Here is a 72089-nt window from a genome sequence, read left to right on the forward strand (position 1 = left end):
TTATATTTACATCTAACACAATTTCCCAACTCATATGGAAACAGGATTTGTATTTACACAGAATTACCACACGTACAGAGCGATTTCCGTTTTGTTGCAAAGTAAGCTTCAAAATAAAAGCATGGCAGAATTGAACCTGGAAGCACAGCAGCAAACAAAATGCAAAAAAAAAATTTTTTTTTAGGTTGTTATTACTGTGGAAAATCCAGACATGGCCATATTTTAGTTGTACTTTTATGAATGTTATTTCTTGGTACATGAGGGTGGATGATACATTTACAGCAGGGGTTGGGAACCTTTTTGTCTGAGAGAGCCATGAAAGCCAAATATTTCAAAATATATTTCCGTGAGAGCCATATAATATTTTTTAAAACTGAATACAACTAAATGCGTGCATTTTTCAGTAAGACCAACATTTTTAGAGTATAATAAGTCTCTTATTCTTTTTAATAACATTGTTATTCTAAAGCTAACCAATAATAAATATAATACTTCTTACCGTTAATGCGACTTCTTAAACAGGTGCGGTAGAAAATGGATGGTTGCATTAAAATGCATGAGAATGTTTTATAATTTGAACGTTATTTTTAACTGTGATTACCAGCGGAATTATTTATTACTTATCGTGTTAAGCAATGTCAGCTAAGATTTATCCGAGAGCCAGATGCGGTCATCAAAAGAGCCAGATCTGGCTCTAGAGCCATAGGTTCCCTACCCCTGATCTACTGTATCATGTTTTCCTTGGACTCCTAAAGTTGTGTATTTGAAAAGAGGAAACGGGAAAGACGAAGTAAGCTGGGTTATTTTGCGTCACGTCAGGTGTCGTTGGTGGTAAACGTGGCCAGTGACTGCGGCTACACCGAGGAACACTACAAAGCCCTCGCCAAGCTCCAGCGGGACTTTGGGCCGTATCACTTCAACGTGCTGGCGTTCCCCTGCAACCAGTTCGGCCAGCAGGAGCCCGGCAGCGACAAGGAGATCGACAGCTTCGTGCGGCGCGTTTACGGCGCCTCCTTCCCGTTGTTCAGTAAAATCGCTACTGTGGGAATCGGAGCCAACAACGTCTACAAGTACCTGCTCGGTAGGTTGCAGGCCTCCCTTTTGCTTTGATACCAACTAGGGATGTAACGATACTACAACATCGTTATTATCGCGGTACTGTTGAATGTGCTCAAAAAGTACTTATACACACACAGTGAAAGGTTTTGACCTAGTTATTAAAACCAAACACTAAACACTGTTGAAAACCCACAATTTGGAAGGTTCAGGTCTACTGGAGAGGAGCCTACGCCGGATAGTCCAACCTCGGATTCAGGAGGAACAGTGTGGTTTTGGTCCTGGTCGTGGAACTGTGGACCAGCTCTATACTCTGGGCAGGGTTCTTGAGGGTGCATGGGAGTTTGCCCAACCAGTCTACATGTGCTTTGTGGACTTGGAGAAGGCATTCGACCGTGTCCCTCGGGAAGTCCTGTGGGGAGTGCTCAGAGAGTATGGGGTATGGGACTGTCTTATTGTGGCAGTCCGCTCCCTGTATGATCAGTGTCAGAGCTTGGTCCACATTGCCGGCAGTAAGTCGGACACGTTTCCAGTGAGGGTTGGACTCCGCCAAGGCTGTCCTTTGTCACCCATTCTGTTCAGAACTTTTATGGACAGAATCTCTAGGCACAGTCAAGGCGTTGAGGGGTTCCGGTTTGGTGGCTGCAGGATTAGGTCTCTGCTTTTTGCAGATGATGTAGTCCTGATGGCTTCATCTGGCCGGGATCTTCAGCTCTCACTGGATCGGTTCGCAGCCGAGTGTGAAGCGACCGGAATGAGAATCAGCACCTCCAAGTCCGAGTCCATGGTTCTCGTCCGGAAAAGGGTGGAGTGCCATCTCTGGGTTGGGGAGGAGACCCTGCCCCAAGTGGAGGAGTTCAAGTACCTAGGAGTCTTGTTCACGAGTGAGGGAAGAGTGGATGGTGAGATGGACAGGCGGATCGGTGCGGCGTTTTCAGTAATGTGGACGCTGTATCGATCTGTTGTGGTGAAGAAGGAGTTGAGCCAGAAGGCAAAGCTCTCAATTTACCGGTCCATCTACGTTCCCATCCTCACCTATGGTCATGAGCTTTGGTTTATGACCAAAAGAACAAGATCACGGGTACAAGCGGCCCAAATGAGTCTCTCCCTTAGAGATAGGGTGAGAAGCTCTGCCATCCGGGAGGAACTCAAAGTAAAGCCGCTGCTCCTCCACATCAAGAGGAGCCAGATGAGGTGGCTCGGGCATCTGGTCAGGATGCCACCCGAACGCCTCCCTTGGGAGGTGTTTCAGGCACGTCCAACCGGTAGGAGGCCACGGGGAAGACCCAGGACACGTTGGGAAGACTATGTCTCCCGGCTGGCCTGGGAACGCCTCAGGATTCCCCGGGAAGAGCTGGACCAAGTGGCTGGGGAGAGGGAAGAGTGGGCTTCCCTGCTTAGGCTGCTGCCCCCATGACCCAACCTCAGATAAGGGGAAGAAGATGGATGGATAATTCCAGATGTCTCTCTTTGTAACTCTTTTTAAATTCAAAGATATTATTACAACTTTTTAAGTCTTTGTTTAAAGAATTCCATGCTTTCACACAAACAACAAACAAGCACATTTGTTTCAAATTTGTTGGCACTCTTGGATGTTTAAAATCATACTTCTGTGGTTCTCATCTTCAGACGTGAACACAAACAACTTTTGTAAGTCCTTTGGAAGAACTTTATTTCTAGCTTTGGACATCAATTCTACAAACTGTACAATGTCTGTTAGTTTTAATTTGTTAATTCCACGACTGTATATATCGGTACCGGTTGATATCGGAATCGGTAATTAAGAGTCGGACAATATCAGGATATCGGCAAAAAAGCCATTATTGGGCATCTCTATTTGTAAGTATAAAGTGCATGCTTACGTGGATTTTGTTCTTGTTTCCAGAGGTGTCTGGCAAGGAGCCCGACTGGAATTTCTGGAAGTATCTGATTGATGTGAATGGGAAAGTGGTGGATGCATGGGGACCAAAGGTCTCCGTGGAAGAAATCCGTCCTAAAGTAGCTGAAATGGTGCGGGAGATCATCCTGAAGAAGAAAGAAGAGCTGTGATGTCGCACGGGGAAATTTCAATGGATGGAACAAACGGAACATCTTCAGTCCAAGAGAAAGCATTTTCGAAGCACTGATAAAACATTTTCCAATTAAATCAACACATTTTTCTACAAACAAACTCGGGTGTTGCTGTTATTAGTGTCCAATCTCTTTAAAGATCAGGAGTAAACAAAAACAGTTTTAATTTATCTAAAAATATTCTCAACCGTCCAGATGCATATATTCTCGGGGTATTAAGAGATCACAAGTGCACTGTTTTAGAATACATTCTGTCATAAAAATAACATACAGCAGGAATTCTTAACTTTTTTGACCAGGGCCCGACTTTTTCCACTACAGCAGGGGTTGGGGACCTTTTTGGCAGAGAGAGCCAAGAAGCCAAATATTTTAAAATGTAATTCCGTAAGAGCCATATAATATTTTTTTTAAACACTGAACACAACTAAACACATGCATTTTTAAGAAAGGCCAACATTTCTAGAGTATAATAGGTCTTTTTTTATTTGTAATAACATTGTTATTCTGAAGCTAACTATGGAGGGGGCGTGGCCTGCGGGCCTGCAGCGAAGCGGGATTTTGCCAGGACCAGACTCTAAATCAGCAACAGGTACGTAGATGGCCCACCTGGGCCTTGTTATCTAATCACCTGTCGCTCTGTTTATAAGCAGCAGCCAGGAGGAGAGACAGGGTTGGAGCTGGAGCCAGAGTGCGAGCGAGAACGAAATAGAAAAAGACAATAGCTGGAAAGCAAGTGAGAGACTGATTGAAAACTAAAATAGTATTGTAACCCTGAAACAGGCTCTCGTGTCGGTGCTTGGTGGTCTCTAGAACCCCCTGCAGGGCAAGCCCCACACTAACCAATAATAAGTCAATAACTTCTTACCATTAACACAACTTCTTGAACAGGTGCGGTAGAAAACGGATGGATGGATTAAAAATGCATGAGAATGTTTTATATTTTGAACGTTATTTTTAACACTGTGATTACAAGTGGAATTATTCATTACTTATCGTGTTAATCAATGTCAGCTCAGATCTACCTGAGAGCCAGATGCAGTCATCAAAAGAACCACATCTGGCTCCCGAGCCATGGGTTCCAGGCCCCTGCACTACAGAGTCAACTCAAATATTAAAAGTAAGTAAGTACAATTCATTTATAAAGCGCTTTTCACAGATAAAATAAAGCGCTGTACAAAACCTAGGGGAAGTAAAACAACAATTCAATCAAATCAGACCTGGGCAATTATTTTGACTCGGGGGCCACATTTGGAGAAAAAAAATGTGTCTGGGGGTCGGTATATCTATTTTTAGGAAAACTAATACAAAAACCTCACAAAAATGTCTGACAGAACGCTAAAAATGTTATGACAGACCGCCTTGAATAGGAATGGAATTTTTAATGTTTCTATGAAGGATAAAACCCTGAATATTGAGAACATCACACCCTCTCTCAATCCACGTATTTTACAATCAAGCCAAATGCAACAAAAATGCAACAAACACAGTGAAATATGGATGTGAAGGGTAAAAAAAACAAAAACATCTACAATCTGATATTTGTGATATATCACCAAGCTTTAGAACTTTCTTGTAAAAATCTCCTTCCACGTCTGTCCCTGACACCCACATTTCAGGCTCTGGAAACACTCTGTGGAAACACTCCCCACCCACACTGCTTGGTGCCTCCTCTGACCTGCTGTGACTCATATCACCATAGTAACTGGTAGGGTTGTACCCTATACGGGTATTAGTATACTACCGCAATACTAATGAAACAAGGGCGAAGAATTGGGTATAGGGACGCTAGGGACACGTCCCTACCAATATCCAGCCGCTACTGTGTAGTCACTATCAATACAAGCGCTGCCCGTAATGTTTAGTCAATGATTATGGCACAGAAAGGGTTAAATGTCGGTCTCTGCTAGAAGTCCCGCCTCTAACCTAAATATCGCTCCCTGATTGGTTTCCAGTTTCATGCTAACTTACGTGTGATTGGCTGTCCCCGCTGTCACTCCTGCTTGTAAAAGCTAGCCTACATGCTAGTTGCTAGCGAGCGGACAAGAGGCGGTGCAACTATCAGTGTAAGTTGTCAACATGTTTGGCATTTGTTGTTCCTGGCACACGGTAGCTAGATGGATTTTAATATCAGTGCTGTGATTAACATTGTGTTTGTGTCTGTTTGCGTGCGTGCTGTAGGTTTTGAAGGATGTCAATGAAAAGAAAACTGGATATAAGAGACTTCTTTAGGTGTCAAACTGTAAGTTACTCCAAGGGTGTATAGAGGCTCAACAATATTGAATAATTCAACAATATATCACTCCAGTCACGCCCCTTAGAGTGTTATAATGAGCATATATACCATGGACTGGAGTGATATATTGCTTTTATAAAACGGTTACCAATAAAGGCAATATGAAATAGGAATACTCAATCAATTTAATGTAGTTTTATTCAACCAGAAATACATACTATCCAATAAAATAGCCTCACCGTGGAAAAAATAGTCCCACCTATCCAGACGTTAGCTCCTATTTAGCACTGCATCTCGTCTTTTCCTACGCTTTTTTTCAGGTGAAAGTCAATGCTCAGTCCCCTCTACCATTGTTAACCCCCCCCTCCCGGAGGTGAACGTTAACCTTGAACATGTGAATTCCACTACTTTAGTCCGTTTTTTAACACCGTAAAAACATCAGCTGTCTTTTACTACGGACTGCAACAGTCCGTTGTCATGGATACATGACAACAACTTCCATTCATAGCAGTCATGCGTGCCTGAGGCGGAGTGATAGCCTGCGCTGTGATAAGGCTTTAGAAGATTTAAACCACGGTTAATAACCAATCAGATCACCGGATTTCACCTTTCCGTTTTATTTTTTTACTTAGTTTTTAGTTTCATGTATTTGTGTAGAAGTGAGCAACGATTTGAAAATACCAATTAACAAAACTTTGTGGTGGAAATACAAAAAAACATCACTAGATGATCATTTTTAAGGAGATTTAAAACATGGCTTAGAACCACCATGACACAAGTAAGACTGAACAATCTTGCTGTGTCCATCAGGGAAAACTGGACAATACTGACCTGAGAGAAATCTGCCAGCAGTTCATTTCTGTGACAGAGCGGCGGAGGCATGTGTTTGGCTCTTTCAAATAGGAACAACCAGTGGACACTAATCTGCTTGTATTTGAGTATTAGTGACAAACATATTTATAGTACAAAAGCAGCAATAGAAAAAGAAGTAGATGAAGGGAAAATTGTGAGTGATTTAAACACAAGTTGGGGAAAAGATTATTTCAGTTGATTTATGTTCATTTACAATGTTGTATTGCATGAATGTATTTGTGATGTTGTTGATGGACAGTAGGCTATGTTGATTGACAGTATGATGCACACTTGCACTACAGCCCTACACTAAACTGTAAAGATGAGAACTCTTCCAAGTTGTCTCCTTTGCTTTCATTTTAGTTGCTTTACCCTATAACATCTGCATGACGTGAAATTATGATTGCTCATGTAAAAAAAAAAAAAAAATAGTAAACTTTCAGAGTGCTGCCTTGGAGCACTTTTGTGTCCCCACCAATCTCAAAATCAAACCTACTCCCTTGCTAATGAATCATATTCGGTATCATACCGCCACTGAAAAGTAGCGTTCCGCCACACCCTAATATTTTTTTGTTAAAATAAAGCCAATAATGCATTTTTTTCTGGTCCCCTTTATTCAGAAAAGTATCGCAATAATATTGGTATCAGGACAACACTAGTCGCTAAAATATCATGCAAAAGTGCAGATTCCAACCATTGAAATACTTTGTATAGTTGAAGACTTACTACGGTCTTTAGAAAACATCCCTGAACCTCATAATGGCAGCTACACTGTCCATCATAAAGATATAAAAATAATTATTTGAGAATATTGGGCGGGCCAGATTGAAAAGCTTAATGGGCTGCATGTGGCCCCCGGGCCTTCATTTGCCCAGGCCTGAATTAAATCATCAGGGGCAGCATCAAAGAAATGATACAAAGTGTATTAAAATTGATAGTTAAAAGGTGCATTAATCAAAAGCTTTACTAAAAAAGTTAAGTTCTCAAATGTTACTTAAAAGTCTCAACACAGTCGAGATCACGGAGGGACAGGTGCAAGTTGTTCTAGAGTCTGGGATCTATAGACTGGAATGCCAGGTCTCCACGGGTTTTAAAACAAGTTTTTAGGATCTTTAGAAGACCCTGGCCTGAAGAGTAGGGACATAGCAAGTCAGTGATGTACCGAGGGGCCCCACCATGCAAGGCACGGAATGTCAGGACTAACATTTTAACTGGAAGCCAATGAAGACTGGATAAAATGGGGGGGGTAGTATTGGCTGTTCTGGGTGCACCGGTCAAAGGTCTGCCAGCTGCATTTTCTACAGTATTAAGTCTCTTTAGCATTGACTTGTTGAAAAGAGAATTGCAATAGTCAATACGAGACCTGAGTGATCATTTCCAGATCCAATTTTGACAACAAATTTCTGACTTTAGAAATATTTCTTAGATGATAAAAACAGTTTCTGGTCAGTTGACAGCAGTGACCCTCCAAAGACATTGACTGATCAAACACAATCCTGAGGTTTCTGAGGCTGCTTTTAACAGATGCAACTTGATCAGGAGGATCTCTTAACATTCAGTTAGTACATCTTACTCTTGTGCGGTGTTCGGGTCTGTGGGACCCGTTTTCATTTTTTTATTTAAAAAAAAAAAGATACAATTAATTTTTCAAACTGAGACTCACTGACTTTGGCTCATTTTCTGTAAAGAACATATATCAGAATACATATTTAATGACCACACCCCCCCTACACATTTATATTACACAGAAGATGTCCGGGTCCACTGAACCCAGGGCTAACAATTACTTAGTAAAAAAATAAATACATTCTAACTAAATTAATAAATGTATATTTTTAAATAAACTGTCAATAAAATTAAAGTGCAAATAAAAACACTGCTTCAACACTTTAGCATAATTTTTGCGTTTAAGAAACGTTTTGATGACTTGAGCTCCAGACAACTTGTTAAGATCATCATTGCTGCCACAAGCAGTGGAAAAGTGTATTATAACCGAAACAGTTATTTTTAGACAGCCTTTTTTGGGTCGATTGTACAATACTGTTTATTTTTTAAGGGTGAACTTACTAAATCAGCAGGGATCAAATACTTACCTGGTATTCTTAACAAAAAGTTATTTCCCCGGGAGTTCTGTCTGAATGAATCCACAGACACAATCTAAACAGAACAGAAATTAAACAGTCATTTATTTCAAATAAACATTTACATGATTGATTGGCATACCGTTAATCATAAGACAATGTCAGTCTGATAAAAAAAAACATATGACATAGAACAGTACCACCAGTCAAGCGGCAGTATGTAATTGGTACCAAAAGGCAGCCAAACTGTATCAAGAGTTGCAGTGTGATTAAAAAAAGGAGTAAGAAAAATGCTACATTGATGCTGAAGGTGAGTTGGCAGAGTGGAACGTGGAACAAACTCGACTAAATCCACGGTTGGATGAAAAACACCTGAGAGAGCACATGTTTTACCCAGAAAAAGAACAAGTCAGACAAGTTGAGAATTTATGAGACAGCTGCTGATTTTATATATATATATATATATATATATATATATATATATATATATATATATATATATATATATATATATATATATATATATATATATATATATAGTAACTACATGTAGTTTTTTATTAGGAAAAACATTTTGGTATAGAACATTCAAATCAACAATTTCAACAGTTGATGAAAACTAAAAAGGATACTTTCGGTATTTATCAAGCAAGCTTTATTTTGAAATGTTGTGGGTCCCAGGAAGACGTCAGAAAGGAAGCAGATTGTCGTTGCTGTCAGTGGCTCCACTGCGATAAACACTTATCATTGCCTAAAAGACAAGAGAGATGTGTTTTTATGTCCATGTTTACTATTCAGGTTTCCCATACGGTGGGCAATATAAAAATACTTCTGTCTTGTATTCCTGAGGATAGAACAAACAAGTTTAAAGAGTTAATATCTTAGTTGGTCCGACAGTAATGTGTTTAAAATAAGTTAAGATTGGGGAAATACATTAATGTCTCTTGTTTTCATGTTAGTATTTAAGCTAGCGAGCTGGCACCAGTCAGTCTGTGGCCAGCCGCTAATCATGTTTTTTTTTCCAAAAAATTGTCACACGCAGAGCATAAAAAAAGAAGAGGATGCAGCGTTTCCTATTTATTTATTACTTAAGTTGCGGCGGACATCCATTTACAAGAGAGGGACAAGCGGTAAGAAATGAATGATGAGCAGTGCTGCGCTCGGATTGTTTCGCCAAGTTGGTTAAACACTGTCATGTTATTGATGATTTATTTGTTTAATTCAAAGTGTGTCATCCACTTCTTCTTAGCACTGTCCTTCATACTGATTTTCTTTGCTCTCATAGTTGGAAAAACAAATTCCATCTCTAAGTATAAGCTAAGCCTAGCAAGAACAGATGTTTTAGTCAAATTTTCTGGGTTCAGTACTTTCGCTACGCCAACTAGTGGCAGGGAGGCTCTTAACCCTCATTTTTTGCTTGCAGAGGTTATCCTCTTAAGGCCCAAGCTGTTTGTTTACATTCTTTTTTTTTATTTCTCTTTGCTATTTGGGATTATTGAACCCTAATTAGAATAGAAAATAAAAATCCTCTTTTGATATGATGTACTTAGTCCAGAAGTACACAGATGTGTACTCCGTGTGTAGTGACACGCAAATTTTTATTTTTACACTTTTTTTTTCAAAATTCCATTGTATGTTATACTCACCTGACACCACCAGATGGCAGTGTAAGTGTCCACGTAAGTGGCCATAAGACCCCAATTCAGTAGTGTACACCATTTTGGAAATAAGAGCTAAAAGGTGCTGTCCACGCATGTGGCCACTAAGACCTTTAGGAGGTAAAGCATAAAAATTGAACCGGGAGACAGATCGTATCCTGAAAAACACATAGGTCGAGGTACTACTGTACAAGTGTCCAACCCATCTGCTCAGTTTGAGATACTTTTTGGAGGTTTTCCTCAATCATGAATTGAAATTTTCTTGAGGAGACACATATGCAGGGGAACTTTGAATGGATACGAAACTCTTCATTTACTATACAACTTTATTGCCCCCGTAATTTAAAGAAAAGCTCACTCCTGTTACTGACCTTCTTGGTAGGCACCATCTGCCATCACCAGGTGAAGGATGTTGGGATACAAATGCTGGTGCTCATTCCCCAGGATGCTAAACGCCCAACTGGAGCTCAGGTCAATATTATCATCTTCATCATCCCGTATTGCCTGAAAAGTGAGGGGACATGTAACTGCACATGAATACGAAGGCCAAACAGATGAGTTTTAGGTTTCAAAAAAAGGGGAAAACATGGCAGACCTTTATTTTATTGTAGGCCTCAATGAACTTTTCAAAGCCCATCTGCTGCTCCAAGTTGAAGCGATGCTCCTCCAAGCGACTGAAGATGCTGTCATAAAGCTCCGCCTCTCCCTCCTGCTCCTCTTCACTGCTGTCTATATGCAATAGTGGTAAATGGTAAATGGTAAATGGGTTATACAAACCCCGTTTCCATATGAGTTGGGAAATTGTGTTGTAGTAAATATAAACAGAATACAATGATTTGCAAATCCTTTTCAAGCCATATTCAGTTGAATATGCTACAAAGACAACATATTTGATGTTCAAACTCATAAACTTTTTTTGTTTTTGCAAATAATCATCAACTTTAAAATTTGATTTCAGCAACACGTGACAAAGAAGTTGGGAAAGGTGGCAATAAATACTGATAAAGTTGAGGAATGCTCATCAAACACTTATTTGGAACATCCCACAGGTGTGCAGGCTAATTGGGAACAGGTGGGTGCCATGATTGGGTATAAAAGCAGCTTCCCAAAAAATGTTCAGTCTTTCACAAGAAAGGATGGGGCGAGGTACACCCCTTTGTCCACAACTGCGTGAGCAAATAGTCAAACAGTTTAAGAACGTTTCATTTCAAACGGGGTTTGCACTTGTATAGCGCTTTTCTACCTTCAAGGTACTCAACGCGCTTTGACACTACTTCCACATTCACACACACACATTCACACGCTGATGGAGGGAGCTGCCATGCAAGGACCTAACAGTGACCCATCAGGAGCAAGGGTGAAGTGTCTTGCTCAAGGACCCAACGGATGTGACTAGGTTGGTAGAAGCACTAGGTTGGTAGAAGCTGGGGATGGAACCAAGAACCCTCAGGTTGCTGGCACGGCCACTCTCCCAACTGCACCATGCCATCCCAAATATCAACACATATACTGTATATTTCTATATGCACAGCAGGACCACACGTTGCATCATTTAAGAATACAGATCCACTTCAAGTAAAACAATGCTGGATGCACATGCAAATCATACCAAGTGATGTGAAATGTATGGCGTTAAAAAAAATATTATTTTAGTACAAATGTACTTTGAATCGAAGACCAAATAATCTTGTAAAAACATTGAAATAGTGACATTTATTTTCTATATCCCATTTTTTCCAATTTTGACAAATACATTACGTCAGAATTTCAGAGCAATTTTAAGGCCTAGAGATAGCGATATTTTCTTAGCGTGTTTAATATGAATTTATTGAAAAAATATTGGAAGAAGTAATATTTGACACTGTCTTAAAGGTAAGCTTTTGGAAATGCGCTAAATCCTTCACTCTTTTGAATTGTTCCAATATGAGCTCACTATGTTCACCGCTGGCTGTACATATCCTACGAAGTGAGACCTACACTGTTACAATGTCCATTTCTCACATGATATAATTGTTGATGACTGAAGTGCTGATATCAACCAAACCTAACAACCCATCCCTGGATTGTAAATAATATAAATATATCAAAGTACATACTCTGATAATTAACTTATGTGACGACTGTATTATGCTGATAGTATATATTTGTACCATGAAATAATTAACGTGGACCCCGACTTAAACAAGTTGAAAAACTTATTGGGGTGTTACCATTTAGTGGTCAATTGTACGGAATATGTACTGTACTGTGCAAGCTACTAATATAAGTCTCAATCAGTCAATTTCAATCATATGACAAATTATGACATCATACCAATGAATTCGCTAAAATTTTAAAATAGTTTCACTAACCAATATAAAAAAAAAAGTACAAACCAATGAGGCAAGACCACCCGTACTGTGCTGTGGGTGGGCTAAGGTGAGTAAATCAAGCGCTCCTTCCTTTTCTCTTATGTGATAGTAGGAGGTCGTAAACTTCCTATGAGCTCATTCATCGATCGTGTGGGACTTCTTCACGGTTTCAGGGGAAGACATTTTGTGTGCTGAATGCGCTAAATGTTCAGGAAGCGTTCCGTGAGCAGGGAAAAAACATTGTGCTTCAACACATCAAACTTTCTCAGCCACCTGGAACGCCAGCATCGCCACAATCGTGTTTTGAAAGCCTGCAGAGACGACTTAAGGAGCTGACCCGAAGCCAGCCGCAAAGAAAGTACAATTAAATGCACATGTGCTGCATGTCGCTGGAACCCTGATCCATGCCTTCATCACCTCCAGACTTGATTACTGCAACAGCATCCTCTGCGGCTCATCTTGCAAAATTGTCAATAAACTCTAATACATTCAAAACTCAACCGCTGCCGTTAGCACATCACCCCACCTTCAGAAACTCCACTGGCTTCCCGTTCCTCACCAGATCCACTTTAAAATCCTCCTCCTCACCCACAAAGCCCTCCAAAACCAGGCCCATGCTACCTCACCAAGCTGCTTCACCGCCATACCCCTTCACACAGCCACCGCTCCTTTGATGCCTACCTCCTCTCCCCACCACTCAGAACCAAGCTCTGGACCTGGGATGATAGAACCTTCTCCATCGCTGCTCCCACCCTCTGGAACTCTCTTTCCAAACCCATCCGTGACTACTCTGACCTTCCTACCTTCAAAATCCTTCTCAAAACACACCTATTCAGATCTGCTTTTAACCAGTGATTAGTGTTCTGTGTCCTGTAATGTCCCGTCTTGTAATTGTCCTGTATTATCTACTTCTTTTATATTTCCTGTATTTTATATTATTACTTTGAACTGTTTTATATTTTACATTTTTCATCCTGTAAAGCGTCTTTGAGTATTCATGATAGCGCTATACCAAATAAAAAGTATTATTATTATTATTAAATCCTAATTAAAAAAATAACACCCATTTTAAAGTTATCAGTATCGATTTATCAGTTTGAAAAAAAAAATATTGTGCATCCCTCTTCTTATTTTTTAACCAATGCCAATCTTTAATCAAAACATGCTGTCCTACCTGAATGCCATTCTTCATTCAGTTGGCTATTGAGGTCTTCCCCGACACCACTGCTGAGTAACTCTCCTGCTTCCTCATCACCCGGACTCCCGTTGGAGCGATCTTCATCCTCCTCGCCCTCATCATCTTCCTCTTCATCATCATCATCATCAGCGTCCGCCTCATTGTCATCATCACCTACAGCCATGTTGTTGTTGTCCTGTTCGAGCTCTGCCGCCATCCTGTTGAAAATGTCTTCATCTTCAGCCTTTCCATTGAAGTCCCCTCTTCCATCCTGTGCTGGGTTCCTCATCAGTTCACTCTCCTCCTGCAGTAGTCGCTCCATGGATGCCCGGATATCCCGGAGGTCTTCATCCTCGTAAGCGCTAAAAGGCAAGGAGTTTAGGTAAATGGTGAATGAGTTGTACTTGTATAGCACTTTTCTACCCCTTTTTAAAGGAGTCAAAGCGCTTTGACAGTATTTCCAGATTCGCCCATTCACACACACATTCCCACACTGACGACGGGTTTCCCAGAAAAGACAGGATTACACAGGCTTGCACGGCGATGGCTGCTGTGTTTATGATTTTCTGACCGCTGTTGCAAAAAGTATGCCTCTTTTTCGTGTGATTGTCTTACTCCTCGGTCTCAGAAAGGTCCTCATCTTTGGCTTCATCCCGGTTCTCGTTTTCCACGATGTTGTCCGGGGCAGTATGGTCCTCGGTGGTCATGGCAGAGTCCCGCTGAGAGATGAAGACCTGACTGAGGTCTGGGAGGGAGCACGTCCGCAGCATCTGAAAGGATCATGCAGATTACCGCTACAAAACCACTTCCTTGCTGCCACGTTTACAAGTCTCTTAACAAGCAAGACATACCAGGTAAAATAATGTTATGTCTTGAAAACATGCATCTTGGCCTGGGTGTCCACATAGAATACTTTATTTATCCCACAATAGGGAAATTAAGTGGTGGCAGTGCAGAAACAAAGTACACAAAAATAAGTTAAAATCACATTAAAACAAGAGGGAAACAAAAACATTAAAAACAGCTGCCAGCACTAAAAGATGAGTGTACAGGTTTCCATCGTGTGGGTTCTCCTGACCGAAAAAGATCAGCACGGAAGCCCGGGGGTCTGGGTTGAACAATCTTTTATTGTGCTAACACACCAGGTTGCAACTCTGCTTGGTGACTTTTCAGTCCCAGAATGTCCAGTGTGCGTCTGCTGCATAACACCAACTCCCAACCACCGTGTCTCGGCCTGGCTGCTTCTAATGAGCATGGCAGGTAATTAGATGAGCAGTCCCAGCTGGGTTATTCAATCACATGCCAGGTGTGCGTCGTGGCCGGTCCTTTCACACCCCGCTCCACGGCAGGCCCGCTGACCACGCCCCCCTCCACATTGGGTCTTTTTTGATGCCATGGTAAATGTTATATTGCATTTTATTTTTTTATTATATGATATATGTATTGTAAGCTTTTTCCCATTTTGTCTTTTACCTTTCTTTTTCTTTGAAATTGTAATTTTACTGCCTTTTTTACATCATGGCAAGGGGACTACAGAGGAAAAGTAACCTTCTGGCTAATTCTGGCTTTTTAAACCATGTGTAGTCATGTTTTTTATAAAATTGCATTGTCCCCTTTGTAATAAACTCATCTTAATCTTAACATTAAAGAACACAAATGACATGAAAGATATTAAAAGAGCACAGAGCTGATGCAACCAGTGGACCCAATTCTACATACAGCTTCAAAAGTAAACAGAACACCATAAAATGAGCAATAAATAATATTATACATTACCCGGTCCAGAATAACTAATAAGTGTAAAAAAATAATTGATTTTCGAATTAATTGCAATTCTTAATTGTAACGGTTCTTAATCCATTAAAAAAAAAAAATAATAATAATAATAATATATATATATATATATATATATATACATACATATATATATATATATATATATATATATATATATTTGTTTTTATTTATTTGTCCTGTCCAGCCATTCAGGCAATTCACACTGTTGATGTACAGATTTATTTTAGAAAAGCAAAGTGTGGGATACTTCTCTTGTTGCCTTATTTGTATTTGACTTTATTACATGTTTGAGTAGAATTTTATTAAACAAAAACAGTTTTATTTTAAATAATACATACATTTATGAGAGCTGTTGTCTATTTTATGGAGGAATGCAGTAAATCATAGAACTACCCAATGTTTTTAAAAAAGTATTGATTTTGAATGGAGAATCGATTGTGAATCTAATGGCTACGTCCAAGAATCAAATTTAATCATGCGGTGCCAAAAGATTCACAGCCCTAATAACTTATACAACACAGCCAAACCTGTCTGTAGCAACCACTCACAGAGAAAGAGCAAAAGTGGCCATGAGACAGGTTGACAGCCATTTCTCTGCAAGTACATGTACACGTCTTTATCTAGCATGTACAAATGAAAAATTCTGAATCCAGACTATTATCCAGATCACCCCCAAAATTGTATTAATTGTTTAGTGCAATTGCAAAAGTCATGGTGAAGTTTCGCCGGGGAAAAACAGCACATCGGCAAAAAGGTTTTTGGTGTAGGGGCTGCTACACTAGTAAGAGAACAACAAATCTGGGATGCAAAATAAATGGGCGCATTAAAGTACAAGTAGAGTGGAAAAACAAGTTGACTCTAAATGCTTAATTGTGTTTCATTGCCATTAGAGCATATCCAATTATATTTAGACTCCGCAAAGTATGTGAAAATACCATCTAAACATCACAAAATGCCTAAATTTCAGCTAGCTATTTTTAATGTTATGCCCCGAATGTCTTTGGTGATTTGGGTAGATTGACGTCACTGGACTAACACTTCTGCACTCTGACCAAAGTATCAGATAAGGCATCCTGGAAATATGCAAAAATTAGAGAGCGATATGCTGTCTATTATTCACAATCCCTATATAAAGACATGAACACATATGCTTTTCTTTATTTTTTACAAATTCTAAGTAAACAAATACATAATAGTCTGTCAATGGGGGCTCTCTATTCCGCCCACAAAACCCTCTAAATAACCATCCAAAACTCGCAAACAATACTATGCATGTATTGTGACCTGAATATTAACCAAATATAAGCCATATTATTATAAGTGCTAACGCAGACAAACCCTTTTTTAGCGGCGGATTGATAACCCACAACTACGGTAAATAGCCCTCTGTTGCTTTACTGTGAGCTGGCTGCAATGTCCTGCTGCTCCCGCATCACCGCGTCTCGGCTCATCAAAGTTAAGATAAATTATAAATCATGTCTCTCATCTGGATTTTAGGAGGATTTAACCATAAACCTAGAAGTTGTTCATCTGTGACATTCAATTGGTGATGGAGACAAACACACACAACCAAAGAGAGTGTCTGCAGGAAGACTTTTCCTTGTTGATGTGGATCAAGATGAATTCTTATGGACCTCCTCTCAGTCGTCATCAAAGTAAAAGCAGACATTGCAGTCCAGTAAGCTATTGTTTTATTATGTTTGTATTTGCACTGAGCAATACTGCTACATAGTACTTAGTGTTTCACTACAACTGGATTTGTTTAGCTGAGTTTCTAAAAGATGTAGCTCATCATCCTTATATTCAGGATCAACTATATAAGTGCCTGGAACATAATTTTCCCAAAGTAACAATTTTTGGCTCTCACTCAGTCTGTATGATTTGCTCTGTTGTTGGTGATACGGGATCTGTATTTCCTTCCTCTACCACTATGATCACATCTATTTACCCGGGAGCTTTGTAAGTCTTTCGGTGTCAAACATCCGATATATATGATAATAGCTTCAATATCGAGGCCACCTGTTTTTCTCTACAGGTACTTTAAACGTGGCCACTATAGACAGGGATTATTATAGGGGTGCTCAAAAAAATGTATCGACTTTCAGTTAGAAATTCTTATTTATCCTGATTCTGAAAGCAATTCATGTTTTTATTAGAAAAAAAGAAAAAGAAAAAAAAAGAAAAAAAAATTAAAGATTTGTAGTTATTTATTTATTTATTTTGTTTGAGGTTGCAGGGGGTCGCTGAATTCGGCTCCAGCGACCTCCCGAGAACGAACGAGACAAGCAGTAGAAAATGGATGAATGGATTTTAAATACCATCCATCCATCCATCCATCTTCTTCCGCTTATCCGAGGTCGGGTCGCGGGGGAAACAGCCTAAGCAGGGAAACCCAGACTTCCCTCTCCCCAGCCACTTCGTCTAGCTCTTCCCGGGGGATCCCGAGGCGTTCCCAGGCCAGCCGGGAGACATAGTCTTCCCAACGTGTCCTGATTCTTCCCCGTGGCCTCCTACCGGTTGGACGTGTCCTAAACACCTCCCTAGGGAGACGTTCGGGTGGCATCCTGACCAGATGCCCGAACCACCTCATCTGGCTCCTCTCCATGTGGAGGAGCAGCGGCTTTACGTTGAGCTCCTCCCGGATGGCAGAGCTTCTCACCCTATCTCTAAGGGAGAGACCCGCCACCCGGCGGAGGAAACTCATTTCGGCTGCTTGTACCCGTGATCTAATCCTTTCGGTCATGACCCAAAGCTCATGACCATAGGTGAGGATGGGAACGTAGATCAACCGGTAAATTGAGAGCTTTGCCTTCCGGCTCAGCTCCTTCTTCACCACAACGGATCGGTACAACGTCCGCATTACTGAAGACGCCGCACCGATCCGCCTGTCGATCTCACGATCCACTCTTCCCTCACCCGTGAACAAGACTCCTAGGTACTTGAATTCCTCCACTTGGGGCAGGGTCTCCTCCCCAACCCGGAGATGGACTTCCACCCTTTTCCGGACGAGAACCATGGACTCGGACTTGGAGGTGCTGATTCTCATTCCGGTCGCTTCACACTCGGCTGCGAACCGATCCAGTGAGAGCTGAAGATCCCGGCCAGATGAAGCCATCAGGACCACATCATCTGCAAAAAGCAGAGACCTAATCCTGCGGCCACCAAACCGGAACCCCTCAACGCCTTGACTGCACCTAGAAATTCTGTCCATAAAAGTTATGGACAGAATGGGTGACAAAGGACAGCCTTGGCGGAGTCCAACCCTCACTGGAAACGTGTCCGACTTACTGCCGGCAATGCGGACCAAGTTCTGACACTGATCATACAGGGAGCGGACCGCCACAATCAGACAGTCCAGTACCCCATACTCTCTGAGCACTCCCCACAGGACTTCCCGAGGGACACGGTCCAATGCCTTCTCCAAGTCCACAAAGCACATGTAGACTGGTTGGGCAAACTCCCATGCACCCTCAAGAACCCTGCCCAGAGTATAGAGCTGGTCCACAGTTCCACGACCAGGACCAAAACCACACTGTTCCTCCTGAATCCGAGGTTGGACTATCCGGCGTAGCCTCCTCTACAGTACACCTGAATAAACCTTACCGGATTTTAAATACTTTTTTTTTTTTAAATACGTTTTTAGGTCATCCACATGCTTACGCACTGCGCCTATACGGCAGCAACCAGTTGAAGGTTTTTCAATAGATGTTTTGTTTTTTACAAGGTTTTATTATAATCACACCAATAATAAATACATTGCAAAAATTGTGTTGAATCGAGAAACTAATTCTGAATTGAATCCCGACCCTAAGAATCGGAATCAGATCGAATTGTGAGGTGCCCAAAAATTCCTAACGTCTAGTTTATATTACTATTTACTGCGGCCAAAGTTTTGTGGGCACTATCAGCAGAGGGTTGCCAACACTATATTTGGTCATTTCTTGTCCAGTTAAACAAAATAAAATCTGCAGGTTTGTACCTTGGGGTTGTTGGAATCAAACATGCCAGTAGAGAGTCCAATGAGCAGGGCATTGTGCTGCTTGGAGCGCAGTGGCGACACGGAGCGTGAGCGAGACGCTAGAGAGGAGGAGGATTCATCTACTGAAGACTGAGCGGAGAGCAAGGCTAGCACAGATGTTCGCCTGTGAGCTGGAGAGCGCAACCTAATAAACAAGGGCTCCTCGTTCTGGGATGCACCTGCAGCAGGGAAGGATAAGCGTGTATTTCAGCATGTATATCATAAAAAAGTGTAGCATTAATCACACTGTATGGATATCACAACTTTTAACTTACCGTCCAACTTCCCAGCAAGTGCTTCTCCCTGGCTTGCAGTGCTCTCTGGTGGCCTGGAAGAAAACATTACTGTCAAACAAACAATGCTTTTGCTGTAGTTTTTTAATTTACCATCTCAACTTCAAAATAAAACCAAGAGTGGAACTGTAAAAATCTGAGTATTTTCCAATACAGTCGCCCCTCGCTACTTCAAGCCTCTAATTTCGCGCCTTCACGGTTAATTGATAATCGCTGTTTGGTGTTTCACTACGGCATATCTGAGCAAATTTTACATATGTTTGGACTAAATTAATAATTTAGGGCTAAATTATTTAAAAATAATACATATAAGGTAGTGTATTGCACAGCAAATTATCATCTAGCATTAAAAGATTACAGTTGGTACAAAATGCGGCTGCTAGACCTTTGACAAGAAGAAAGTTTGATCATATTACGCCTATACTGTATATACCTTTATATACATATATACATACATATATACCTATACTGTATATACCTTTATATACATATATACATACATATATACCTATACTGTATATACCTTTATATACATATATACATATATAGATGTACACTTACAGTATACTGGCTCACCTGCACTGGCTTCCTGTGCACTTTAGATGTGACTTTAAGGTTTTACTACTTACGTATGAAATACTACACGGTCTAGCTCCATCCTATCTTGCTGATTGTATTGTACCATATGTCCCGGCAAGAAATCTGCCTTCAAAAGGACTCCAGCTTATTAGTGATTCCAAGAGCCCAAAATAAGTCTGCGGGCTATAGAGCGTTTTCTATTGGGGCTCCAGTACTCTGGAATGCCCTCCCGATAACAGAGAGTTTTCATCAGTAGAAGCATTTAAGTCCCATCTTAAAACTCATTTGTATACTCTAGCCTTTAAATAGACTCCCTTTTTAGACCAGTTGATCTTCTTTTCTGCTCTGCCCCCTCTTCTTCGTTGAGGGTGGGGGCACAGATTCGATGGCCACGGATGAAGCGCTGGCTGTCCAAAGTCGGGACCCGGGGTGGACGAGGTTGGGGACCTCTCCGCGCTGCTGACCTGTCTCCTCTTGGGATGGTCTCTTGCTGGCTCCACTATGGACTGGACTCTCACACTATTATGTTAGATCCACTGTGGACTGGACTCTCACTATTATGTTAGATCCACTATGGACTGGACTCTCACACTATTATGTTAGATCCACTATGGACGGGACTCTCACTATTATGTTAGATCCACTATGGACTGGACTCTCACTATTATGTTAGATCCACTATGTACTGGACTCTCACAATATCATGCTAGACCCACTCGATGTCCATTGCATCAGTCGCCCGAGGGGGCGGGGTTCCCACATCTGCAGTCCTCTCCAAGGTTTCTCATTGGGTTGAGTTTTTCCTTGCCCTTATGTGGGATCCGAGCCAAATGTCATTGTGGCTTGTGCAGCCCTTTGAGATACTCGTGATTTAGGGCGATATAAGTAAACATTGATTGATTGCTTGATCACTGAACATATTTTCACAGGTTAGTGGTTGTATGATGAAGATGTCCATTTGGCCTACTGATAATACATTTTCATAAGCAAGGTTTGTCTATTAAAGCCCGAATAGTAAAATTGTTTGTACCCAAGCTGACGCTTCCCAGTCCTACAGGGCCGTACCTGGCTGTCCGACAAACAATCGGCCATTCTACTCCCTCAGGTGGGACAGTACAACCCACATAACTCTTTACACACAACATCACAACAACAACACGTGTCATCTCTGATGAAGACTGCAGAGGCAAAGTAGCCGAAACTTGTCAGGTACAAACAATTTTACTATTCAGACTTTTACAGACGAACCATGCTTAAAGAAGGTTAGTGGTTGTGTTCAAGAACTGTGTGTGTGTGTGTGTCTATATTACTGTACAGCAGCCCAACTTCTACAAAAAGGTGCCCAGGACCCACTCAACAATTGCAGAAGAAGGGACATATACAGTAAATAACAGATGAAAAATAAATTTCCATACAATTATATTGTTCTACAATATATAAACTAAGTTAATGATGAAAATGTTTTCTAACTAACCTGTCAAGTGCAAATTAAAATAAAGCACCAATTTAGTCATAATTTTTGCGGTTGAAAAACTTCTCTATGATTTTAGCTCCAGACTTCTTCTCTTTGATATTGTCATTACTGCCAAAAGTGGTGAAAACATGTTTTACAACTGTGTACCACTACAGTCCATATAGACCACAGCAGAAAAACTGATATTTTTTTGGCGGTCTAGAGCAGTGTTTTTCAAACTTTTTTGAGCCGAGGCACATTTTTTGCGTTGGAAAAAATGCGGAGGCACACCACCAGCAGAAATCATTAAAAAACAAAACTCAGTTGACAGTAAAAAGTCGCTGTCGCAATTGTTGGATATGACTTTAAAGCATAAGCAAGCATGCATGACTATAGCTCTTGTCTCAAAGTAGGTGTACTGTCACCACCTGTCACATCACACCCTGACTTATTTGCACTTTTTTGCTGTGTTTTAGTTCTTGTCTTGCGCTCTTATTTTGGTGGCTTTTTCTCTTTTTTTGGTATTTTCCTATAGCAGTTTCATGTCTTCCTTTGAGCGATATTTCCCGCATCTACTTTGCTTTAGCAATCAAGAATATTTCAGTTGTTTTCATCATTCTTTGTGGGGACATTGTTGATAGGCATGTCATGTCCGGTTGTATGTTGTAGACGCTGTCTTTGTCCCACAGTAAGTCTTTGCTGTCGTCCAGCATTTTGTTTTTGTTTACTTTGTAGCCAGTTCAGTTTTAGTTTCGTTCTGCATAGCCTTCCCTAAGCTTCAATGCCTTTTCTTTGGGGCACTCACCTTTCCTTTATTTTTGTTTTAAGCATTAGACACAATTTTACCCGCACACTGCCTCCCGCTGTTTCCGACATCTACAAAGCAATTAGCCACTGACTGATATGGAAGAGTATTACATGGTTACTCTGCCGAGCTCTAGACAGCACAGACACTCAACTACAACACATAATTTGCAGACTATAATTACTGATTTGCATAAAAATCATTATAACCCTAATAAGTGAAATTAGATCATCTCTCACGGCACACCAGACTGTATCTCACGGCACACTAGTGTGCCGCGGCACAGTGGTTGAAAAACACTGTTCTAGAGGGATGCTCACGGCCCAACAATGGTTAAGAAACACTGCTATACAGTATTTCTTATATGCATTGCAGTAGAGTACACATTTTCTTATTTGACCTTATAATGTATGTCTACCATATTGGGTGAAACAGGTGTAAAGGTGATTATAGGGGTGTTATTTCATGTTTAGGAGGATCTAACAATGTTAAAAACATATTTAGGTTACAAACAGTTTTTACAAGCTCAATCTAAGACTGTTTTATTTATAAAAGTTTTCCTTGCCCTCTTGTGGGTTCTTCCGAGGATGTCGTAGTCGTAATGGTTTGTACAGTCCTTTGAGACATTTGTGATTTAGGGCTATATAAATAAACATTGATTGATTGATTGATTGATGAATTAGAATTTGTAGTTTGTGGAAATTCACTTATGGCTGTCAGGTCTGGATCCAATTAACCGCGATAAACAAGGAACGACTGTATTGTCAATCAGGATAATTCAGTTTTTTTTTTTTAGATTTCCTCATTCATTTGGTGTGTGTCATGGATTAATGGAATGTTATGAAATAATCATATTACTCCCCACCCTGATGTAACCAGTGAAAAGGCAATATTAGAACTATTATCAATATATGATGGATAGTTACATTGGCTGTGGAGCCTCCTCCTCCCACGCATGATGCAGGTGCATTGAAGACTGTGGTGCTTCAGGGGCTTCTTCCAAAACCATTGATTCCACATCTGCTTGCTCTAACGACAAACAGACTGTATTTGGATCGACATTCTACTATGAATGAGAAGCCGGGGTGTCTGATTAAGTTAATTGCTTACCCTGGATCTTGTCTTCACTGTGCGGCTCAGTGTGTCCTTCCATCGCACTTGCGTGTTCTGGATGTGAAGCTTCCGTTGCAGCAGCGCTTTCCAATGGAACCTCTGGGCTCTGAAGAATGGCAGCTGTCCTGCACTCTGAGCTCACGTCCTTTTCACATGTCCTCGCCACCTCCACGTCTAAGGTCTGCTTCTCCCTATCTGAGAACATCAACAAGCAAATTCAACTTTCATATGTTACAGTACATTCTTACAAGCATTCATAATTCATTGTCATTCATTGCCATTCATTTAATGTCAGTCATTGGGGTGTCAACAGCGTCTACTCCAGAATCTGAATGACACCCTGCATCTTCCAGTCCCTCCAGGGTTTCACATTCGTGCCAATTTACGCACATTCAATTAATCACCGCGAATTATGCGCGCAACTTTGTCCAATCTCCACAATTTCTTTGCACATTTAAGTCAATCAACATTTTCACCAATCAAATGTTTTGACATTTTCTTGCAGAAATACACAACACACTTTGCTGTAGCTTAAAGGGGCTGTTTGCAACATTCACACAGAGGTCTAGAAGGCGCTAACTTTCCAATGGTATATCCCTCTACGGCTCTTAGTACGTAATGACTTAACTATGTAGAAACGGAACACATGCAAGCACATTTGCTTTGGATGTTATTAGCTAACAATACCAATTTGGATAGTGAGCTATCATTGAATGTACAGTATATTCTATCACAACAACAACATGACTGCAAATTCTTTGTTGCTTCTCTTGATGTATGTGTGCATGTGCTCCCTGAATTAGTCTTGTTTGCCAATACAAAATAGGTCTGGCAATAACACTCAAAGGACGGTGTGAAGCTGCTACAGGAAAACACCAACAAAACAGGAAGAGCCACCAAAATAACAGCGTAAGACTGGAACTAAAGCACTACACACAGGAATACAACAACAAACTAAAAAAAAGACAACCTGGTGGGTTTTCATTTTTTTTTACGTTTCTGCTGGTGGTGTGCCTCTGTATTTTTTCAATGAGAAAAATGTGCCTTGGCTCAAAAAAGGTTGAGAAACACTGCATTAAGATACTATTTGTGACAGTGTTGTACTACCTGTTAAAAACCCTCGAAAAAAAGTCTGTGTAAAGTTTTTGGTGAATTTCCAAGAATGAAAAAACACTAACCAGGACTACAGGAGACCTCTTCACAGATGCTGGTGGTCTCCAACAGCTGTGTGAGTGGCTGAACTTCTGCCTCCTGAAGTACTTTTAGTATCTGCGAGTCAGGACCCGGACTCCATACCTTCCTTTGAGCTTCTGCTGACAGTACAGCCAGCCGTATTACCTCACCAACTGTTTGCTCTGAAAAACATACCCATACATTCCTAAAATAATGATTTGTACATATCTTCATTTATACTGCAGGTGGCAAAACTGAGTGCCTACACAGAACAAATAACTTAAGCAGCAAAATGAGACAGAAACTTACATGTTTTGTCATAAATAGGGACGGCGTGGCGCAGTGGAAGAGTGGCCGTGCGCAACCCGAGGGTCCCTGGTTCAAATCCCACCTAGTACCAACCTCGTCACGTCCGTTGTGTCCTGAGCAAGACACTTCACCCTTGCTCCTGATGGGTGCTGGTTGGCGCCTTGCATGGCAGCTCCCTCCATCAGTGTGTGAATGTGCGTGTGAATGGGTAAATGTGGAAGTAGTGTCAAAGCGCTTTGAGTACCTTGAAGGTAGAAAAGCGCTATACAAGTACAACCCAACAAAATAAATAAAGTACTATCTAATCTAATCTAATAACCTTGTTTCTTACTGCATGCTAAACTACAAAAGCCAGAAATGTGTGTTAGAATAATTATGTATATATTACCATCATAACTTTATGATTAAGGGCCGTTACTATAAAGTATTGTCAATTTGTGCTGAAGTGGTATGTCTGTATTTGTGCAGAGCTGCAATCCAAGAAATTGCTTGCCTCTTTTTATCTGTGTTTTGTCCAGACTCGGCCTGCTGACTGCCAAGGCCAAACAATCGGTACTGGGACCAGACAAAACAGAGACTGGGTGATGGCACCAGTACTCGGCCTTCTGACTACCGAGGCCGGACATTGGGTCCCGGGACCAGACAAAGCAGAGACTGGGCGATAGTATCAAGTGTCAACATATTTGAATTTTAGCATAATCATATGTTGTGTCTAGGTGGAGTTGTCGGGTCTGCCCCCTTCCCTCAGCGACAGTGACGCAATAGGGACTTTCCTAATAAATAGAGGAGGAACGCGGGCTTCATTTTTTAGAACGTAGTTTGGATCTGTAACTAGAATACAGCCCAGAACACATGTCTCCTCATGAGCTAAATTGAACTCTGTCTCTGCATGATTCCTTGCTTCCTGTCTGATTAATAGATGTCATCGGTGTTTGAACCTGACAAGTTGAGTGTTTTTTTTTTTTTCTGTGTTTGTCTTGTTTGCTTCAAGATGTGATTGCATACCATACTTGCCAACCCTCACGATTTTCCCGGGAGACTCCCGAATTTCAGTGCCACTCCCAAAAATCTCCTGGGGCAACCATTCCCCCGAATTTTTCCCGAACAACAATATCGGGGGCGTGCCTTAAAGGCACTGCCTTTGGCGTCCTCTCTCACCTGAAACCTTCACCCCTTAACAGCCGCATGCTGTCCAGGCATCCGCTTTTCCTCCATATTAACAGTGTGCCGGCCCAGTCACATAATAATGTAGCGTAGGACGGGTTTAACAATGGTCTTTACTCATAGATGTCAAGAAATGCTGACACGTATGAAATTTTAACTGGTTTAATGAAAACGTTAATTTCAAGCACACACACACACAAGTGAATTCAATGCATACTTGGTCAACAGCCATACATGTCACACTGAGGGTGGCCGTATAAACAACTTTAACACAGCTACTAATATGCGCCACACTGTCAACCCACACCAAAACAAGAATGACAAACACATTTTGGGAGAACATCTGCACCGTAACACAACATAAACACAACAGAACGGGGCGGCTTAGCTCGGTTGGTAGAGTGGCCGTGTCAGCAACTTGAGGGTTGCAGGTTCGATTCCCGCTTGTGCCATCCTAGTCACTGCCGTTGTGTCCTTAGGCAAGACACTTTACCCACCTGCTCCCGGTGCCACCCACACTGGTTTAAATGTAACTTAGATATTGGGTTTCACTATGTAAAGCGCTTTGAGTCACTTGAGAAAAGCGCTATATAAATATAATTCACTTCACTTCAGAACAAATACCCAGAACCCCTTGCAGCACGAACTCTTCCAGGACGCTAAAATTACATCTAGGGCTTTTGGAGCCCAGTGCACAACTGCACACACAAAACAAGAAGGAGACGAAACAGAAGAAGGAACAAGAGACATGGCGACGACGAGTAAGAGGAAGAAATACGCTTGCAACTTCCAAAATTATTGGAAAAAAAGAATTGAATTTCATCCAGGACAGCTCAAAGGGGTATGCTGCCTGCACCCCAACCCTGCTGCCTCCGGGCTCCCAATCTCCCGAATTTGGAGGTCTCAAGGTTGGCAAGTATGGTGCAGACATTATTGATTGATCTCTTATTACAATAAAGGAACATCCAATCTGGGCAGCTGGGTCATATTAGCAATGTGGTGTATTGGATAATAACTCACCAATAGTTGGCAAGCATGTCTCTTTTAGAGTTTGCTGGGCGGTAGGGAGGACAAATGGAGCTCCCGCCTCCCACTTCTTCCTGTCTCCACCAGAAAGTGGACGATCTTCTGGAGACACTGACGCAGCTGCTGAGACGATGTTAAGGGAACAAAAAAACAAAATATATAATTTTGAATTTTCATTAAACCGAATTGCTTTTGCATCTCATATTCTATCGAGAAATTACTTACTGGTTGTATTAACGCACAAGTCCTTCAAGGTTGGCACAGCAGCAGGAAGTACAGAAAGTTCTACTGGATCACAATTTTTCTTTAGATCTTCACTGGTAAGGAGGTTCTCGGCATTAGGCCGGTTGTGTTGGGGAGCAGGGCCTTTTTCTTCAGGGCTGGTTGCTGACTCCTCTACTTCATCCACGGGGCTCTGGAGATTCAAATTAACTCTGCTCAGGATATGGTTCTTCTCACTCTAAGAGAAAAAAAAGTGTCAGGCACTGTTAGGAAAAAAAAACGGTGTTTTATGCTAAATGCATGGAGTAGGGATGCACAATATTATTTTTCGAGTCAACGCCAATAACTTCCGGCTTCTCAAAACAGATACACTATTTTTTATAGCTATATATTTTTTACATTTGGATTTAACAGTAGTTTGTGCACACTTGGGGCTATGAAAGAGTCAAACAAAGGTGGATTTGACAAATTGAACCTGTAGATTTGTCCTGACAAAAGCCATTACAATGAGCCTCAATTTACATACCTCTTTAATTGGGAACTTTTCGATAACCCCAAATTTTCCTCTGTGTATTGAAGAGATTGTACCATAGCACGTTTTACTTTTTAAAATGTTTAATGTTGTAGCAAAATGGCAGTTAAAGTTAAGGATTTTTGTGATTTCTGATCGTTTGTGAGGGCACCAAAGGGACTCCTGAATATGCACGCATGTCGGCAGAGCAGCGAATACAGGACAATTCAGGTGTTGTTGTTTTAGCTTTTTACTAAATATATAGTTGTTTATCACCTCCTTGTTAAGTTTGTGGTATCACAGTACTGTATTGCACTTTATATTTTATTCAAAGTGTACAAACCTTCACTAAAACAGGGACTTTTGTCAAGGCTGGAATGCATTATTCATATTTGCATTGTTTCTTGTAGATGAATTTACTTCACAAAACCAAGTTTTCGATTTACGAACCCTGTTTAACATTTAAGTTTGTAAATCGAGATTCCACTGTACAGTTTCTTCAATGATGGTAAAGAGCTGGTATTCCAGCGCCATTATTTCCATTATAAAACTACAGATCGCTTTAGTCCTCACGTTGTCAGTGGGAAACTCTTTGCACTTTTCAGACGCCGCAGGAATAAGAACAAGTTTTTGCGGCTGGCATTGGGGCAGCAGGCATCTTCTAAGGTTTTCAAAACACCTTGGATACAGTACAGTATTTATCCCGAGGAAAAGAGAATAGCAAGAATCATAGCGATGTTAGCATTTCAAAAGACAGAAAAGGTTTGATGCACTATGTTTGCCTCTTCGCACAAAGTTTGCAGGACATTCGGCACATATATCACAAAAAAAGTCTTGCTCTGACAAAATCAAGAAGTCCCACACGACGACACCACATTTGCTTACAATGAACTCAGGTAAAGGTTTCAATATTTATTACAATGCTTGTCTAACCTATCAAGTCATCCACAGGCTGAATCTCAGGCTCTGTAGCAGGGTTCCTATCTATCGTCTTCAGCATGTCCAGAACACTCTTAACTTTGACCTGATATCAGCTAAACATGGTCTACTGGCTTGTGCTGCTCGAAGTGGAGTATGCAAGGGACCACACATTTGGAACCAGCTTGATGAGAGCCTCAGGATGCTGTATTCATTCTCCAACTTTGAAAAGAAACTGAAATCTAACCTATTAGCCACCTATGTCTAATGCCTCATGTGGGGTAGACCAGGGGTACGTGAGATTTTTTTTAAATATTCTAAAAATAGCAACAATTCAAAAATCCTTTATAAATATATTCATTGAATAATACTTCAACAAAATATGAATGTACGTTCATAAACTGTGAAAAGAAATGCAACAATGCAATATTCAGTGTTGACGGCTAGATTTTTTGTGGACATGATCCATAAATATTGATGTTAAAGATTTTTTTTTTAATGAAGAAATGTTTAGAATGAAGTTGATGAATCCAGATGGATCTCTATTCCAATCCCCAAAGAGGGCACTTTAAGTTGATGATTACTTCTATGTGGAGAAATCTTTATTTAGGATTGAATCACTTGTTTAATTTTCAACAAGTATTTTAGTTATTTGTATATCTTTTTTTCCAAATAGTTCAAGAAAGACCACTACAAATGAGCAATATTTTGCACTGTTACAACATTTAATAAATCAGAAACTGATGACATAGAGCTATATTTTACTTCTTTATCACTTTTTTTCCAACCCAAAATGCTTTGCTCTGATTAGGGGGTACTTGAATTAAAAAAATGTTCACAAGGGGTACATGACTGAAATAAGGTTAAGAACCACTGGGGTAGACTACTGTTGGGTTGTGCGTGGTTGAATGAATGTATGTATGTGTATGCTTGATTGAGTACTCTTATTTTGTGTTTATCATATAGTTTTTTTGTGCTTGCCACCTTGTTTCAGCATTCCATGCATATACTGTCCTCTGGACCCTCCTGCCAAAAGCTTCTTCTAGCTTATGTGGGAGACCCTTTCACTTACCACCATCCTTAAATGGATATTCACTACTGTTGTACTTGTAATATGGTATTGTGAATAAGGTAATGACAGCATGTAAAAACAGAAATAAGCACTTGATTTGCTCACTATATTCCACCAACAGCACGGTACGGATAATCTTGCCCAATTAGAGCATTTGTTTTATTTTTTTAAATCAGTTATCTAAAATATTTTTTATAGTTAACGGATGTCATCATTCGTTATCTGTCCGATATTTGTTGTGCACCTCTTGCATGTAGCATTAATAGCAACACACCTGAGTGACTTCAACAGCCTCTGTGGCAGGCTCTTTCACTGGAGTAATCTGAAAAACAAATTGCAAAAAACAAAGAGAAAACAAATCAAGAAATGCATTCTCAGGCTACAGTGCGCTGTGTAGTGTCATGCATATACTAACAGCTCCGACATTCTTCAGAGCAGTAGTCATTGATATAACTGGATTGGAGGGTTCAGACTCTGGTAGGGCTGAAGCTTTGGCAGCCGCGCTGGGCATGGAGGGTTCAGGGGTTGTAGAATCTGCTCCAGCAGAAGCCATGTCTCCTGCGGCCATGCTAACATTCCCTTCCCGAGCTGCAATCTTTCACAATGCAATAGAACCGATGCCTTTACTAGATGCACTGATACCACCAATCTAGGCACATATAGTAAGAAAGAAAGGCTTACATGCTCATCCCACGCCTTCTTCTCTCTCTCATGCGCCTCCCTCCGTTTCTTCTCCAGTTGCTCTTTGAGTACCGCAGCACGTACATTAGCTTGAGCCTGCAATGACATTTTATTAGACAATTTAAGATAATACAAATGTATAGGTTGGTGCTGCCATATCTCATGATCAGTGTATTTTAACTTCTGACACAGACAATATGTTTCACAGTAAATGCTACAACAAGAAAATGTATTTTTCCTGTGTCAACTGTGCTTTAGCGGACTTACTTTCAAAGCCGCTATCTTCTTCCTCCTGAGTTCAGCCTCATCGCTCGACTCCTGACTGTCTGAGCCGTCGCTGTCGTACTAGAACCCAGGAACGCAAATCATTTTCCATGTTTAAAATAAAATATGTTAAGAAATGACAAACCTTTCCTCCTCTAAGTCGAGCTTTAATCTGCTGGCGCTCATTGAAGTTCTGTAAGCGGATTTGCTTGAGTCTTGTTAAATATTCCTAACAAATGTGGAAATTTCACAAATACAGTAACTGCATAAGCATACACATACAGGGAAACGTTAAAAGGGGATATTTGCAACCATGAGAGAGGTAACTTGCGAAAATTATAAAAGTTATGTATGTTGTGGGCTAATGAAAGCCATTCAGAAAAGTTTGGCTAAAGCTTATTATGCAACAAGTGCACATTGTTAGTTGTTTCTCTGAGACTGCTTTTGTGCATGTGTACGCTTGTACGAGACAGCCGTGAGCAACAAGCCTGAACGACTTTTTCATCAAGCTGACAAGCATTTTTTATTCAATATAAATAGTAATCCTGAAAAATATACTTTTTTTGTGCTGTTATACAACAATGGTATCATAAGCTAGCCAGTGGTCATTATTGCTACATTTTTTTGTTGGAAAAATTTAACATTGAGCAACTTGCAAACATCCCATTTCACTTGTGAATGCAAATAAAAAGTGTGCATTTGTGAATTACATTCAAAGCAAACAAAAAAAAGAGCATGTAAGTGACAGAAAGATGGTTATAAAAACAAATACAATAGAACACAGTGCAATAATAGTGCATATGAGCTCTTGGCGAGTCCCAGGCATGATTGTGAGGATGTGAGGATGAAAGACGGGCAGTGGCAGCTGTGCTGTGAGGCAGTGGTCCCCAACCACCGGGCTCGAATGGTACCGGGCCGCAGAATAATTAAAAAAAATTTTTTTATTTTTTATTTTTATTAAATCAACATAAAAATACAAGATACACTTACAATTAGTGCACCAACCCAAAAAAAACTCCCTTTTTCAGGACAAAAAAAAAAAAAAAAGAATTCCCCCATGCCGCGGGACAAATGATCAAGCATTGACCGGTCCTTAGCTAGAAAAAGGTTGGGGACCACTGCTGTGAGGTACAATGAGCCTCCATGCTCCTACCTCCTCCTCTTTGTTGACTTTGGGTCTTATGAAACGAGCTGAACCAATTTGGCCTCCATAGATTGCTGCCAGGTTTTGCCGAGTCCCCTGTTTACCATTCAAGTCAACCACAATTTAGGCTGACATAGCCTTTTAGCAAGTGCCACATTGATTGTTTTCTTTTTAACAGTAAATCAATTGAATATTTGACCTGTAGAGCTGTACATTTGCCATCTATAAACAATAGAAACTGACAAATGAAATATTTTTTGGTGGTCTGTGTATTGCTGTGTAATATTACTTGTTTTCTACTAATGTGATAGCTGCCGGGCTCACAATGACCAGCTGGATTCTACAGTAATCCTTTCACAATACACAGAACCATATAAATGACTGCTATGATAATATTAGAAACTAAAAAAAAAGCACTTGGAGAGAGCACACTTCCACCAGGCCTTATCTGCTGCAGAATTAAATAAATAGAGTGAACGCTGTTGTCGGTCATCCACTGTCTTTGTGTCTGTAAGTGGAGGCGTGGGCACTAGCATACACACACAAACAGAGAAAATGAGCCTCATAACAAAAATATACTGCGGTGAAATGATCTGGATCGCCCGCAAAATGTAATCACTTGTTCCTTATTCTATTTCTGTCATTTCCAGAAAGTTTGTATCTAAATCCAGGTACAACTTTTTGAGCTATGCTGCTAAAGAACAGACAGACACAACCCAATGAATACATAAGCTCCTGACAGCATTTTGTTTATGAGGTGACATTATTAGTGAATAATCCAAAAATGGTGTTAAGGTGGTGTCCAAATTTTTCCAGTGAGGATAGCGTACAGTATAATTAAAGAGTGGGGGCCATTTGATACATTTGGCAATAAAATACGCTAAACTCAATCCAATGAAGGTGAATAAAATATATGCTAAGCTATTTGAACAAAACACAAATAGCCGACCAAGCTAATTTGTGTCATATCTGGTGTACCCTCATCCATCCATCCATCCATCCATCTTTTTCCAATTATCCAAGGTCGGGTCGCGGGGGCAGCAGCCTAAGCAGGGAAGCCCAGACTTCCCTCTCCCCAGCCACTTGGTCCTGCTCTTCCCGGGGGATCCCGAGGCGTTCCCAGGCCAGCCGGGAGACATAGTTTTCCCAACGTGTCCTGGGTCTTCTCCATGGCCTCCTACCGGTCGGACGTGCCCTAAACACCTCCCTAGGGAGACGTTCGGGTGGCATCCTGACCAGATGCCCGGACCACCTCATCTCCCTCCACTCCATGTGGAGGAGCAGCGGCTTTACTTTGAGTTCCTCCCGGATGACAGAGCTTCTCACCCTATCTCTAAGGGAGAGACCCGCCAACCTGTGGAGGAAACTCATTTGGGCCGCTTGTACCCGTGATTTTGTCCTTTCGGCCATAACCCAAAACTCATGACCATAGGTGAGGATGGGAACGTAGATCAACAGGTAAATTGAGAGCTTTATCTTCCGGCTCAGCTCCTTCTTCCCCACAACGGATCGATACAGCGTCCGCATTACTGAAGACGCTGCACCTAGCCGCCTGTCCACCTCACCATCCACTCTTCCCCCACTCTTGAACAACCCTCATTCATATACAATTAATTTTATTTTTACTATGTACACCAAAATGACCCCTGTGCAGCACTTTGGACAATCCTGGTGTAAAGCCGGAAAGTAAATAAACACTGACGTACCAGCTGTCCTTCAGCCCGGACTTTGTTAAGCATTGCTTCTTTTTTACGCTGTAAAAACTCCTCAACATGAAAGTGCCGCTGCCTGCAAACAGAATAAGGTAAGCATAAGGAGCAAATTTTAATATCTGTGAATGTCATTGATGAATGAGGCTGTGTTTGCTACCTGCTGACATGGCTTTGTTTTGAAAAGTGCTGCAACCTCTGTAGTTGTCTTTTAACCGCTTCAGAGTTTACGGGTTGGGCACGACCGTTAGACAGCACTGGGCCAGCAGCAGCTGGAACTTTACTTTACACAAACAGGCCACACTGTAAATACTTCTTCAATACAACTGCACAACAAAGATAGGCGACGTCAAGAAATTACCGAATAGGAACGCTCGGTCCTCCCGATCTTTCCTTGGAGATGCCTTTGTCGACTGATTGTTTAGCCATTTGGTCAAGAGCACTGTGGTAGCTTTCCGCCTCTGGATCACCGGCAGCCCTTTTTCCACCACCTAAATAAAACTGAGTTGGGAGGACGCAAGCTCACAATGACCAAATATAATTATGGTATGTAGGGGACTGTCTTCAAATAGTCGAAGATTCGATTCGGAGAAGCCTGATTGAATCGCCTCAAAATGCCACCTCGCCTCAAAAGTGTAGTGCTCTTTTGGCAAAAGTAATCATCCTTCAGCTGGTTGACATACGTAAACTTTGTATTTAGTCAAGTTTGTTGTCTTGTCGGCGCAGCGCCAGAGGTAAAGTCCTCATTAAAGAATCCAATATCGACCGTGTACTGTGGGGCAAAAAAGTATTTAGTCAGCCAGCGATTGTGCAAGTTGTCCCACTTAAAATGATGACAGAGGTCTGTCATTTTCATCATAGGTACACTTCAACCTTGAGAGACAGAATGTGAAAAACAAATCCAGGAATTCACATTATAGGAATTTTAAAGAATTTATTTGTAAATGATGGTGGAAAATAAGTATTTGGTCAAGCATTCAAAGCTCTCACTGATGGAAGGAGGTTTTGGCTCAAACTCTCACGATACATGGCCCCATTCATTCTTTCCTTATTAACACGGATCAATAGTCCTCTCCCCTTAGCAGAAAAACAGCCCCAAAGCATGATGCTTCACAGTAGGCTTGGTGTTCATGGGATGCAACTCAGTATTCTTCTTCCTCCAAACACGACGAGTTGAGTTTATACCACAAAGTTCTATTTTGGTTTCATCTGACCACATGACATTCTCCCAATCCTCTGCTGTATCATCCATGTATCCATTTTGGTACAAACTCAACTCGTCGTGTTTGGAGGAAGAAGAACACTGCGTTGCATCCCAAGAACACCACACCTACTGTGAAGCATGGGGGTGGAAACATCATGCTTTGGGGCTGTTTTTCTGCTAAGGGGACAGGACGATTGATCCGTGTAAAGGAAAGAATGAATGGGGCCATGTATCATGAGATTTTGAGCTAAAACCTCCTTCCATCAGAGAGAGCTTTGAATGCTTGACTAAATACTTATTTTCCACCATAATTTACAAATAAATTCTTTAAAATTCCTACAATGTGAATTCCTGGATTTTTTTTCACATTCTGTCTCTCACAGTTGAAGTGTACCTATGATGAAAATTACAGACCTCTGTCATCATTTTAAGTGGGAGAACTTGCACAATCAGTGGCTGACTAAATACTTTTTTGCCCCACTGTGTATTTGTTTTGAGTGTCTGGAAAAGCGCTATATAAATCTAATCCATTATTATTATTATCATCAGAGTGGTTAAGACTTTCTTGAGGTGGGAACTTTTAGAAAACTTTGATCTCTGCTTTGTTCGCTTTAAACCTCTTAAGCTGTTTGTTTACATGCTTTTTTTTATTTGGAATAAAAACTAAGAATCATCTTTTGATATGATGTCCATAAGTAACAAACATGTACATCATGTTTAGTGACATACCAATTCTTATTTTTACACTTTTTTTTCCAAATTTCATTGTATGTTTTACTCTTCTGATGCCACCAGATGAAAGTATACAGTAAGTGTCCACATAATGGCCATAAGACCCCAATTCAGTAGTGTACACCATTTTGGAAATACGACCTAAAAGGTGCTGTCCACGTATGTGGCCACTAAGGTCTTTAGATGTTTTAATAAAAGACTGCATTCCTGAGCATCTAAAAAAAAAAAAAATCACCTCATCCAGCTAAATTTACAAACCATGCAAGGTTATAATGACACCTAGTGTCCAATCAGTATACACTACAATCATAATCTATTTATCTCTTTTAAAAAAACAACCATAGATTCGACTGATAGACTACGGGCAAAATTTAACCCATCAGGTTAGACTATTAAAATCCTTACTCGAAGACAACCCCAGATATGTAATGCATGACGCTACAAAAATAAACATTTTCTATTGTGAAAAAGAAAGAAGCTGAAGAATACCTTCCTCTCTGGGCTGCCAACACTTGATATTAAGACATTCTTCCAGCCTTGCTCTCTGGCGTGGTTTATGCGACTAATCTGTTACATATTACAAGTTCATATATCAATTTCTTGAAATTTGGTGAGAAAAAAAGGTGCAATTGCCACCCACCTTCTCCTTTTCATAGCGCCTCATTTGTTCTGCTTTTATTAGCAACATCTGAAACACACACAGCATGCATGGAAATGCCTGTAAGTGTGATGATATTTTTTTACAGTAATATCATACTATGTGCTCACCTGTTCTTTCTGTTTCTTTTCCTTCTCCGTCAGCTCAATATGTCTTTTTTTGATATTCTCCTGCTATTTGAGAACAAAATATTTTCATCAAATACCTAAAACTTTGACTTAAAGACAAATTTTGGTGCCAACAAGAAGAAATACAATTGTTTCATCAGGAAGGTGCTAACCTTTACCCTAATGAGTTCATCAATTAATTTTTAAATGCAATATTATTTGTTTTACATTTTTTATTTAAGGTTGCTCAGTGTTTCACACAGGACTGCCATCTGTTTGATGCGATTGTGTTTTTTTTGTGGGTAGGGGGTGTTAAGAAGTATTTGTCAACTTTGCATTTGATGAAAGTAAGTAAAAAAAACAAAAAAATTTAACAAATACGTTTACAACTACAGACCTACTTTCTTTGATTGCCGCTTTTTGTCATTTTTATAAAGAAATATCACAAGGTAGCGTCAAACCTACTTGAATGTCTGGAAAAGACTAACTTTAGGCGAGGGAATTGCAAACTGAAGTCCAAAGACCTCCCGGGATCCGCAAAAATGAACTTGTTTTAGTATTACATTTGCAGAAAACTACAAGCCTACTCAGTGGCCTAGTGGTTAGAGTGTCCGCCCTGAGATGGGTAGGTTGGGAGTTCAAACCCCGGCCGAGTCATACCAAAGACTATAAAAATGGGAGCCATTACCTCCCTGCTTGGCACTCAGCATCAAGGGTTGGAATTGGGGGTTAAACCACCACAAATGATTCCCGGGCGTGGCACCGCTGCTGCTCACTGCTCCCCTCACCTCCCAGGGGGTGAACAAGGGGATGGGTCAAATGCAGAGGACAAATTTCGCCACACCTAGTGTGTGTGTGACAATCATTGGTACTTTAACTTGAACTTTACTTTACAAGAAGGAAAAATAAAATGATCATAAAATAATCCTAATTTAAATTACCATCATAACATTATAAAACCACCAAATTCAAATCAAATAGTGTAGATAAAATACAATCAGAAGTCATATGCGTAAATAAATAAGAGTGCTTCCAGCATGGATTTGAACATTGCCAACGTTGACGCCTGTCTCACATCTTTTTGAGGACGATTCCAGGTTTCAGGAGGAAAAAAACTAACAGAGATTTACAATGTTTGGTCCTGACTCCGCGCACTAGCAGGAGGCCACTCCCCGTGGTTCTCAGAGCGAGACGTTTCATTTAGTCAGAGATGTACTTTGGCACAAGACCATGAAAAAGACACAAGCAGAGCTGTTTTTAAAGTCTCTTTTCTGAGCAACAGGAAGCCAGTGCAGTGACCTAATATGGTCGGATTTCCTGGTTCTAGTCCGGACTCAAGCAGCAGCATTCTGGATGAACTGTAGCTACTTTACAGCTTGTTTAGAGAGCCCAGTAAAAAGGCAGTTACAGTAGTCTAACCTGGTAAAAACAAGGGGTGGAAGTAGACCCACAAAGTTGGAGAACCCTTACTTTAGGCCATTTATATATTTGGTATTAACATTAGTGAATACAATGACTTTAAATTCATGTGTGCACCTTGGTGTATGTTTGTTGAACGGATATATACAAATACAGCATTCTCAGCATTGTACCTGTTTTCTCCTCTCTTCTTCGCCTTGGCCTAGTCTTCGAAGAGGGACCTGAACATATCACATAATTACACAGGCTACAGCAGAAGATGCATTGTCGTCAAGACATTTAATGCTTACTAACCGCTTTATATTTAACAGAAGGTTTCCTGTCTGCTACTTTTTTGGTTACGTCGGACACCTTTCTTCCGGTCAAAGGCACTCCGTATTTGCAAGCTGGTTTGGTAATCTTGGCGGCGCAAGATGGTATGGAACCATGGGCAGGACGCTTAGCTAGTCAAAAAGTTAGTACGATAATGAGTTTGGAAGCAATTCATTCACATCAAATATCCAGTTTGATGCATTTTTTTATATTTTACGTTTGGTCTTTCTCCATAACAACAAGAATAACTTCCATAAAAATGATGGACTGGTTATAATGTTACAAAATCAGCAAGGATCAAATACTTATTTTCCACACACTGGCAGTTAGCTTACCTGGTGAGCCCTGATGCGCACCCATTTTTTGGTGCTTGAGAATAACCGTCTGATGAAATTCCTGAGCAATGACCTGAAATGAAAGAAGAAATATAATTGGCATGAACAGCCTATCCACGGTCCCAGCTGTGCTTTGTACCTGTGGAGTGAGGAACCTTTGGATCCGGCAAGAGAGGAAAGGTTTGTCCAGTATGCTGCTGACTGAAGGCCTTTCTCTTGGGTTGTGTTTAAAAAGTTGTGCCAAAAGGAAACGCAGTTCTTGGGAGTAGTGAACGGACACGGGAGGATAGGAGCCACGGATGATCTTCAAAACTAGGTTCTTCATATTTCCAGCTTCAAACTAAATGGACACAAATTGGCAAAACTGTTAGAATTGTTCCTTAATCGCACACAGCTTTTGTGTGTGGGTTATCAACTTGGGGTGTCCTGATACAACTTGTTCCACTTCTGACAAGGGAGCTTGGAGTATTGGCCGATACAAATATCGAACCAATATGACACCAGCATGAATCATACATGCTTTTATTTTGTAGAGTGGAATGCTGGAAAAGGCTTGATCAAGTGAAATGAGTCCAACAGAGAATGATGGTAGGTGTGGAAAAACACTAACCTATTTATTATCCGTCTGGAATGGATTTATGCTGTCTTTGAGTTGAACTGGTTTTGCCAACATTCAGTGAATGATGCGGACACATTTGTTACTGGATATTTTCTAATACACTTCTGCCTATCTTTAAGTAATGCGCAAATGTAATTATTTGCTACTTATTTAGCTTGACAAATGTGTTTTTTACTGCAATATTATTAAAGTAAGGACATATGTCTAGCTTGTGCACTCAGCTGTTTACATTGGGGACGGCGTGATTTAGTTGGGAAAATGGCTGTGCCAGCAACCTGAGGGTTCCTGGTTCAATCCCCACCCTCTACCATCCCAGTCACGTCCGTTGTGTCCTTGAGCAAGACACTTCACCCTTGCTCCTGATGGGTCCTGGTTAGCGCCTTGCATGGCAGCTCCCGCCATCAGTGTGTGAATGTGTATGTGTGAATTTGGATATAGTGTCAACGCGCTTTGAGTTCCTTGAAAAAAAAGGTAGAAAAGCGCTATACAAGCACAACACATTTACCATTTAAATTTGTAAAAGACATCACTAAAAAAGAAATAGAAAATACAAGAAGACCAACCTGTTTATTGGTCGATCTTTGCACGGACACGATGCAGAGATTTTAGCTGTAAACTGATATAATCTAAAATGAGTTTTTTTGCGGATATTGGACCGGGACACGCCCTTATATCGACACACACGCTGCTTATCCAACTGTTGTTAAATCACTCCTTGACAATGACATGCTGCCCCCCTAATATAATGGCAGGGGGACACTGCCTTTAGGTACATTAAAGCTCCATGAATTAGTAAACAACTAACACAAAGAACACTTACTGCATGTTTCAGGGTGCACATTTCATAAAGGACACATCCTAGAGCCCAAATATCACTGCAGGAGGAGGAAAGGGGAGAGAAAAGAAGACACAGGAATATGTTACATACATTTAATATTGTCCCAAATAGAGGTGGGAATCTTTGAGCACCTCACGATTCGCATATATTAATGCAGTATGAAGAAGAATGTTTTAATGTAGACACATAGAATCATCATACTGCTGTCATTATATGCATCAAGTGTTCATTCAAGGCTAAGGCAAAATATTGAGATATACAACCCCGTTTTCATGAGTTGGAAAATTGTGTTAGATGTAAATAAAAACAGAATACAATGATTTGCAAATCCTTTTCAATCCATATTCAGTTGAATGCATTACAAAGACAAGATATTTGATGTTCAAACTCATAATCTTTATTTTTTTTGCAAATAATAATTAACTTAGAATTTCAAGGCTGCAACACGTGCCAAAGTAGTTGGGAAAGGGCATGTTCACCACTGTGTTACATCACCTTTTCTTTTAAAAACACTCAATAAACGTTTGGGAACTGAGGAAACTAATTGTTGAAGCTTTGAAAGTGGAATTCTTTCCCATTCTTGTTTTATGTAGAGCTTCAGTCGTTCACTGGGTCTCCGCTGTCGTATTTTACGCTTCATAATGCGCCACACATTTTCCATGGGAGACAAGTCTGGACTGCTGGCGGGCCAGGAAAGTAACCGCACTTTTTTTTAACGAAGCCACGCTGTTGTAACACTTCTCTTGCTGAAATAAGCAAGGGCGTCCATGATAACGTTGCTTGGATGACAACATATGTTGTTCCAAAACCTGTATGGACCTTTCAGCATTAATGGTGCCTTCACAGATGTGTAAGTTACCCATGCCTTGGGCACTAATGCACCCCCATACCATCACACATGCTGGCTTTTACACTTTGCGCCTATAACAATCCAAATGGTTATTTTCCTCTTTGTTCTGGAGGACACCACGTCCTCTGTTTCCAGATATAATTTTAAACGTCAGACCACAGAACACCTGTCCACTTTGCATCAGTCCAACTTAGATGAGCTCAGGCCCAGCCAAGCCGGCGGCGTTTCAGGATATTGTTGATAAATGGGTTTGGCTTTGCATTGTAGAGTTTTAACTTGCACTTACAGATGTAGCGGCCAACTGTAGTTACTGACAGTGGTTTTATGAAGTGTTCCTGAGCCCATGTGGTGATATCATTTACACACTGATGTCGGTTTTTGATGCAATACCCCCTGAGGGATCAAAAGTCCGTAATATCATCGCTTACGTCCAGTGATTTCTCCAGATTCTGTGAACAGTTTGATGATTTTACAGACCGCAGATGGAAAAAACCCTAAATTCCTTGCAATAGCTCGTTGAGAAATGTTGTTCCAAAACTGTTCGACAATTTGCTTACAAAGGGGTGTACCTCGCCCCATCCTTGTTTGTGAATTACTTAGCATTTCATGGAAGCTGCTTTTATAGCCAATCATGGCACCCACCTGTTCCCAATTAGCCTGCACACCTGTGGGATGTTCCATATAAGTGTTTGATGAGCATTCCTCAACTTTATCAGTATTTATTGCCACCTTTCCCAACTTCTTTGTCACGTGTTGCTGGCATAAAATTCGAAAGTTAATGATTATTTGCAAAAAAAAATGTTTATCAGTTTGAACATCAAATATGTTGTCTTTGTAGCGCATTCAACTGAATATGGCTTGAAAATGATTTGCAAATCATTGTATTCCGTTTATATTTACATCTAACACAATTTCCCAACTCATATGGAAACGGGGTTTGTATATCGTGTATGGCAATATGGCCTAAAAATATGGAGATATTAAAAAAAGGCCATATTGCCCAGCCTTAAAACACTGAGCTAACCGAGGCCCAAGACTTTGCACATACTGTATGTACGATGTTTTACACCACACAATCAATATTAGCGCTTTGTTTTCAGTAGCTCCCTGCAGATCAATAAATATGAATCTATCAAAAGTCAAAACCTTAGTTCTGTAAGGGAAGTATCCCACGACTCCTGAAGCCAAGAAAAACACCCCAACATGTAGTAGTGATTCATTACCTTTTGTTGTTGTAAGGTTTATTTTCACAGATCTCAGGTGAAAGGTAGTAAGGGGTTCCAATGCAGGTTCTTGCAAGTTCTACAGTACTGACAAACGGAAGAGACATGATTTGTTATGACTATCCCAGTGATGACTTTCATTTCTGTTGACATTTACATACCTGTTCAGAACCCTTGCGATCCCAAAGTCCCCCAGTTGCACGGTCCCATCTTTTGTCAAAAATATGTTCTGAAAGATAGCATTTTTATTTATAGAAGCAATGCAGAACAACAAAACATAGCATGAGGGAGCACCTGTGATTTGATGTCCCTGTGAAGGATTTTTCTGTCATGGATGTGTTTTATTGCCAAGCAGATCTGCACAAACCAATCCATGATCTGGAAAAGAGACACGTTTGAGGTAAAACACTCAAACGCAAAAGGGTGTGGTCACATGTTTCATGCTCTATTGCATCCGTGGCAGGTCGCATTAAAAATGTAGTAGCTCACTTGCTCTTCGGAGAAAAGCGTTCCTCTCTGAGAGTTGATCTTTTTGAAGAGGTCGCCGCCTTCACAATAGTCCATCACAATATACAAACAGCCCCCTTCTACCAGTTATACGGCAGCAAAAACATATATTAGAAAAAAAAAGAGAACGATATGATTTGTAGTGGCGTTGCGTGATTCTTTCACATTTGTAGCCAACATCTCCAATCAAGCATACCTTCAAAAGACTCCCTGTACTGGACAATGTTTGGATGACTCATGTTCGCGAGAACCGCCACTTCTTTACGAGATTCTCGCCTCTCTTTTTCGGACATCTATTTTTCATCAATGAAAAGTGCCAAACAGATATTACATGTAAATATACGAATAATCCAGCATGTATGAAGAAGTCTCACCCCAGATATGCTGATCTCTTTGATGACATACTGGTGGCCATCCTCTTTGGATTTGACCAGGGCCGCCTTTCCAAACGAACCTTCCCCAATTTTCTTCACCTTTTCATACTTGTCCATGTTAGCAGAATGAGGTCCAGCTCATGTTCTTCTGTAAATGGAAGTTAAAAAAAATGTTTCCAAAGAAAACAAATCTAGGGGGTTGGTCCATAGAGGGTAGCTGTCATCATTTGATAATAACATCTAGAAAAGTTACCTTAAAGCAGAACTGCACCTTTTGGGATTTTTCTTTTTTTTTAATGCATTCTAAGTCATAAATTATGGCAAGTGTGAGGTGGCTAACAATGTAGCTAATGTACATTCACTATTACGCCCATAAGGATAGGATAAAATATATTGTTTTTAAATCCCACATTGGGGGAATTACGTTTTTTTCTATACAGTAACAGAAGTAAAGCGTAATGAAAAACAAAACAAATAGTAATAAATACTACAAGTTGGTAAAAGTTAATTCTAGATTTTAAATATTGTCTCTTAACTGGATAGTAGGATGTGTACATACATCGAGAAGTTGGTCAACTTCGACATCCAACGTAAACACGAAAAGATGCTTGTTTGGAGCATCTTTTTTTTTTTTTTTAAACCTTTGTAAGGTTTATGATTAATTCTTCATCTAAACAGGAATATATAAACATCCCTTTAGAGCAGACATTGTAAAATACATGATTGTTTTATCATGTTTGTAGTGTGTATTTCTTGTTTAGCCCTTTGCAATACTGCTACATGATCAATCAATCAATCAATGTTTATTTATATAGCCCTAAATCAACAGTGTCTCAAAGGGCTGCACAAACCACAACCCAAACCACAATGACATCCTCAGTAGAGCCCACATAAGGGCAAGGAAAACTCACCACAGTGGGACGTCGGTGACAGTGACAATGATGACTATGAGAAACCTTGGAGAGGATCGCATATGTGGTCCCCCCCCCCCCAGGGGACCGAAAGCAATGAATGTTGAGCGGGTCTAACATGATATTGTGAAAGTACAATCCATTGTGGCTCCTTATTATGGTTATTGTGTTTCATTAAAGCTGCATCTGTTTAGCACAAATCTCCTAAAACCTGTTGCTCATTCTCCTTATATTCAGGAAAAAATATATACGTTTCTGGATCATAATTCGTCCCAGAGTAGTCTTTGTTGTCTTTGACGAAGTATGCCGAGAGCAGTAGCGTTGCTGTTGTCGAAGGGAAAAGCGAACTTTGTGATGCGACTGTGAAATTAATGTGCTTAAAACGGGCAAAATAAGAATATTTTACGTACCTGTTACTATATTACATATATGCTTACAGGATAGATGGATGGATGGATGGTGTTTGGATGTATTTAGAGCTCTGAATAGTGACGCCTATTACCTACATAGTTAGCTGACTTTTGCTAGCGTTTATTTACGATTTAGAATTCATAAAAAAAATAAACACGTGTACTTGTCTTACATAGGGATTGTGAATGATAGGCAAATTTACAAGAAAAAGTGCAGTTCCTCCTTAACTAAACCTAAACTTCAGTGAGTGCAAAGCAACTTATAATGTAAATGACAGCAAAATTAAACTACAGTTAAAGTCATTTCCAGCTAATGTAAAGCTTACAGGTTAGCATCCCGAGGATGGAGGAAAAGACGCCCTCATACTCCTTGCCCTTGCACGCAAACTGTTCCAACCCCAATTTTAAAGTGAAACATGTTGATGTTATCAAAGAAGAGTTATAAAAGTAATATGTTTGGCTTACCATCAGCTATTCTGTCGAGATGTTGACTCACATCCGCTCTTCCAAATGAACACCGCGGCACTACTTGACTTCTCTACCAACCTCGCAGGCTGTCAGTCGTCTCATTCTGATTGGCTGTAGTCAACATTGGCCTTTTCCAATTGGTCAATACAACTGCTCGTCATCTTGAAAGGGCCAATTAGCATACTGGCACCCGCCCTCATCACGACCGTTTCTGTGGACACAGCAACCAGTCCATAGCAACCAAGCCGACTAAAGACTCAGCTAAATGATCACATTATGAAACACTAAAAGAGACAATATTTCAACTTCATCCGTAAAAGTATTTTACAAGTATTTTTTATTAAAACTTCAAGCAAATTTGCTTTACTTTAATTAAAAAAAATAATCACGGTGGAAGAGGGGTTAGTGCGTCTGTCTCACAATACGAAGGTCCTAAGTAGTCCTGGGTTCAATCCCGGGCTCGGGATCTTTCTGTGTGGAGTTTGCATGTTCCCGTGACAGCGTGGGTTCTACTCCGGCTTCCTCCCACCTCCAAAGACATGCACCTGGGGATAGGCCCCTCCCACCTCCAAAGACATGCACCTGGGGATAGGCCCCTCCCACCTCCAAAGACATGCACCTGGGGATAGGCCCCTCCTACCTCCAAAGACATGCACCTGGGGATAGGTTGATTGGCAACACTAAATGGTCCCTAGTGTGTGAATGTTGTCTGTCTATCTGTGTTGGTCCTAAGATGATTGAGGTGGCGACTTGTCCAGGGTGTACGTGCCTTCCACTTGATTGTAGCTGAGATAAACACCAGCGCCACCCGCAACCCCAAAGGGAATAAGCGGTAGGAAATGGATGGATGGATGGAAATCCATGTGACAATTATCTGTCCATCCATCCATTCATCTTCTTCCGCTTCTCTGAGGTCGGGTCACGGGGGCAGCAGCCTAAGCAGGGAAGCCCAGACTTTTCTCTCCCCAGCCACTTCGTCCAGCTCTTACTGGGGGATCCCGAGGCGTTCCCAGGCCAACCGGGAGACATAGTCTACCCAAGTGGTTCTCAACCTTTTTTCAGTGATGTAACCCCTGTGAACATTTTTTTAATTAAAGTACACCCTAATCAGAGCAAAGCATTTTTGGTTGAAAAAAAGAGGTAAAGAAGTAAAATACAGCACTATGTCATCACTTTCTGACTGATTAAATTTTATAACAGTGCAAAATATTGCTCATTTGTAGTGGTCTTTCTTCAACTATTTGGAAAAGAAGCTATAAAAATATTTTTTTTTCTCCAAATAGTTCAAGAAAGACCAAAAATATATTTATTAAAAAAAAAAAAAAGATATAAAAATAGTGGCTTCACGATGGCAGAGGGGTTAGTGCGTCTGCCTCACAATACGAAGGTCCTGAGTAGTCCTGGGTTCAATCCCGGGCTCGGGATCTTTCTGTGTGGAGTTTGCATGTTCTCCCCGTGACTGCATGGGTTCCCTCCGGGTACTCCGGCTTCCTCCCACCTCCAAAGACATGCACCTGGGGATAGGCCCCTCCCACCTCCAAAGACATGCACCTGGGGATAGGCTCCTCCCACCTCCAAAGACATGCACCTGGGGATAGGCCCCTCCCACCTCCAAAGACATGCACCTGGGGATAGGTTGATAGGCAACACTAAATGGTCCCTAGTGTGTGAATGTTGTCTGTCTATCTGTGTTGGCCCTGTGATGAGGTGGTGACTTGTCCAGTTTGTAGCTAAGATAGGCACCAGCGCCCCCCGCGACCCCAAAGGGAATAAGTGGTAGGAAATGGATGGATGGATGGATGGATATAAAAATAACTAAAAACCTGTTGAAAAATAAACAAGTGATTCAATTCTAAATGCAGATTTCTACACATAGAAGTAATCATCAACTTAAAGTGCCCTCTTTGGGGATTGTAATAGAGATCCATCTGGATTCATCAACTTCATTCTGAACATTTCTTCACAAAAAAATAAATCTTTAACATCAATATTTATGGAACATGTCCACACAAAATCTAGCTGTCAACACTGAATATTGCATTGTTGTATTTCTTTTCACAGTTTATGAACTTATTGTGATGCTTTGCTGGCATCGTGATGTGGTTTTTGTTCTCTCGGGGACGCAGTTTGAGATGGACACAGCGTGAAGGTAAGTATGATGATTTATTTAACTATAAAAACGGATTAGGAACAGAAATACTTGCACAAAGGCACTAAAGACAAAACAAACAGAAAGCGCTTGCCGGCAACAAGCAACAGAATAGCGTGGAAGCTAAAGTACACAAAAGTCTTTACCACAATGCAGGAATAGCGACATCACCTGTTGCATTTAGCAAATGAGAATCCGAGACCGAATGAAAAACAAGGGCAGGCTTAAAAAGAAGGGATAATCAAAAAGCAGGTGCGTGCAAAGAACAAAAGGCAGGTGACACAAACGGGTTACTATGACAAAGGAAACAAAACAGGAAGTGTCACCAGGAACTAAGGAGTCAAACACTACAAGGATGTGATACAAAACAGAACAAAACCAGAATATGCTGTGATCCGAGTAGTGGATAATGACACTTATATTCATATTTTGTTGAAGTATTATTCAATAAATATATTTAGAAAGGATTTTTGAATTGTTGCTATTTTTAGAATATTTAAAAAAAATCTCACGTACCCTTTGGCATACCTTCACGTACCCCCAGGGGTACGTGTCCACTCTTCCGTCACTCGTGAACAAGACTCCTAGGTACTTGAACTCCTCCACTTGGGGAAAAGTCTCCTCCCCAACCCGGAGATGGCACTCAACCCTTTTCCGGGCCAGAACCATGGACTCGGACTTGGAGGTGCTGATTCTCATTCCGGTCGCTTCACACTCAGCTGCGAACTGATCCAGTGAGAGCTGAAGATCCTGGTCAGATGAAGCCATCAGGACCACATCATCTGCAAAAAGCAGAGACCTAAGTCTGCAGTCACCAAACCTGAACCCCTCAACGCCTTGACTGCGCCTAGAAATTCTGTCCATAAAAGTTCTGAACAGAATGGGTGACAAAGGACAGCCTTGGCAGAGTCCAACCCTCACTGGAAACATGTCCGACTTACTACCGGCAATGTGGACCAAGCTCTGACACTGATCATACAGGGAGTGGACCGCCACAATCAGACAGTCCCATACCCCAATTGTCCGTCATTGTTTTTAATTCAAAGTAATATTGAACAGATTATATAACTTTCTGGATGATGGTATGTTATTAGTTGAAGTTTGGTTGTACAATTTAAGATCTTCATTTTAAGGACTTTTAGTGTCATATGGTGGACTTCAGGCAAGGTGTGAAGGTAGGGACATATTTATTTATTACTATTAAAAAAAGGAACAAAAGGCGCGCACAAGGCGGAACTACAAAAACTTGGCTAATAAAACAAAAACTTGCACAAAGGCAGAAACTATGAACATGAAACAAAACTCGATAGTGATATGAAAAAACGAAAACTTACGAGGTATGGCAAGAAGCATAATTATGGGCAGTATCAGATGTAAAGTCACCAGGCTGACTTCCTGGCAACTTTCGGTGTAAATAAGTGACATGATTAGTGAAAACAGGTGCGGACTCCAAATGTGACACAGGTGAAACTAATGGTTGCTATGGTGACAAAACAAGAGTGAAAAAGCAGGAACTGATTGTCCGAAAAACAAACAGACATGACAATCAGAGGCTTTTTAAATAATTTTTTTGAGAATATGTAAAGAGTTTTTAAAAAGAGGATCAATGAGTACAGTCATAAATGTTTTACATTGCACTATGGACAGTTGCTAAAAGTCCTCCACATCTATATTAGCAAATGTTTACAAAAGTCTGAAACTTCTGAAATAAAAAAATATTAGAAAATTGAATACACTCAAAGTCCCAGTAGTGTGTGTGTGACATTCATCGGTACTTTAACTTTTAACTTTAATTTACACCAGCAGAATAAACACTTTAAATTGTACTGTGAAAAATAAAATGTTTGCTCAGTCATCAGAATTCTACTGTAAAATGTATGCTGGTTTTTACACTCAATTACTGTACTGTAAAGCACTGTTTTAAAAAAAAATCTGGCAAAAATGAGGTGCCAATTTTTTTTCAATCAATCAATAAATCAATCTAAGTTTACTTAAATAGCCCTAAATCACAAGTGTCTCACAGAGCTGCACAAGCCACAATGACATCCTTGGTTCAGATCTCAAATCAGGGCAAGAAAAAACTCAACCCAATGGAATGACAATGAGAAACCTTGGAGGGGACCACAGATGCAGTGTCCAAAACCCTGAAAAGGATATGTCATGTCAGTGATTGGTGGTCCGTGGAACCCGGAGGAAAGAAACCTCCACAGTTGGTTTTACGGTGTATTACGGTAAATGGAAAAAACAAACCATTGTTATTTTTACAATAAAATACTGTCGACTGAGCTGCCATTTTTTACTGTAATATCTACTTGTCAAAACGGGTATTGTGGTGGGGTTTGTTTTCCCGGAATGCAAAGGAAGGTGACGGGACATGGCGTGAAGGTAAATACATGATTTTAATATTAACTCAAAAGCTACTAACAAAAGGCACTCACAGTGGAGGCACAAAACTTAACGCAGGGAACAAAACTAACACTTAAACATAAACTGTGCACATAAAACAAACAACACTTAGTGTGACATGAGCAAAGCAGCATGAGCAATGAACATCAGTACGAACATTGGCATGGACGGAGGAAAAACAAAAGAGATGACACCAGAACGACCAACAGAAAATGACAGGCTTAAATAGTAACAACAGGTGCGTGAGTTCAAACAAATGAGGCAGGTAAAACTAATGAGTTGTCATGGAAACTAAAACAAACCAGGGTGCCAAAAACAGGAACTAATGGAGTCAAAAACAAACAGAACATGATCACAAGACATGTGACTACTGACCTTTTTTTTACATTGCAGAACAGTTGCAACATTATTACTGCGGAGTATAACATGAAATGATGAATCGTGTTAAAAAAACATGCTGTATGTGAGCAAAGATCTTAACCTCCTAATCCTGAAGCCAAACTTTTCAGTCTCGTAGGTTGGCCAGAAGCTCGTCGATTTCGCCACACATTCTGTTTCTATTCCTGGCCTTAATTTTCTCCAGAATCTGAATGCTTTTTGCCCGATACACCGACGGATGCTGAATAGCGGCCGCCCTCATGTAATATTCTATGGACTTGTAGCTCTGCCTCTTGGTCAGGTGTAAATATTTAGCGTAGGCGCTGTACAGCATCTGTCTGTCTGCAGCTTCCTGACTGTCCTCCAGCAGGTCCTCAAATATCCGGTCGGCTTTAGCTTGGCCGTGCGCAGACTTGGCGCAAATGTTAGCCAGCGTTATTTTCCTTCTCAGTGAAGATTGAGGGTAGAGGGAAATGACTTCCTCGTGCAGGCTGATGGCTCTGTCCATCAGGTTTTGCTCCGGCGGAGTGTCCTTGTAGAAAAGGATTCTCTTTTTGTAGCAGATCGCGGCACACCTCTTCAGGTAACGGTGGCCCGGATGTCTTTCAACAGCTTCCTCCGCCAGGTCCAGAGCTTCCTGCATTGACAGGTGGACTCTGTAGAGTTTAAGTAAGGGTTTGATGCCGCTGTAGCTGCTGGCGGGCTTTCCCAAAACCTTCTTCGCCAGCCGGCATGCCTCGCTTTCAATTCTTCGGCCTTTGGCAGCGCGGGCTGTGAGGTGAAGCGTCGCCAGATACAAGTTGTCCGGGTCATGTTTGACGGCGATGTCCATTTTCTCCAAAATGTCAGCTTGCAGCCGCGCGTTGTAGCGTTTGGAAGTCCTGGCTAAAGCTACAACGTGGCTGGAGTGCCACTCCACCACGTCCGGCTGCATCCTGATGGCTCTCTGGAAATATTCCACTACCAGAGGGGTCTTGTCTTTCCCAAACGTCATCAAGGTCCAGGCCTTTTCGGCACAGATTTCTGGATGGAGTTCTTCAAGGCACGGAGAAGGGTGGTCAATCAGAAGGGTCTGGACCTTGGACAGATACGATTGACTTTCCGCCTGTTCTCCCATGAGGTGGTGCAGCCAAGCCAGGTTCCCGTAGTTTATGACAAGCCAGGGACCTTCTTCTGAGATGGTGTTCCTCACCTGACGCAGAGCCTCTGCAGCCCGGCGGAAGTAACGCAAGGCCTCCGGCGTGAGGCCCAGCTGGTGGTGTATGAAACCCTGCAAGTTGTACATGTGACCCAGCCAGCTGTATCCCTCCACGGTGCCGATGTCTTCCACTTTGTCCTTAAGCAAGAACAGTCTGGATCTGCTGGCGTGCAGCTTCCACGTGAAGTGACACTGCAGGGCCTCCAGGCGGGCTTCCGCTTCGGTTTGTGTTCCAGCGACGCTGAAAATGTGCCATATTGGAAAGGATAAGAAGACAAAGTTTTACGAAATTGATAGAAAATAAGGTCAGTAAAAAGACATTTTTGGGGGCAATAAGGAATAGTGATTGTAATAATAACTGGAATTGTGGATTCCCAGATGCTGAAGCTGAACATAAATGCTGATTGGAGGTTGAATGACTGTTGGAATCGTTTAAATGTTGACAGTGTTGGAATGTTGAAGAGCTGACGCTGACCTGAAACTGAGTATCACTAACCATGAATAAAACACACAGGTCAATCCCAAGTTCTTTTGGATGACAGTTACGTTGAGAAAGAAGGACCATTGAGACAGAATAGTACTTGGCCAAATTTTACTAAAGCGTGAGGAGATCAGCCCTTACAACGCGACAATAGCATCAGCAAGAAGAGGTCTGAATCCAAACAAAAAGAGTTAGCTTATGTAGCTAACCATGAATTGATTACCGTGAACCCCGACTTAAAGAAGTTGAAAAACTTATTGGGGTGTTACCATTTAGTGGTCAATTGTAGGAAATATGTACTGTACTGTGCAATCTACTAATACAAGTTTCAATCAATCAATCAAAGCACGAAAAGTGTTCCTCTCACCCAGAAAGGAGCACTCTCTCTCTCTCTCTACTTATATATCCATCCATCCATTTTCTACCGCTTGTCCTTTTTTCTCACTGGAGCCTATCACAGCTGCTTGTACACCCTGGACAAGGATATGTTTTCAGATTTATAAAATTTTTTATATTTTTAATTTACCTAATTTTTAGTTTCATAACTTATTTTTACACTCCTCCCTCTCCATATATATATATATATATATATATATATATATATATAATGGAAAATCTACAGTTGTTGTTTTTACTGTGTATCAAATCTTTGATAGTTGTTTTAATGGTGCATTACTGTTAAAAACCTGTTTTGTTTTTTTAATGTAACAATAATATATATATATATATATATATATATATATATATATATATATATATAAATAAAATATAATATATATATTATTACATTCTATTATAAATATAATATATATATATATATATATACACACCTATATAAATATATACACACATATACACACATATATAGATATATATATATATGATAGTTTTAGTAGAGCCCTGGTAAAGGTTATACATGTAAATACAATGTAAAATGCACTCACCTCATTATGTTGCTGTGTGTAGAAATATTTGCAAGCTGCTGTTTGAGGCGTGGTAGATGAACTTTTACGGCGCTGTAAAATATTAAACATGAAGATTGTTCTTGGACTCCGTGGACTTATTGAGCAGCGTGGCGACGTAGGCAGCCACATAATGTTACTCCATGTCATCAACTCAAAAACATGTCATCGTCATCCATCAAGAAATCACACACCACATAAATAAATCCATTAATGTCCTTGTGCACTTACCTGAAATGAAGAATACAATATTTACCTTTTTCTTCTTTTCTCCTTTTTAATGGTGACTTGCAACCAGTCAAGTTAGTTCCTCATCTTCTCTATGGCGGGTGTATAGTATAAAAATGGATATACCAACATTTATAAGTCATATGTTATTCTGAAACATCAAAATATGTATATATGAAACACTAATAATGTCAAAGTAAAAAGGTCAGAAAACAATTTCAATAAATTGATGGATGGATGGATAATCAAATGTTTTTATTTTTACAATATGATTTTTTGAGCACCAACAGTGTAATAAACACAAAAGTTAAAATGCTCAGATTTTTTAATTATTTTTTTTTTTATTGTGGAACCTTCCTTCCTCACTTACTGCTCTCATTCCAAAGAAATCAGAAACCCCCAAATTAATAAAAATGTTTTTTTTAAATAATTATAATTAAATAAAATGAATATAAATAATATAAAAAACTTTATATAAAATGTATACAACAGAAACAAAAATATGAAAGTAACAAAGAGAAATTACATTTCGATAAAATTTGATAAAATTAGACCATCCATCCATTTTTTACCACTTGTCACTTTCAGGGTGGCGGTGGGGGTGGAGCCTTAATGATTTACACAACATGGTCAGGATGCCACCCGAACGCCTCCCTAGGGAGGTGTTTAGGGCACGTCCGACCAGTAGGAGGCCACGGGGAAGACCCAGGACACGTTGGGAAGACTATGTCTCTCGGCTGGCCTGGGAACACCTCGGGATCCCTCGGGAAGGATCTGGATCAAATGGCTGGGGAGAGGGAAGTCTGGGCTTAGGCTGCTGCCCCCGCGACCTGACCTTGGATAAGCGGAAGAAGATGGATGGATGGATGGAAGACAAAGTAACAATATGTGAAGTTGCTACAATAGAAAAGTGGAAGTGGACATGAATATTAAATATTATACACTCACAAGTTTAATATGGCAATCCAGAATTCTCATACATCTGACTCCTCTGGCCTGGTGTTCAGTACATCTATAATTGACATCTGGGTATTCCAAATTAAATTTAGACTTAGATTTATCATGAATTGATTTACGTGGACCCCGACTTCAACAAGTTGAATAACTTATTGGGGTGTTACCATTTACACGGTCTAGCTCCAGCCTATCTTGCCGATTGTATTGTACCGTATGTCCCGGCAAGAAATCTGCGTTCAAAAGATTCCGGCTTATTAGTGATTCCTAGAGCCCAAAAAAAGTCTGCGGGCTATAGAGCGTTTTCCGTTCGGGCTCCAGTACTCTGGAATGCCCTCCCGGTAACAGTTCGAGATGCTACCTCAGTAGAAGCATTTAAGTCTCACCTTAAAACTCATTTGTATACTCTAGCCTTTAAATAGACCTCCTTTTTAGACCAGTTGATCTGCCGCTTCTTTTCTTTCTCCTATGTCCCCCCCTCCCTTGTGGAGGGGGTCCGGTCCGATGACCATGGATGAAGTACTGGCTGTCCAGAGTCGAGACCCAGGATGGACCGCTCGTCGGGACCCAGGATGGACCGCTCGCCTGTATCGGTTGGGGACATTTCTACGCTGCTGATCCGCTTGAGATGGTTTCCTGTGGACGGGACTCTCGCTGCTGTCTTGGATCCGCTTGAACTGAACTCTCACGGCTGTGTTGGAGCCACTATGGATTGAACTTTCACAGTATCATGTTAGACCCGCTCGACATCCATTTCTTTCGGTCCCCTAGAGGGCGGGGGTTGCCCATATCTGAGGTCCTCTCCAAGGTTTCTCATAGTCAGCATTGTCACTGGCGTCCCACTGGATGTGAATTCTCCCTGCCCACTGGGTGTGAGTATTCCTTGCCCTTTTGTGGGTTCTTCCGAGGATGTTGTAGTCGTAATGATTGGTGCAGTCCTTTGAGACATTTGTGATTTGGGGCTATATAAATAAACATTGATTGATTGATTGATTGACCATTTAGTGGTCAATTGTACATATTCCCTACAATTGACCACTAAATGGTAACACCCCAATAAGTTTTTCAACTTGTTTAAGTCGGGGTCCACCTTCATCAATTCATGGTAAATCGAAGTTGAAGTCTAAGTCTAAGTGTAAGTCTAAGTGGGGCAGTATAGCTCGGTTGGTAGAGCGGCCGTGCCAGCAACTTGTGGGTTGCAAGTTTGATATCCGTTTCCGCCATCCTAGTCACTGCTGTTGTGTCCTTGGGCAAGACACTTTGCCCAACTGCTCCCAGTTGTCAGGTTCAAACACTGGTGACATCTATTAATCAGACAAGAAGCAAGGAAGCAAGCAGACACAGGACTAAATAGAGCTCATGAGGAGACACGTGTTTAGGGCTGTACTCTAGTTACAGATCCAAACAACGTTCTAAAGCACAGCCCGCGTGCCTCCTGTATTTATTAAGGAAATTCCTATGACATCATTGTGACTGAGGGAAAGGGGGGAGTGGACTCGACAAGATATGATGATACAAAATTGCAAATATGTTGACACTTGGTGGTATCGCCCAGTCTGTTCTTGTGCTGGTCCCAGAACACAAAGTTTGGCCTTGGCAGTCAGCAGGCGGTATCTGAACAGAACACTCATGGAGAAGAAAGGCAAGCAATCTCTCAGATTGCTAGCTCAGCACAAACACAGAAAAAACCCTTCAACACAAATTGACAATACTTTATAGTAACAACCCTTAAGCATATAGTTATGATGATAATATATACATAATTATTCTAACACCAGTGCCACCCACACTGCTTTGAATGTAAAAATTAGATATTGGGTTTCACTATGTAAAGCGCTTTGAGTCACTAGAGAAAAAGCGCTATATAAATATACTTCATTTTACTAAGTCTAAGTCTGTACGATCCATGGTATCGACTTGCCCACACAGGTGATTTATTGATTGATTGATACTTTTATTAGTAGATTGCACAGTACAGTACATATTCCCTACAATTGACCACTAAATGGTAACACCCCAATAAGTTTTTCAACTTGTTTAAGTCGGGGTCCACCTTCATCAATTCATGGTAGTCTCAATCAATCAAAAAAAAAAATATATTAAATTGAATATAAGCTGAAAAGGATTTGCGAATCAATGTATTCTGTTTTTATTTACGAATTACAAGACGTGCCGACTTCACAGGTTTGCGTTGTTGTTTTATGCTGTGGACACTTTGGTCGTGCTGTATGTCCATATATTCCTGGCCAACAGGAGGCAGTATAACCTCCATGTTGCGGGGCGCCATTAAACAGGAGAAGAAGCCTGTGACGTCATTCAATCTGCGACGGCGGGGTTGTTCGTCGCGTGTAAAATTTTGTTGCGAATAATGCCAGTTTTTCACTTTATTGACTTAATTCTACTGAGCACGACCACAGCGGTCGAGTTAATGTTCGTGTCGGGTTCGGCTTGAGACGCACACGGCGTTACTAATGTAGGTTTTGTGGGAAGGAGTTGGCAAAACTCACCGCTGAGAAACATCCTCGCTGTTTTGTTGCTTGGCAGAAAAAGAAGATGTGATTGTTGGCGGGAAGGAGGACGCCAGGTGTGACTTTTGCAGCGGGATGGAAACTTGGACTCCAAACCCCCGCGCTAAGCCTTTCATTCCCCGCCAGCAAAGAAGCTTTTATCTCACCTGGAAGTACAAACTGACCAATAGGAGGACACTTCGCCGATGTTGCCAGGTGAGATGAGGTTGCCTCTCCATCCATTTTCTACCGCTTATTCCCTTTGGGTGCTTATATCAGCTACAATCGGGCGGAAGGTCGGTTGTACACCCTGGAAAAGTTGCCACCTCATCACAGGGCCAACACAGATAGACAGACAACATTCACACACTAGGGACCATTTAGTGTTGCCAATCAACCTATCCCCAGGTGCATGTCTTTGGAGGTGGGAGGGGCCTATCCCCAGGTGCATGTCTTTGGAGGTGGGAGGGGCCTATCCCCAGGTGCATGTCTGCGGAGGTGGGAGGGGCCTATCCCCAGGTGCATGTCTTTGGAGGTGGGAGGGGCCTATCCCCAGGTGCATGTCTTTGGAGGTGGGAGGGGCCTATCCCCAGGTGCATGTCTTTGGAGGTGGGAGGGGCCTATCCCCAGGTGCATGTCTTTGGAGGTGGGAGGGGCCTATCCCCAGGTGCATGTCTTTGGAGGTGGGAGGGGCCTATCCCCAGGCGCATGTCTTTGGAGGTGGGAGGGGCCTATCCCCAGGCGCATGTCTTTGGAGGTGGGAGGGGCCTATCCCCAGGTGCATGTCTTTGGAGGTGGGAGGGGCCTATCCCCAGGCGCATGTCTTTGGAGGTGGGAGGGGCCTATCCCCAGGCGCATGTCTTTGGAGGTGGGAGGGGCCTATCCCCAGGCGCATGTCTTTGGAGGTGGGAGGGGCCTATCCCCAGGCGCATGCCTTTGGAGGTGGGAGGGGCCTATCCCCAGGCGCATGTCTTTGGAGGTGGGAGGGGCCTATCCCCAGGTGCATGTCTTTGGAGGTGGGAGGGGCCTATCCCCAGGTGCATGTCTTTGGAGGTGGGAGGGGCCTATCCCCAGGCGCATGTCTTTGGAGGTGGGAGGGGCCTATCCCCAGGCGCATGTCTTTGGAGGTGGGAGGGGCCTATCCCCAGGCGCATGTCTTTGGAGGTGGGAGGGGCCTATCCCCAGGCGCATGTCTTTGGAGGTGGGAGGGGCCTATCCCCAGGCGCATGTCTTTGGAGGTGGGAGGGGCCTATCCCCAGGTGCATGTCTTTGGAGGTGGGAAGAAGCCAGAGTACCCGGAGGGAACCCACACATTCATGGGGAGAACATGCAAACTCCACACGGAAAGATCCCGAGCCCGGGATTGAACCCAGGACTACTCAGGACCTTTGTATTGTGAGGCAGACGCACTAACCCTTCTTACACCGTGATTGATTTTATATATGCATACTTCCTGTTGTGATTAGAACCACCTAGTCCAGTGTTTTTCAACCTTTTTTGAGCTAGGGTACATTTTTTTGCATTGAAAAATGCAGAGGCACACCACCAGCAGAAATCATTAAAATCTGAAACACAGCCGCCGATATTCAATCAATCATCCATCCATCTTCTTCTGCTTATCTGAAGTGGGGTCGCGGGGGCAGCAGCCTAAGCAGGGAAGCCCAGACGCTCCTCTCCCCAGCCACTTGGTCCAGCTCTTCCCGGGGGATCCCGAGGCGTTCCCAGTTTAGCCGGGAGACATAGTCTTTCCAATGTGTCCTGGGTCTTTCCTGTGGCCTCCTACCGGTTGGACATGCCCGAAACACCTCCCTAGGGAGACGTTCAGGTGGCATCCTGACCAGATGCCCGAACCACCTCATCTGGCTCCTCTCCATGTGGAGGAGCAGCGGCTTTACTTTGAGTTCCTCCCGGATGGCAGAACTTCTCACCCTATCTCTAAGGGAGAGACCCAAACTCATTTGGGCCGCTTGTACCCTTGATCTCGTCCTTTGGGTCATAACCCAAAGCTCATGACCATAGGTGAGGATGGAACGTAGCATCAAGCGGTAAATTGAGAGCTTTACCTTCCGGCTCAGCTCCTTCTTCACCACAACGGATCGATACAGCGTCCGCATTACTGAAGACACCGCACCGATCCTCCTGTCCATCTCACCATCTACTCTTCCCTCACTCGTGAACAAGACTTATTTGTACTTTAACTCCTCCACTTGGGGCAGGGTCTCCTCCCCAACCCGGAGATGGAACTCCACCCTTTTCCGGGCGAGAACCATGGACTCGGACTTGGAGGTGCTGATTCTCATCCCGGTCGCTTCACACTCCGCTGCAAACCGATCCAGTGAGAGCTGAAGATCCTGGCCAGATGAAGCCATCAGGACCACATCATCTGCAAAAAGCAGAGACCTAATCCTGCAATCAATCAATATTTATATGACTGTATTATGCTGATAGTATATATTTGTACCATGAATTGATGAAGGTGGACCCCGACTTAAACAAGTTGAAAAACTTATTGGGGTGTTACCATTTAGTGGTCAATTGTAGGGAATATGTACTGTACTGTGCAATCTACTAATAAAAGTATCAATCAATCCATCCATCCATTTTCTACCGCTTATCCCTTTTGGAGTCGCGGGGGTGCTGGTGCCTATCTCAGCTACAATCAGGCGTAAGGCAGGGTACAGCCTGGACAAGTCACCACATCCTCGCAGGGCCAACACAGATAGACAGACAAACATTCACACTCACATTTTAAGTACATTTAAGAAAGTCAAATATAAATAAGGCAACAAGAGAAGTATCCTACACTTCTCTTTTGTAAAGTAAATGTGTACAGCCGATATGGGCATCAACATCCACTATATGATGTGCCCAAGGAGCTGGACAGGACAAAAAATTAAAAAAAACAATATTAGAATCACTTTCTAACATCACATGTGGGGCGCAGGCAAAGATGAGCCATTATATCCACACACATAAAAATACAGCCATTAAAAATTGTCTGCTAGTTATTCTCACACCGCAATGACACAGCCTACTCGTTCTTTGAAATGTGTTTACAAGCTTATGTACCGTATTTTCCGGACCAGAGGGCGCACCTGGTTATAAGTCACATTGCCGATGAGCGGGTCTAGTCTGGTTTATTTTCATACAAAAAGCGCATTAAAGGGGTCATATTATTTTAGTTTTTTCAAAATGTGAAGTGAAGTGAATTATATTTATATAGCGCTTTTTCTCTGCGATGAGGTGGCGACTTGTGCAGGGTGTAACCCGCCTTCCGCCCGAAACACAGCTGAGAGGCTATAGCGACCCTGAAAGGGACAAGCGGTAGAAAATGGATGGATGGATATTTGACTGTACCATATTTCTGAATACAACATGTAGTTGTTTCCTTCCACAGGCTGCAGCGGTGCTGTTTCTCCTGGTGACTGTCTTAGTCAACATTAAACTCATCCTGGACACCAGGAGAGTAGTTAGTGAAGATGTAGCAGCTCAAGAATATGGTATGAAGCGGTCATCCAGTACGCTTACACTCGTGGTCAAAAGTTGACATACACTTGTAAAGAACACAACGTCATGGCTGTTTTGAGTTTCCAATCATTTCTACAAATCTTATATTTTCGTGGTAGAGTGATTGGAGCACATACTTGTTGGTCACAAAAACATTCATGAAGTTTGGTTCTTTTATGAATTTATTATGGCTCTACTGAAAATCTCAGCAAATTTGCTGGGTCAAAAGTATACATACAGCAATGTTAATTTTTGCTTACACGTCCCTTGGCAAGTTTCACTGCAATAAGGGGCTTTTGGTAGTCATCCACAAGCTTCTGGCAAACTTCTGCTTGAATTTTTGACCACTCCTCTTCACAAAATTGGTGCAGTTCACCTGAATTTGTTGGTTTTCTGACATGGATTTGTTTCTTCAGTATTCAGGACTTTGGGAAGGCCATTCTAAAACCTTCATTCTAGCCTGATGTAGCCATTCCTTTACCACTTTTGACGAGTGTTTGGGGTCATTGTCTTGTTGGAACACCCAATTGCACCCAAGACCCAACCTCCGGGCTGATGATTTTAGCTTGTCCTGAAGAATTTGGAGGTAATCCTCCTTTTTCATTGTCTAATTTACTCTGTAAAGCAGCAGTTCCTTTGGCAGCAAAACAGGCCTGAGCATAATACTACCACCATGCTTGACAGTAGGCCTTTTGTTCCTGGGATTGAAGGCCTCACCCTTTCTCCTTCAAACATATTGCTGGGTATTGTGGCCCAACAGCTCAAATTTTGTTTCATTTGGAATCACATGGACAAAAATAAGACCTTCTGGAGGAAAGTTCTGTGGTCAGACGAAACAAAAATTGAGCTGTTTGGCCACATCCATCATTTTTTTAGGGTACCCGCGGATCCTTAAAAAGTCTTAAATTCAGGTATCTAAAATTAAGGCCTTAAAAAGTATTACATTTATTAGAAATTCCTAAAATGGTCTTGAATTCAGTACTCAATGGTCTTAAATTGTCGGGCCAGTTTTTTTGTTTTTTTTTCAAGGCACGTCTTTGAGTAAAAGTTACGGCACGTCTTTGAGTAAAAGTGAGTGATTTCAGCTGACTCATTTTTTTCTTTGTATTTCTTCAAGAGATACAAAGAAAAAATGAGTGAGCTGAAAAAAAGAGGCAGAACTCGTGAATGAGAACAGCCAGCTGAAGCTCAACTGAGGCTCATTTGAGTGTGTGTTCAGTGTTTTGTTGTTGATGTTATAATACTGTTTTGCACTATTATTGCACTATTATTGACCAAATGCAATTTATTTTTACCCTCACCTCGGTTATTATGTTTTTACTGGCGTTGGTTTGTTTGGTTTGTATGTCAAAGTTTTTGGATCTCTCAAGATTTTTGATAAGCTGTTTGGCAGAGTGATGCTTATCAGTTTGTTTATTAATAAACGTACAAAAAGTAAACTTGACTGATTGTCATTGAGGTTGTAGTACGGTGGGATCCCCAACCATCGCTTGTATTTATAGATTTTTTATTATTTTTTTCGGTCTTAAATTTCATTCAAGGTGGCATTAAAAAGGTCTTAAAAAGTCTTAAATTTGACTTGCCGAAACCTGCAGATACCCTGTTTTTACCGTGATAGACGGACAACATAGATAGACAGACAACATTCACACTCACATTCACACACTCGGGACCATTTAGTGTTGCCAATCAACCTATCCCCAGGTGCATGTCTTTGAAGGTGGGAGGAAGCCGGAGTACCCGGAGGGAACCCACGCATTCACGGGGAGAACATGCAAACTCCACACAGAAAGATCCCGAGCCCGGGATTGAACTCAGGACTACTCAGGACCTTCGTATTGTAAGGCACATGCACTAACCCCTCTCCCACTGTGGTGCCCTGTTTGGCCACAATACCCAGAAATATGTTTGGAGGAGAAAAGGTGAGGCCTTTAATCCCAGGAGCACCAGTCCTACTGTCAAGCATAGTGGTGGTAGTATTATGCTCAGGCCTGTTTTGCTGCCAAAGGAACTGCTGCTTTACAGAGTAAATGAGACAATGAAAAAGGGGGATTACCTCCAAATTCTTCAGGACAAGCTAAAATCATCAGCCCGGAGGTTGGGTCTTGGGTGCAGTTGTGTGTTCCAACAGGACAATGACCCCAAACACACCTCAAAAGTGGTGAAGGAATGGCTAAATCAGGCTAGAATTAAGGTTTTGGAATGGCCTTCCTAAAGTCCTGACTTAAATGTGTGGACAATGCTGAAGAAACATGTCCATGTCAGAAAAACAAAACAATTTAGCTAAACTGCAGCAATTTTGTCAAGAGGAGTGGTCAAAAATTCAACCCTATTGTAGTGAAACTTGCCAAGGGACATGTCACCACATAATAACATTGCTGTGTTTATACTTTTGACCCAGCAGATTTGGCCACATTTTCAGTAGATCCATAATAAATTCATAAACCAAACTTCATGAATATTTTTTGTGACAAACAAGTATGTGCTCCAATCACTCTATCACAAAAAAATAAGCGTTGTAGAAATGATTGGAAACTCAAGACAGCCATGACATTGTTCTTTACACGTGTATGTCAACTTTTAAACTTGACTGTATGTTTACAACTTGTGATTAAAGACCCAATGTACGCTTTGTGTAATGCTGCCTTTAGAGGACGTGTTGCCGAACGTGGCGACTCCTCGCAGACCGGCGAATGGACGCAAGGTTCTGGACATAGAGGCGTACTCCAGTCGCTCCAAAGTGTACGTGGCGGTGGACGGAACCACGGTGAGGTTAAACACATTAAGTGATCAAAACATTTACCATACAGTTTGTAGAATGAATAAAAAGTGGTTTCTTTCGTGTTTGGCTGCTTTTCTGCAGGTGCTGGAGGACGATATGCGCGAGCAAGGCAGAGGCATTCATGTAATTGTCCTCAACCAGGCTACAGTAAGTATCGACTTTATGCTGACCCTGTTTGTTTTTCCTATTCACTTAAAAGGTGCAAAGTTTACACAGGGTTACTGTAAATGTGAATTAACAGGATGTTCCCCTATATGCACATACCTGTGGCGATTAGGGGGTGGTAAATATTACAGTTAAAGTACCCATGATTGTCACACACACACACACACACACACACACGAGGTGTGGCGAAATTATTCTCTGCATTTGACCCATCACCCTAGATCACCCTCTGGGAGGTGAGGAGAGCTGTGAGCAGCAGCGGTGGCCGCGCCCGGGAATCATTTTTGCTGATATAACCAAGTCCAACCCTCAATGCTGAGTGCCAAGCAGGGCTGTAATTGGTCCCATTATATGACATCTTCTTAATAGGCATAATCTGATATAACCTACCGTATTTTCCGCACTATAAGGCGCACCTGATAACCTCATATTTTCTCAAAAGCTGACAGTGCGCCTTCTAATCCGGTGCACCTTATATAAGGACCAATATTCAGCCACAACAGCTCTCGCAACTACGGTAAGCAGCCGCCGACTTCATTTTCCCCCGTAGAAAAAGAAGCGTGCGGTGCATGCTGGGATATATGACTGCGGGAGGCGTGCCGTTTGTGTGTTTATGTAAAGAGCCCAAAATGACTCCTATTAAGAGACACGCTTACGACGCAGAGTTTAAAGTCAAGGCGATCAGTCACACAGTAAAAGACGGGAATAGAGCAGCATCGAGAGAATTTAACATTAACAGCAGCGACACTGACTCCTTTTATGACGACTTCGACTTCGACGGGAGGGAGCTGGACATGTTGGATGCCGTAGTCGCCCAACTGTTTGATTCCAACACTGAAGAAGAAGAATTTGAGTGATTCGTGGATAAAGAATAACTTAATAAAGTGAGCTTTACATGTTTATTTTGTTTTGTGTTGTGTTGACATTATCTTTTGAGCAACGTTGAGTTATTGATATATTATTGCTTTGCACTATTTCCAGTGTTACTATATTGTGATTGCACTAACGTTTGATTTACCGTAACAGTATCAGACTGTTTTTTACCTGTCTATTGAATCGGGGAAAATAATAAAACAGCTGTTTATTCATTTTGGGAGTGAACAGAGTTGTCAGAACGCTGGTTTGTAATCTATTCATAAAGTTTGACTGACCTATCTGACTGTTTTGTTGACATTCCCTTTAGCGCAGCGCCATCTAAAGGATGCATAACGTAACCCCAGCCTCTACTGTAGCATCTATTCTATGCGCCTTATAATGCGGTGCACCTTATACTGTATATGAACAAAGCTTTAAACTAGGCCATTCATTGAAGGTGCGCATTATAATCCGGTGCGCCTGATAGTGCGGAAAATATGGTATATGTTTTCTTTAAAAAGGCTAAAACATGTTATACATACATTTAAAAACAATCTGTGTAATTCTTTATTGGTATTACCATATATTTTTTCTTATATCGTTTTGCTCTATTTGTCAATTGTTGCTGCTTTTTGTACAACGTACTTAATCTTTAAAAAAAGAAGCTTCTAGAGACTTCTCCAATCTTTTTAGTGACTTTTTTTTAGCAAAGACCAGAAACAAATCAAGCATCTTTTTTTGTTGTTTTTGGAGAATGTACTCTGCACTTTCTCTCCTTGAAGGAGCGACAATGTCCTTTTAATATTTGAACATCGCATACTTTGTAGATCGCTTTCCACAGTTATTTCTTGGATATGTTCAAGTAGGTCCACATCGCAGACATACTGCCTAGGCTTTAGACAACCCCGTGCGTATTGCTCACGTCATCACAAAGTCCGGTTTTCGCAGTGCCGTTTAGGTGCCCTTTTTATGTCGGCCAAATTCTTAATGCATCACTAGTCAATAGCATGCAAATATATACATTGTAGATTGTCACTGAAGGCATCAAAACTATGACAGCCAGGAAGTGAAAACCATTTCAGGTGACTACCTCTTTAAGCTCATCGAGAGAATGCCAAGAGTGTGCAAAGCAGTAATCACAGCAAAGGGTGGCTATTTTGAAAAAAAAAATAGAATACATAACATGTTTTCAGTTATTTCACCTTTTTTTGGGACATACATAACTCCACGTGTTCATTTATAGTTTTGATGCCTTCAGTGACAATCTACAATGTAAATAGTCATGAAAAGAAAGACAACACATTGAATGAGAAGGTGTCCAAACCTTTGGCCTGTACCGTGTGTGTGTGTGTGTGTGTGTGTGTGTATATATATATGTATATATATATATATATATATACAGTGAAGAAAATAAGTATTTGAACACCCTGCTATTTTGCAAGTTCTCCCACTTAGAAATCATGGAGGGGTCTGAAATTTTCACAATGGGTGCATGTCCACTGTATGAGAGAGAACCTAAAAAGTGTGTGTGTGCACGTGCGCCTGTACATACACTGGTGTATATACTGTATATATACATACTGTATATATATACGCACGCATATGTATATACACGTGTGTATATATACGCACGCGTGTATGTGTATATATACAGTATGTATATATATATATGTATGTGTATATGTATATATATATATATATATATCCATCTCAGAATACTCACTCCCACCAACAAACATGAAAGTAGTAGAAAGAGTATTCACAGATGGTTGTGTACTTCATTTGAATACTGTTTGAGTAAGGGAAACGAGTTGTTAGCTGAAACCACTAATCAAACACTGTATATAATATTTTTTGGGAATATTGTTAAAAGTCACACTAAGAAGCCCATAGATTACTATGGATGAAGAGCAAATGATAGCGGAGCTTATGTTAGTATTCATTGGTACCATTGTATGATCACCATTTTCAAAAGCAGTCCTTTTGTATTGTAATGTAACTTTTAGCGATGTGGACTGACAATATTATCGGCCGATAAATGCGTTAAAAATGTAATATCGGAAATGATTGGTATCGGTTTCAAAAAGTTAAATTTATGACTTTTTAAAACGCCGTTGTCTACACGGACGTAGGGAGAAGTACAGAGCAGTCGCGTCTCCCAGTCATACTTGCTAACCCTCCCCATTTTTCCGGTAGACTCCCGAATTTCATTGCCTCTCCCGAAAATCTCCCAGGGCAATCATTCTCCCGAATTTTTCGCGATTTCCAACCAGACAACAATATTGAGTGCGTGCCATTAAAGGTACTACATTCGCGTTCCGGCCCAATCTCATAATATCTACGGCTTTTCACACACACAAGTGAATGCAAGCATACTTGGTCAACAGCCATACAGGTCACACTGAGGGTGGCCGTACAAACAACTTCAACACTGTTACAAATATGCGCCACACTGTGAACTCAATCCAAACAACAACGACAAACACATTTCGGGAGAACATCTGCACCGTAACACAACAGAACAAACACCCAGTATCCATTGCAGCACTAACTCTCCTGGGACGCTACAATATACACCCCCCGCTACCCTTTACACTCCCTTCCACTCAACCCTGCCCACTTCGACCTCCTCATGCACTCTCTAGGAGAGCATTTCCCAAATTCCAAGCTGCTATTTTGAGGCAGGTAAAAAAAAAAAAATGAACTTTGTGACTTCAATAATAAATATGGCAGTGCCATGTTGGCATTTTTTTCCATAACTTGAGTTGATTTATTTTGGAAAACCTTTTTACATTGTTTAATGCATCCAGCGGGGCATCACAACAAAACTAGGCATAATAATGTGTTAATTGTCCGACTGTATGTATCGGTATCGGACAATATCGGAATATCGAATATCGGCAAAAAAGCCATTATCAGACATCTCTGGTAACTATATTGGCCATGGTTGAACAGGTTTATGGCGTTGATGCATTGTACAGTCCACAACTTTGCTGGAAGTCTTGTAGTTTTCTGTTAATACTGACAACTGATTGATTGATGGAGATACACAGATCTATCCAGAGCATGTGAACAAATACATTTCCCTGTTTTAGGGTCATGTGATGGCCAAGAGGATATTTGACACCTACTCGCCTCACGAGGATGAAGCCATGATCCTCTTCCTCAACATGGTGACCCGAGGTCGAGTTCTCATCTTTACTATCAAGGTCAGTTTGCTCTCATTAACTAATTAGGAATGTAAGCCAAATTGAAAGGATTGAAACTTATTGTCATTTGTTTTTAGTACAATCGCGTCCAAGAACAGACATACAGTAGACAGAATGGGAAGACTGATGGGTCGCCAAAAGGGCGGCGCCATGTAAATAGGTAGGAAAAAAGGTAAACGTGGAGGTGGAGTGAAAAAAGTAAATCCCTTACTAAGCTCCGGGGTAAAAAGGGATCAGTTTGAGACCAGAAAAAAATCTCGTGGACAGCACATATGAACATACTGCAACACACAAAATTGATACTTGTGCTGCTCCATTGGTCAGCATTTTGTGGGGGTGAAGCGTAAAGTCGTGGCATGTGTGTGTTGCATGGATTTTCCATGAATGCGTGTATGTACATATGCCTTAAGAGTTACTCGTCTGTCGGTGGACTGTCCTCTGGAGGTCTCTCATAGCAACAACCTTGCCAAGTTGTTCCGGGGGGGACGACAATTCAGATCAGAATGTTTGTTTTTCAGTGAGCGTAAACAATTTTAACCATTTCACTTTAATTGTTCATTTCTGGCCCTCAAATACATCATAATTTCAACCTGCAGTGCAAACAGCTTCTCCAAGATGTTATCCAGTTTGCAATTTAGTTCAGAAACCACTAAAGTCTGAGCGCCCACAGTGCTGCCCATTCTTTAACTATTTGTGGCAGATTTCGGGTACCTTGACTGACTGCCAGTACCTTCCGAACTTGTCAATACACCAGGGCAACGTTTACTTCAATCAGCAGATGTGTTGGTATCATGACTTCGAATAGGTACATGTCTACATAGTCCGCGACTGAAAGAATTGCCAGACACATGACACTCCACTTCTCCCAGGAGTCCATCATGTGTCCAGCAACAAACATTCTGTTAGGACAGGCACGTCCCCCCGAACTTCTTGTCAAGAATATCTTGTCCATTTTGTGGAGAGGCCAGTTGATCAATTCCATTGTTTAGATTTTGAAGAGCAGCGCAAAAAGAAGCCCCAAGAAAGTTAAGACAAGACAATACAAAGAATCAAAAGCAGGAGAGAGAAGGGACATTTCCACCCTTGTTGAGAGGCAGACAGAAAAATGAGTGCAGAATGAGTAGTTAAGGTTTTCTTTCTTGGTTGATGCCCAGGATATTTTATATCTGATGTTGTAATACAATAACGGGAAATTGAAAGCTTCTCTGTGTTAGGAAAGTTGAATCACTATTGAGTCACTAATGGATGGAAAGTGATGCTGTTAGTAATGAAAGATGAGTTTGCTGGCGGACTGTGGCTCTAAAGAAGCTTGCCTACTAAGGGTGTAACTGTGCATGAATTCATAATGTTTTGGTACGGAAGCACACCATTTCCCTTGGTACACCTTAAGTGAGGGACAGGAGGCGTAACCAGGGAAGTGTAAACCAGCACTGTCACCAAGTGACTTGGTGTCAAACTCCACTGCAACATCACAGACAGCCATTGCTAATGGTATCTTAGCTAAACCAGCTAAAACTATACAGGTTTTATGCTACTTTTTTATTTATCATTATGTTTTTTTTCCATGTAGGACGAGGGTACGTTCCACCTGAAGGAGGCTGCTAAAAACCTGCTGAAAAGTCTAGGCAGTCAGGTGTCTCTCAACCTGAGCTGGAGGGACATGTGGACTCTGGTGGTGAAGAAAGGAGGTAGTCTGCTCTCCCAACTAACACAAACATGCACCGAAGGCCTTGCTCGCACATCACGAGAAAGCTCAACCCTCATGTCGTCACTGATCAATAACTTGCTTGGTTGAAAAGTATCCACACGTGAGGCCAGCGTTCACGTTTTTGAAGACACAAGTATTACAGGTGTGTTTCTTTCTTAAAGTGTGCCCCACTATGGACTGGACTCTCACTATTATGTTAGATCCACTATGGACTGGACTCTCACTATTATGTTAGATCCACTATGGACTGGACTCTCACTATTATGTTAGATCCACTATGGACTGGACTCTCACTATTATGTTAGATCCACTATGGACTGGACTCTCACTATTATGTTAGATCCACTATGGACTGGACTATCACACTATTATGTTAGATCCACTATGGACTGGACTCTCACTATTATGTTAGATCCACTATGGACTGGACTCTCACTATTATGTTAGATCCATTATGGACTGGACTCTCACTATTATGTTAGATCCACTATGGACTGGACTATCACACTATTATGTTAGATCCACTATGGACTGGACTCTCACTATTATGTTAGATCCACTATGGACTGGACTATCACACTATTATGTTAGATCCACTATGGACTGGACTCTCACTATTATGTTAGATCCACTATGGACTGGACTATCACACTATTATGTTAGATCCACTATGGACTGGACTCTCACTATTATGTTAGATCCACTATGGACTGGACTCTCACTATTATGTTAGATCCATTATGGACTGGACTCCCACTATTATGTTAGATCCACTATGGACTGGACTATCACACTATTATGTTAGATCCATTATGGACTGGACTCTCACTATTATGTTAGATCCACTATGGACTGGACTATCACACTATTATGTTAGATCCACTATGGACTGGACTCTCACTATTATGTTAGATCCATTATGGACTGGACTCTCACTATTATGTTAGATCCACTATGGACTGGACTATCACACTATTATGTTAGATCCACTATGGACTGGACTCTCACTATTATGTTAGATCCACTATGGACTGGACTATCACACTATTATGTTAGATCCACTATGGACTGGACTATCACACTATTATGTCAGATCCACTATGGATTGGACTCTCACTATTATGTTAGATCCACTATGGACTGGACTATCACACTATTATGTTAGATCCACTATGGACTGGACTCTCACTATTATGTTAGATCCACTATGGACTGGACTATCACACTATTATGTCAGATCCACTATGGATTGGACTCTCACTATTATGTAAGATCCACTATGGGCTGGACTCACACAATTATGTTCGATCCAAATGATTTGCAAATCATTGTATTCCATTTATATTTACATCTAACACAATTTCCCAACTCATATGGAAACGGGGTTTGTATAAAAACTGACTGATTTTAGCGCAACTATATGTTTAAAAAAATGCAGTGACTTTTTTAATGTTGTATGACCGTCATAAAAACACCAAGACAGTTAAAGTGTACAGTCAATACAGCTAGTGAATGTGCCATTCATTCACTGAGGAGTCATTTACCCATCACTGGTGGCTCCCTGTTGAGTGACATTTTTTTTGACTGACGAGCCTTGCGTTTTGAATCTGTAGGTCAGGTGTACGGCGAAAAGCATTCAAAGTCTCCTGCTCTCTCCACCTGGGGTGATCCAGTACTTCTTAAAACGGAGGTGCAGCTCACTGCCTCTGAAGGTAACACACCACTGATTATTTCGTACTTGTGTGATGTGACTGTGAAGGACTAGATCACATTAAGTAGACATTCTAACGCCATCTTTGATGTATGCTGAAGAGTAAACATTTTTTAATTTATTTATTTGTGAACTACGGCCAACCCTGAATTTGATGGTCTTTTCTGTAGAGGCAGAGTGCCACTGGGCAGATACGGAGTGGAACAGGCGGAGGAAGCTCTTCTGCAGCAAAGTAGAAGGATACGGAAGTATCTGCAGTTGCAAAGACCCAGCACCCATTGAATTTAACCCAGAACCTGTAAGATACACTTTATTTATGTACATTACCATAGGGCAGAAGGCTAAGAGCTGTGGGCCAGACTTTGGGTTTAATTTTTGTTAGGTACAAGGGTGGAGACAAGTACAACAGTAAGAATTTGTTGAAGGGATGTGCGAATTGGTTGTCCACCAATCAGTGTCGGCGGATTTCCGTGACAAAGTATGTGATCGGCCACTGCCAATTAAAGCCTTTCAAAGCCGATCACACCTGGCTGATATAGTATTAGTGCTGGGCTCTATATATCGTGAGTTTGTCTCTGTGCGATATAGAAAATGACTATATGGTGATATTGGAGTATACGTTCTCACACAGTTGCTTTTAGCTGCTGGCATTACACTACAGGCTCTTCCCACTCTTTCTTGTCTCTCCTTCTCACAGACAGCAAGCGCACCTTCTAACATACGTCACATACGTATACGCCCTCGTAAAGCAGAGAGGTAGCAGCATGGGTAACGTTAGCTGTGATGCTAGCAGAGCTGTGCGAGTGGTAATACGAGACAAAGAAGGTGCAGATCTGGTAAAAATGAAGGAAGAATTAATTCCCAAAAAAAACAGCAGGGGGTCCATCGTCTGGCGGTGGTTTGGCTTCAAGTGGGAATATATCGAACAGACAACTGTAATTTGTCAAGTGTGGGGCAAAAGCGTTGCTACAAAAAGTAGCATTACTGCTAATATGTAGCATCATTTGAAAAGTCACCTGCAAGAGAATGAAGAGTGCGTACTCCGCATGTCAACATCTCCATTCAGTGCCACACGCCCACACCATCAATACGCTGAGGCAAACATTTCCAGATCAACACTGTATGAAAAGAATAGTCAACAACAAAAGTAGATAACGTCCGCAGGAACCTACCACATAGTGAAGGACATACACTATTTGATTTCCTATTATGCAGCTCATTTTTATTTGACACTTATTGAAATATCTTGTGTGACATCATGCACAAAAGTGCACTTTATTTGTTTTAAAGTATTTTAGTGGCGTTCTGTACAAAAAGTGCACTTTAATTGAGTGTTCTTTTGATATGTCATCTTAGTGCACTCATTGTTTGTTTTAAAATGTCTCTGACAATTTTTCACTTTTTGTTTGGAAATGACATGGATGTTTGTGCCACTGCTTAATAACTGTTTCATAAATACACTTTTGCTAATTTGACTTGTGATTTCCCTCTCTGCATGAAAGTTTAAAAGTAGCATATATTAATGCAGTATGAAGAATGTTTGAATGTAGACACATAGAATCATCATACTGCTGTCATTATATGCATCAAGTTTTCATTCAAGGTTAAGGCAAAATATGGAGATATATAACGTGTATCGTGATAGGGCCTAAAAATATTGAGATATTTAGAAAAGGCTATATCGCCCAGGCCTATACTGTATCAATCTTTGGTCCCCCAGCTGATATAGGCGCCTTGGAGCAAACTGCATATAAACATAGACAGTGCAGAACCATTCCAATAAGTTAATAATAATCACCTCCATTGGGGAACATTTCTAGAGACTGAAGATGGTGAAGAGCAAACAAGAGCAGGCAAAAAGGCATACTAATCACTAAACAAGCCACTAAGATTGCTCGAAACCGCACAAAAAAATAAGTGTTTTGTGTAGATGCATATAAACATAGACAGTGCAGAACCATTCCAATAAGTTAATAATAATCACCTCCATTGGGGAACATTTCTAGAGACTGAAGATGGTGAAGAGCAAACAAGAGCAGGCAAAAAGGCATACTAATCACTAAACAAGCCACTAAGATGGCTCGAAACCGCACAAAAAAATAAGTGTTTTGTGTAGATGCAAGCGCGTGGCAGCAGAAAACAGGTAGATGTTAACCAGCAGATGAATAAAAGTCGAGAGAGGATAATATGATG

General features: G+C 41.2%; 4 protein-coding genes across 12 annotated transcripts in view; 2 read left to right on the forward strand and 2 right to left on the reverse strand.

Moving 5' to 3' along the window:
* Positions 1-3226, forward strand: part of gpx7 (glutathione peroxidase 7) — a 5306-nt gene extending 2080 nt beyond the window's left edge. The window contains exons 2-3 of the mRNA XM_061882943.1: positions 820-1081; positions 2942-3226. Coding sequence (XP_061738927.1) covers positions 820-1081; positions 2942-3105 — 426 coding nt within the window. The 3' untranslated portion in view covers positions 3106-3226. The remainder of the gene's footprint in view (positions 1-819; positions 1082-2941) is intronic.
* A 5704-nt stretch (positions 3227-8930) lies between these two features.
* Positions 8931-44850, reverse strand: nek1 (NIMA-related kinase 1). 6 transcript variants are annotated; one of them, XM_061882945.1, is made up of 36 exons: positions 44694-44850; positions 42908-43055; positions 42730-42826; positions 42516-42613; positions 42321-42404; positions 42188-42255; positions 42027-42113; positions 39936-39990; positions 38636-38836; positions 38497-38569; positions 38144-38292; positions 38023-38070; positions 36434-36493; positions 36306-36353; positions 36155-36232; positions 34091-34230; positions 33890-34012; positions 33727-33808; positions 32030-32116; positions 31022-31105; positions 30880-30957; positions 30613-30708; positions 30347-30526; positions 30206-30253; positions 27434-27668; positions 27203-27331; positions 24715-24891; positions 23534-23731; positions 23350-23452; positions 19569-19621; positions 19255-19472; positions 14094-14248; positions 13476-13840; positions 10546-10679; positions 10322-10454; positions 8931-9043 (listed from the first exon to the last, which is right to left on the reverse strand). In XM_061882945.1, the coding sequence occupies exons 2-36, from the start codon at positions 43022-43024 to the stop codon at positions 9009-9011; spliced, it is 4116 nt and encodes a 1371-aa protein (XP_061738929.1). In that variant the 5' UTR covers positions 43025-43055; positions 44694-44850; the 3' UTR covers positions 8931-9008. The 6 variants fall into 6 exon arrangements, 5 of the variants coding, with proteins under 5 accessions (XP_061738929.1, XP_061738931.1, XP_061738930.1 ...); XM_061882947.1 differs by having other exon boundaries at positions 27434-27623; positions 36434-36496; XM_061882946.1 differs by having other exon boundaries at positions 27203-27328; positions 36434-36496.
* A 4203-nt stretch (positions 44851-49053) lies between these two features.
* LOC133540396 (interferon-induced protein with tetratricopeptide repeats 1-like) lies at positions 49054-56438 on the reverse strand. 2 transcript variants are annotated; one of them, XM_061882953.1, is made up of 2 exons: positions 55960-56438; positions 49054-51068 (listed from the first exon to the last, which is right to left on the reverse strand). In XM_061882953.1, the coding sequence occupies exons 1-2, from the start codon at positions 56094-56096 to the stop codon at positions 49757-49759; spliced, it is 1449 nt and encodes a 482-aa protein (XP_061738937.1). In that variant the 5' UTR covers positions 56097-56438; the 3' UTR covers positions 49054-49756. The 2 variants fall into 2 exon arrangements, with proteins under 2 accessions (XP_061738937.1, XP_061738938.1); XM_061882954.1 differs by lacking the exon at positions 55960-56438 and adding an exon at positions 52253-52772.
* pomgnt1 (protein O-linked mannose N-acetylglucosaminyltransferase 1 (beta 1,2-)) overlaps positions 55745-72089 on the forward strand; it is a 46610-nt gene continuing 30265 nt past the window's right edge. Inside the window, exons 1-9 of one of the 3 annotated variants that reach the window (XM_061882951.1) lie at positions 55746-55925; positions 55997-56175; positions 59357-59459; positions 62118-62233; positions 62330-62395; positions 66364-66477; positions 68048-68165; positions 69799-69897; positions 70067-70194. In XM_061882951.1, coding sequence (XP_061738935.1) covers positions 56056-56175; positions 59357-59459; positions 62118-62233; positions 62330-62395; positions 66364-66477; positions 68048-68165; positions 69799-69897; positions 70067-70194 — 864 coding nt within the window. In that variant the 5' untranslated portion in view covers positions 55746-55925; positions 55997-56055. Of the gene's footprint in view, positions 56176-59356; positions 59460-62117; positions 62234-62329; positions 62396-66363; positions 66478-68047; positions 68166-69798; positions 69898-70066; positions 70195-72089 lie in introns of all 3 variants that reach the window. The other 2 variants (XM_061882952.1, XM_061882949.1) reach the window with 2 other exon arrangements.

Source organism: Nerophis ophidion, linkage group LG22 (assembly GCF_033978795.1).
Source record: "Nerophis ophidion isolate RoL-2023_Sa linkage group LG22, RoL_Noph_v1.0, whole genome shotgun sequence".
In the NCBI taxonomy this organism is placed as follows: domain Eukaryota; kingdom Metazoa; phylum Chordata; class Actinopteri; order Syngnathiformes; family Syngnathidae; genus Nerophis; species Nerophis ophidion.

Coding starts and splice junctions, on each gene's coding strand:
- nek1 (XM_061882944.1), bottom strand. CDS start 43,024: ATGGACAAGTATGAAAAGGTGAAGAAAATTGGGGAAGGTTCGTTTGGA. Junction 42,405..42,515: donor CGCTTTTCTCCGAAGAGCAA/GTGAGCTACTAC, acceptor TCTCTTTTCCAG/ATCATGGATTGGTTTGTGCA. Junction 38,293..38,496: donor TGCGCATCAGGGCTCACCAG/GTAAGCTAACTG, acceptor CTTTTTGACTAG/CTAAGCGTCCTGCCCATGGT.
- LOC133540396 (XM_061882953.1), bottom strand. CDS start 56,096: ATGAAAGGCTTAGCGCGGGGGTTTGGAGTCCAAGTTTCCATCCCGCTG. Junction 51,069..55,959: donor AGCGAGGATGTTTCTCAGCG/GTGAGTTTTGCC, acceptor GCACATTTTCAG/CGTCGCTGGAACACAAACCG.